The sequence below is a fragment of the Leptonotus elevatus genome, chromosome 21, assembly GCF_054856555.1.
Source record: "Leptonotus elevatus isolate MCC_2025b chromosome 21, RoL_Lele_1.0, whole genome shotgun sequence".
NCBI lineage: Eukaryota > Metazoa > Chordata > Actinopteri > Syngnathiformes > Syngnathidae > Leptonotus > Leptonotus elevatus.
In genome coordinates this window covers 1407331-1479419 of record NC_141259.1, presented here as the reverse complement: position 1 = coordinate 1479419, position 72089 = coordinate 1407331, and the positions used below count along the sequence as shown (strand labels likewise).

General features: G+C 42.2%; 1 protein-coding gene across 2 annotated transcripts; it reads left to right on the top strand.

Annotated features, from left to right (window-relative positions):
- Nucleotides 1-32977: 32977 nt before the first annotated feature.
- Nucleotides 32978-46089, top strand: LOC147155525 (equilibrative nucleobase transporter 1-like). Of its 2 annotated transcripts, XR_015092126.1 has the most exons (14): nt 32978-32999; nt 33210-33416; nt 33545-33674; nt 33960-34006; nt 34118-34194; nt 38896-38988; nt 39066-39205; nt 41206-41300; nt 41382-41525; nt 41887-41994; nt 42179-42365; nt 43199-43322; nt 43504-43624; nt 45908-46028. XR_015092126.1 is itself a non-coding variant. In XM_086066268.1 (13 exons), exons 2-13 carry the CDS (start codon nt 33230-33232, stop codon nt 46031-46033), a joined length of 1458 nt encoding a protein of 485 aa, XP_085922394.1. In that variant the 5' UTR covers nt 32978-32999; nt 33210-33229; the 3' UTR covers nt 46034-46089. The 2 variants fall into 2 exon arrangements, 1 of the variants encoding a protein (XP_085922394.1); XM_086066268.1 differs by lacking the exon at nt 43504-43624 and having other exon boundaries at nt 45908-46089.
- Nucleotides 46090-72089: the final 26000 nt, after the last annotated feature.

Below are 72089 nucleotides of genomic sequence, written 5' to 3'. Positions count from 1 at the left end.
GGGGAGTGGGCGGGTCTCCCCCTCTGTTGGCTGCTGGGTGGCGGCTGCGTCTTGGCCGTTCCCTGGGTCTCTTGGGGGGTGCTGCGTTGCGGGGCTTTCCCTGGTGTCGGGGGCGGCGCCGTTCCGGCGCGGTCCGTCGCTCTGGGCCCGGCGACGCGGTTCGGGGCCTGTGGGCCGCCGGGGTGCCCGGTGGTTCCCTCTCCCCTCCCCCTTCCTCCCCCTTGCTGCCTCTCCCTCCTCGCCTCTCCCCGCCCGTCCTCCGCCTCCCTGTCCCCTCTCCCTCGTCGCCCTTCCTCCTCCTCTCCCCCTCTCCTTGCGTCCCTGCCGCTGCCCCCTGCCCTTCTTGTCGTCCCCTTCCCTCCTCCCTTCCCCTTCCCCGGTACGCCTTCCTTCCCCTCCCCTGGGCCGGGGGCTCCATCCATGGCCCGGGTCTCGGTGCTATGGGGGCCGGCGGGGGTGGCTGGGGTTTGGTGTCGTGCCCGCCCCGCTCCGGTGGGCGTCCTGACACCTCGGGCGGGACCCAGTATCCGGGGGGCGAGCCCTATCGCCCCGCCGGACGGGTCCCATATGCCCGCCGGGGTCCTGGTGGGGTGGGTGGGGGCTTGGTGGGCCGGTGCGCCTCCTGCCCCCGCCCGGTTGGGGGGGGCCCCGCTGGTCACACCTCTTAACTCACTACACTAGGTTTGCACAATACACTTTTATAGACATATAGGGCACATAACACACTTTGGGGGGTGGGGTAGGGTGGAAACACCGTCTTCACCCTACAACTCCCCTCCAATTTTAATACACCACACAACTTGTGGGTGGGGGGGGGGGGCTTGGGGGCTTGTGGGGGTGCCATCGGTTGGGGGCCGCAGTATAGAGCAGTGCTGCGGTCCCCTGTCCGTGTCGCCACCCGCCCCCCCCCCCCCCCCCCCCCGCCCTATCTATTTTTTTTAATGCACCACATACACTCAGCAACATGCTTGGGTGGCGGGTGGATCGGAGCGTGGGAATATCATTTCCATCGGCTCCGGTTCACCTGCTCCTAATTTTAATGCACCACACACACACACTTGTATATACACTGGGTGGGGTCACATTCACGGTTTAGGGGTAGAGTTCGCCAGTCCGCGAGCTGGCGGACTCAGTAACAGGGGTTAATTTTCACAAAGAACGCTGGGGTGACGACCGGGGCCTTCCCCCGCTGGGCCTGGGGTTCGGGGGTGTCGGCCGCCCTCCGGTGCCCCCATCTCCCCCTTCTGCCCCCGGTGTTCCGTCCTTCCACACGGCGGGGGGTGGGGTGGGCGCGGCTGCCCTCTCCGCTCCGCTGTCCGGCCCCTCTTCGGCGCCGGTGCCTGGGTGCGGGTGGTCCCCGGGGGCTGGGGGTCGGGGGTTGGGGGGCTGCCGGTTGGTCGGGGTGGGGTCGGGGGGGGGGGGCGGCTTTGTTGGGGGGGGGCGGTGGTGGGGGTTGCGGGGTGGGGGGGTGCTGGGGGTGGGGGGTGTCTGGGGGATTGGGGGCATGGGGGCGGCTGGGGCTGGGTTGGGGTGGGTGGCGGGGGGTGGATGGGGGGCGGGGGGTGGTGGGGGGGCGGGGGTTGGGGGCCGGTGGGGTGCCTGGTGGGCCTGCAGTGCCCCGTCCTGCTGCGTTGGGCCGGGGGCGCGGGCCGTGTTGGGGCGGGGGGCGCTCCTGCTCCTGGGTTTGCTCTCCGGCCGGTGGCCCTGGTGGGGCCCGGGGGTCGTCCTTTGGCGCTGCCGCGGCCTGGGGGGCCCTGAGGTGTTGCGCTTGCTCTGTTCCGGCGGGGGTCGACGGCTCCCCTCTTTGGTGGAGATTTTCATGCATGCCAGATCCACCACACCAGCATCTACCGAAACTCAGACACAATCTGTTTCCTCCTCAGGTTATTGAATCGGTGGAGGCTGGTGTCTCGGATCTCACGCGGCTTCGTCTGTCCTTCCTTCCTTTTCTCGGTCTCTCCGTTGGTCTCTTGAGGCCTCCCTGACTTTATGTTTTTTGGATTTGTTGGGGTCTGGATGTTTCTTGGGCTGGGGAGGAGTTCTGGTGGGGGGTGTCTGGTCGGTGCTGGATTTCACCTTCCTTGGTTTTCTTCGGTCCCCTCGGGTCTCCTGGTGTTCGATTTAGGTGAACGGTATAAGATTTTTTTTTTCTAATAGGTTTTCTGGTGAGCTAACAAACACACGCACGCACGCACGCACACACACATACTCACCCACACACACAAAAAAAAAAAAAAGTATGTATGTATGTATGTATATATGTATATATGTATGTATATATGTGTATATATATATATATATATATTTAAAAAAAAAAAAAAAAAAAAAAAAAAAAAAAAAGAGCAATGATGATGACATTTCCGAATGAACAATACTGAGCTCTTAAAAAAAAAAAAAAAAAAAAAAAAAAAAAAAAAAAAAAAAAAAAAAAAAAGAAAAAAAAAAAAAAAAAAAAAAAAAAAAAAAAAAAAATATCTACCCATGAGTCAGCAGTGGAACACTTCTGCCAATATTTATCTACCATCATAGTGAAAATACCACAAGGCCGGCCGGCTTGGACATCGCACACAAATCAGATCCTTACCTTCTCTCACAACTTTGTCAACAGACCCTTGGAGCAGGATCTTTTCAGTAATCCACAATATCAGTTGCAAGACTTGTATCCATAACCACATCTGCAGCTCTACACATCCCCCGCAGGAATGCACCCTGACCAGCAGCTAAGACACCTGACACCAGCAGAGCACCTGCACATGCATCCCAGTCCACATCAATACACATATGAGCAGCAGCCCCACACATCGCAGCAGCAGTCGGGGATCCTGGTGACATGAGTCCGCCGTATCAACATCCACCATACACCTGCCAGCCGGGTCCCCTGACAAGTGAATCTGCCATAAATACAACAGCTATCTCATCACTGAGCACAACAGTGTGTTTAGTACAAGCTTTTCTTCACTCCATAATTTTTCAGGTAATGAATCCCTGTCCACCCTGGTCAGCACACCTGTGGGGCGGCATTGTCTGTGGGGGCACAGGTGGTGTCGTTAACACCCTGCTCTGCATGACTACCAGTACCACCACCACCTAAATACACACACACACACACACACACAATTATGGGCATTTACATTTCAAGTTTTTCAAAGTTTTGTCCTTACAATCTATTTTTATTTACCGCATTTCTCATCACCATATTTGTCTATTTATTGTCTATCACTTGTAAGTCTGACATCATGTTTGCTCATAATTAGTTACCTTGGCATTGAAATATAAAGTAAACCTTTTTAAAAACAATTCTTAATTAACATTGAAAAGAGCGGAAAAAAATACATTGATTCTACTTTGATGGCATAAATTGTAAGATACCAATATATATGAATTGCATTGTATGTTTTTTCTGCAAATAAAATAATTTCTAAAATAAAATAATCACGACATGGTACATTTTATTTACAAGAATGAAATGTGATAGCACTATCTTGTCATCTGTTTCCAGTAAATACGTTGCCGACGGTTTCAGCTGAATTGTATTCCAATTTCTTTTGGGTGGGGGTGGGGGTATTTTGGAGGTCTTGTTTAAAGGGGAAGTCCACGCCCCCTCAAAAAATCTTGACAATAATATGTTAAATGCGACCTGACTAGTCTAAACATGACATTCTGATTAATTGGTGGAATATGAGTTAAGCAGCAAATTCCAGCTGTTTTTATCCATCTCAGGATCAGGGGGCGGCCATTTTGTCACTTGCAGTCGACTGAAGATGACATCACTGTTGTTCAGGTCTCAGGTAACAACCAATCACAGCTCAGCTTAAAAAAAACGATGCGCTGTGATTGGTTATTGCCTGAGCCCTGAGCAACATTGATGTCATCTTCAGTCGACATCGAAAGGGAAAATGGCCGACCCCTGAGATGGACAAAAACGGCTGGATTTTGCTGCATAACTCATCCATCCATCCATCCATCCATTTTCTTAACCGCTTGTTCTTCACTAGGGTCGCGGGGGTGCTGGAGCCTATCCCAGCTGCCTTGGGCAGTAGACACCCTGAACTGGTTGCCAGCCAAATGAGGACCCTTTTTCCAGAGCCGGTCACATATTGTCAAGAACTGTTTAACGTTGACTTCCACTTTAGCAATTTTTGTGAATACCATTTAATGTAGAAAAAAACATTAAAGAGACATTAAGTCAAATACTGCATTTATGAAATGGAAAAATGTCACTGAAACAATAACAAATAATGACACAATGAAGATAAAACAACATTTTCACTTTAATGACATTATGGGCATATCAATGTGTACAATCAGAATATTTTGGATGGTGTGAACATAGTTCCCCCCCCCAATATATTTATAGAATTTTCCACAAATTTTATACAAACAAAAACATGCAAAAGTATCATCATACATTCCGCCGATTCGTCATATACAATGCATACTAATTAACACAATAACTAAAACAAAACAAAAAAGAAAAAAAAATACAGCTCAGATAAATAAAAACTTACAATCTTCAGGGAGTGGCTCAATATTCACATGTCTAGAGCAAAACAGTCCAAAATTCAAGAAGTACCTTGTACAATCGATAAAAAGTATTCAGGCCCAAGATAACTAAAAAATGGTTGCCATACATTATTAAATTGGTCCACTTTGGGATGTAAAATGTCCGTCAGATATTCCAAAAGAAACAATTTCAATATCACATTACACCAACCAGTAACAGAAGGGCTCTTCTCATGAACCCACCATAACAATATATGCTTTCTCGCAGCAAAAGTAAAAATGTTATACAACTTTTTATTGGCTTCCGTAAATAAACGTTTGCTTGGGAGACCCAGGATCAAACAAACTGGATCCAATTCTAAGTTTACCACAAAAATCTTTTCCATTTCACTCAATATGTCAGACCAATATTTCCTTATTTTATAACAAGACCAAAGGTTAAGGTACCTATTTCTGTTTTACACTTAAGGCACATAGGTGAGAAAGATGCGTTAAAAAAGTGTCGTCTGTTTGTAGGTATATGTACTCTGTGTAATATTTTAACTTGGATTTATTTCATTCGAGTACAAATAGAATTTTTTTCCACATATTTCCAAACGTCTTCCAATGTCTCTTTGTTCACATTTACTGATAATTCCTTCTCCCACATTCTCCTGATCCCATCTGTATTACCAGAATATGTGCCACAAATCACATCATAAAACACACTTATCGACACCTTCTCTGGGGATTGAAACAATATTTTCTCAATGGGTGAAACCTCAGGGTGATCAACAATTGTTGTAACCTTTGTAATGTACTGTCTAATTTGTAAAAAAAAAAAAACCCGAAAGAGATCATGCTTGGGGAGCTGATAAGTTTTCATCAGTTTCTCAAATGACATTAAAATGTTATTTGAAAAAAGATCTCCCGGCTTCATCAGTCCCTTGTTGTCATACCATCCTTTATATGACGAGTCTGACATACCAGGTAGAAAATCGGTGTTGTTAATTATAGGCATAAAGATACAGATGTCAATTTGAGCCTTCCTTCCAGACGGCAGGTAGCTCGCCAAGCCTTCAGCGCATTTAGCAAGATTGGATTAGGACACGTGTTTTATGTTCCTGAAATCTTTCTAAAATAGCAGATCCCGTAATTTACACATCGACAGAGACGCTTCAACATCCAGCCAAATGGAAGACGTCCTATCCTGTATCCACTCAGATATCAATGTCAGATGGGCACAAAGTTGATAAATTTTGATATTTGGCAAACCTAATCCACCCTTAGAGCATCGTAATTGCAAAACCACCATTTTTATTCTAGGTTTACGTTTATTCCATATAAAAGAGCTAAGCCTGCTATTTACATCCCTTAAGGCTTTCTTGGAAAACAAGATAGGGACCATTTGAATTGGAATTGAGGCCTTTGGGTTGCATAGAAACACAAGCACATCATCAGCATACAAAGTTATTCTATGACATCTGTCTTTGACCTAAAGACCATATATAGTGGGTTCCATTTTGATAGCTTCAGCCAACGGCTCTATTGCCAGTGCACACAAGAGAGGTTACAATGGTCAGCCCTGTCTTGTGCCTCTACGTATCGGAAAATATTTAGATTTAAGCCCGTTAGTCACAACTGCAGATTGAGAATCTTTATATAAAATTTCCACCCACTTAATAAAATTGTTTCCAAGATAAAAATGACCACTCAACTCGGTCAAACGCTATTTCAGCGTCCAAAGATAAAATAAGACCTTCAACAAATTGTTGTTCAAATATCTGCATGGCATTCAAAAGACATCTAACATTATCCGAAGAGTTCTGTCCTTTTATAAAGCCCGTCTGATCTTCTTTGTTTGATGTGGGCAGAACACTTTCCAAACGTATAGCCAATATCTTAAAAAAGTAGTTTCCGGTCAACATTCAGGAATGCAATTGGTCTGTAGGAGGAACAATACTCTGGGCATTTACCTTTTTTCAATAACAACGATATGTTGGCTTCTTTAAAGGGACTACACCATGGTATTTTAAGCCCTTCCACAGTTAACTACAGGCATATAATGATGAAATCTTACCTTTGACACAATCCCGATGTAATTTCTTATGAAATATGAGTTATTTCGGTGGCTATTTTTCTTACCCGGAAGTCAAACGCTCGGTTCAGTAAAGCCCCGCCTCTCCCCCTGTGGCTGCACCGCCCCTCTCAGGACGTCGTCCGAGCCGGCTGCTTCGCGCAATGCCCACGAAACATACAGATAGGTTTTAAGCCGATTTTTAAAATGGACTCTAAATTTGACGGGCTGCTAGATCTCTGCGTTTGGTCACGCAAGCCATCAGTTCTTGAATAAATATTTGAAACAAAACGGGTCCTTGCCGCAAGAAATCGTGGAAGAGGAGTGGAGCAGAGAGGTTAGAGGAAAGAAGGAGGAGGAAAAAAAAGCACCACACCAGGTCACGAACATATGCCCTATTGCTTACGGGGCGAGCACACTATCCACGACACCATCCATTCATTTATATTTAACAGCGCAAATGTTTTAATTGTAGTTTACACCAGTGTCAGCCAATGGATTTTAAGACAGATAATGGTCATTTCATTGCACTTTGGCATTGCAAATGTGAAGAATAATTGATTGCTTTGAATTCATTTGGACAGAATGTTTATTGATAAAGGCTAATTTTGTCATTATCCCATGGAGGGAGGTCTCAGAGAAAGTGGGCTTGCGTTTAGTCCGCAGAGGTGGTGCGGCGGTGCAAGCAATGACATCAAACCGTGCCAACGGCTTGTTTTCTCAGGTTTTGAGGGGCTGGTGCTTGGAGAGCAGAATAACCTAGAATTTCTCATACAGGGGCGTATGGAGGAAAACACCACTTTGGTAATGTTTTTGGTGAAAAATTAGCATTTTAACATGGCTAAAAGCTCCAAAAAGTTGATTTTTCATGTTGCAGTCCCTTTAAAGGTGCATAACGCAACGATGACGTGTTAAAATAACCATATTTTTCACCCACACATGTTATAAGAATTGTATAATGGACAGGAGGCACTACTGTGGCACAATGGCTGTTGCCCCTATTTTCCTGTAGAGTGAAATAATGATCGGGGATTCGGGACCGAAACTTTAAGCTTTCTCCCTGCCAAGTGTTTGGGAGTGTGTGGACGAGTCCGTGGTAAAAGACAAGCGTGTGCCACAGCGGATACAAAAGTGTGTCAAAATAATAGTAAACCAATACTGCAATGCGACCCTCCATCTCCCGGTGGCTCCTTTTGTTGGACCGTCTGCCGAAAGTTTTGCGACATGCAACGGGAGTTTTCCACAGAGGTGACTCTGACCGAGGGAAAAATTTCCCCTGCGGAGGTGACTGGCCGAGGGAAAAATCTCCCCCTTGACCACGGTCAGTATACCGAGCAGAAAACACTGTCGAGTGTGCCAAAAAGGGCAAAACTGAAGTTGCACAAGGACGTGGATCAATATTGGAGCAGCGTTAATATTGGAGTAGGGGGAAAAAAGGATGAAACGGGACCCACTGCTTTTTTTTTTTTTGATAAAAAGGTAAGACCTCGTCACGAAAATGCGATAGGGTCTATTTAGGATAAGCAATGCACAATAAAACTACCACCACTCTGGGTGCATGCACGTTGCTGTCTTCCATTCCGCTTTTGACCAGAGGGGTCGCAAATCTGCAAAAAGTTGGTAACTTGCGTTAGGTGCCTTTAAGAGATTGTGGGAGTTTGTGACGGAGCGGTTCCGTCCAGACATTTGAACACAGAGACGCTATAGCACGCATCTTGCACACATATCACAGTTTAACACTCATTACTAAAAAAAATTCTCCCCCACCCCTCCCCCTCTCGTTAAATCAACATATAGGACACCAAACTACTTTCACCTCTTTGCCAGTACCAGTAGAGCGACTGAGGGTGCACACTTAGTGTTTTTTACGGTTGTTTTGAAGCATACATTTACACACACGTTGCTAACTCACCAGAGACTGACACGCAGACAGCATCCCGGAAGTCCGAACATGGGCGTAGCTTACGTGTCACTTAAATAAGGCTCTTTTCACGCCATTCAAAAGTCAGGTGACTGAAAGTTTTTATTTGATTAAATAACATGTTTTTTTGTCATCATTTATTTGTGAAAAATGTGTGACCATATTATATGAGAATCTACTGACTGCTGAAATACTTAAAATGCCTTCTGAACAAAATTATATTTAAATATATATTAAATGGTACCATGTGATGCCCAGGGGGAGGGGCTAAGCAAATAAAAAGAGCCCTTGGTGAAAGGTTCAGTCAGTAGGTGTTGAGGAGGAAGGTACCGTGTAGAAAGTAGAAAGTTTGTACATTAGACCCATCTGAACTCTTGGATGTTATTGATGAACTCCGTTCAATGTTTTTGCGAATGTATTTTTCTGTAAATAGTATTTTTGAATTTTTGACATTTTTGCTGTGTTTTTGATTTCCTGTAAATATTCACTTTGCTGCACGGATGGAGGTTTTGCACAATAGATCACCTTAGTGCATATTTTTGACTACGCCATTCATTTTTGAGGAGGTTTAAAGGAACCCCGCAACAGAGTTAAAAAATGAATGTTCAAACATACCTAATATTGGATCAACCAGCAGGTCTTTAAACTCGCGTTAAGGATTTATTTTTGAGTAATTGGGTCATTAAGAAGTAGTTTTTGTTCAGCTGAAATCTCCGGAAGCACCATTTGAGAAAAAAAAGTATTTCATTATTCGAGGTACCTCATCCAGTTGCTCCGGGGAGTAAAGGGAAAAACAATCATTTATTGACTTATGATCATATACTTTCTGACCATTACCCTCAATAATAGCAGCTATGGACTGAGATTCGGCTCTCTTTTTAGTCAAATATGCAAAATATTTCCCTGGTTTGTCCCCATGCTCGTAGAACCTCTGATTAATAAATCGAATTTTCCTCTCTGCTTCATTAGTAAAAATGCAGACTATAGCTGACCTTAGTGTGCAAATTTCCTTCCATAGGGCTGGTGTAGGGGATTATATCTATGCCTTTTCCTTAATTAACATTTTATTTTCCAAATACTTTTGTTTCTCATTATTCTGGTTTATTTTAGAAGCAGAGTAGGAAATAATCAAACCCCTTGCATAAGCTTTACAGGTTTCCCACAAGAGTGAGTGGGTTATTGTCCGTTGACCGTGAATTAATGGAGAGGAAGGCCTGCATTCAGTGGCAAAGTAGGAAGTAAAATTATTATCCTTGAAAATAACACTGTTAAGTCTCCATTGTTGAGATTGAGATGCCGACAGCCTGAGTTTAATATTCATAACCACAATGTTATGATCAGACAAACTTATACTACCTATATCACAGGATGATACCAAATGCACTTGTGTTTTAGGCATAAAGAAATAGTCAATTCTGGTTTGAGTAAAAATAGTGTGAACATAATTAAGTCAAGTTGACTCTTTCCTGTACTTGCTAACATCTATAACCTTGTCTTGCCACGGAACCTTGCCAATGGTGACATAGTCTCTGAGATTGTCTCTCTGCTCCCTAACAATTCTGCTTCCAATATTTCCTCCAATAACTTCCAAAGAGTCAAGACTCTCTACTGACCTCAAGCTTTCATCCTCCCAAAGGTCTGCATTAGGCTCTTCACTATCAGCTGCTGTGTTGATATTTTGTGTCTTGCTGTTGCCTAACAAATTGTGCAGACCACAGCAAGCCAGAACAATTGTCTCCACATTTGAAGGCTTCTGTTGCATCGTGGTCAGCAGACATATAAATCTTTGGACCAATATTCCAAAAGCATTTTCAACGATTCTTCTGGCCCTGTAAAGTGGATAGTTACAAATCCTCTCAGGTTTGGTCATGTTCCTGGTGGCACAGGGCTTCATCAACCACTGTTTGAGGGCAAAAGCATTACCCCCACAAGAAAGTAGGGGATTGGGCGATCGTCGCCGGGCCAGGGGTTCTGGTGCAAGGACTGCTGTTGCTCCCACTTCCAAAGCTGTATAAAAGTCACTGTCTTATGAAAATACCTAGAAGAGCTGCCATTGCACCCCACGTCTAAATACAAGTACTTATACTCTGAATCCACTACTGAACATTACAATAGAAAAGTACCAATTGTAATTGTGGTCGACAGATCCTGAGTGTGATGGAGCTTGGATGGCCACACCTTTGCCATCAATGGCTCCCGTGTGTGGTGGAAGTTCCATCTGTCTGCGAAGCCTTGAGCAACTTATTTTCACTCTCCCTTGGTTGTAGGCAGCCTGATGCACTCTTCGTGAAGTTCCTAATAGATGGCATTTGAGACTTCTGGAACAATTTTGGTAATCGTATTGACTGCAACGCAGAATCCATTTGACAGGGACTTGTAGCTGTCACCACTGGCCATGTTTGTCAATGCAATGGCCAGCTTCAGACCAGGCTCCAGAGCTCGTCTTATGTTGGTGTCCTTCTTAATGCGGCGGGTCAACCTCTCAACAAGCTCGCGAAACAAGCCAGGCTCCATTTTGAGAACGTTCTTGAAGCTTTTGACATCAGCAGGTAATTGCAAGAGTTTCTCCTACTGACCGAAATCCGTCCTCTGCAGCAACAACTCTCTGACCCAAATAGTCCTTCTTTTCTTTGTCTTCTGTTGCACAAGAACAACTCCAGCAGCAGTCAGATAAAGCATTGGTTCCATGGTAGCAGTGTCATGTTGTTCCTCTTCCTGCCAGATATTCATATCCACCAATTTGAAATATTTCTTCCATTGAGAACAGTTGGAAAATGAATGCTGGAGAAAGCACACCTTTTTATATGGGCTGGCTGCTCCAGATTCACCTGCTTTTCCGGGAGATCTCAATCGGTTCTTAATTATTTTTTATTTATTTATGTATTTTTTATTTTTTAAAGAGGTCAGTATTGTTCATTCGGTAATGTCATAATCATTGCTCTTTTTTTTTTGTGGGTGAGTATGTGTATGTGTATGTGCGTGTGTGAGTGTGTGTGTATTCGTTAGTTCACCAAAAACCTATTAAAAAAAATCCCATACCGTTCACCTAAACCGAACACCGCCGTCAGGAGACCCGAGGAAGGACCAAAGAAAACAAAGAAAAGTGAAATCCAGCACCGACCAGACACCACCCACCGGGCCACCAACCAGAGTTCTTCACCAACCCCAGAAACATTTAAATTCCAACAAATCCAAAAAATCAGGGAGACCTCAAGAGACCAAAGGAGAGACTGAGGAAAGGAAGGAAGGACAAACGAAGCAGAGTGAGATCCACAGACACCAGCCTCCACCGATTCAATGACCTGAGGAAGAAGCAGATTGTGTCTGAGTTTCGATAGATGCTGGTGTGGTGGATCTGGCATGCATGAAAATCTCCACCAAAGAGGGGAGCCGTCGACCCCTGCCAGGACAGAGCAAGCGCAACACCTCAGGGCCTCCCAGGCCGCAGCAGCGCCAAAGGACGACCCCCGGGCCCCGCCAGTGCCACCGCCCGGAGAGCAAACCTAGGAGCAGGAGCGCCCCCCACCCCAACACGGCCCGTGCCCCCAACCCAACGCAGCAGGACGGGGCACTGCAGGCCCGCCAGGCACCCCACCGGTCCACAGCCCCCGCTCCCCCCACGACCCCCCCCCCCCCCCCGCTCCCCATCCACCCCGCCATCCACCCCAACCCAGCCCCAGCCGCCCCCAGGCCTCCAAGCCCCCAGACACCCCCCACCCCCAGCACCCCCCACCAAGCCACCCCCCCCAACAAAGCCGACCCCACCCCGACCAACCGGCAGTCCCCCAGCCCCCGGGGACCCCCCGCACCCAGGCATCGGCGCCGAAGAGGGGCTGGACATCGTAGCGGAGAGGGCACCCGCGCCCACCCCACCCCCCGCCGCGTGGAGGGACGGAACACCGGGGGCAGAAGGGGAGATGGGGGCACCGGAGGACGGCCGGCACCCCCGAACCCCAGGCCCAGCGGGGAAAGGCCCCGGTCGTCACTCCAGCGTTCTTAGTGGTGCATTAAAATTGGAGGGGAGTTGAAGGGCGAAGACGGTGTTTACACCCTACCCCACCCCCCCAAAGTGTGTTATGTGCCCTATAAAAGTGTATTGTGCAAACTTAGTGCAGTGAGTTAAGAGGAGCGACCAGCGGGGCCCCCCACAACCGGGCGGGGGCAGGAGGCGCACCCGCCACTAAACCCCCATCCACCCCACCGAGACCCCGGCGGGCATATGGGACCAGCCCGGAGGGGCGATAGGGCTCGCCCCCCGGATACTGGGGACCGCCCGAGGTGCCAGGATGTCCACCGGAGCGGGGCGGGCACAACACTAAACCCAGCCACCCCCCCGGCCCCCTGAGCGCCGAGACCCGGGCCACGGATGGAGCCCCCGGCCCAGGGGAGGGGAAGGAAGGCGTACAGGGGAGGGGGAATGGAGGGGGGAAGGGGACGACAAGAAGGGCAAGGGGCAGCGGCAGGCCCGCAGAGAGAGGGGGAGTGGAGGAGGAAGGGTGACAAGGGAGAAGGGACAGGGAGGCGGAGGACGGGCGGGGAGAGGCGAGGAGGTAGAGACAGCAAGGGGGAGGAAGGGGGAGGGGAGAGGGAACCACGGAGCACCCCGGTGGCCCACAGGCCCCGAACCGCGTCGCCGGGCCCAGAGCGACTGACCGCGCCGGAGCGGCGCCACCCCGGACACCGGGGACAGCCCCGCAACGCAGCACCCCCCAAGAGACCCAGGGAACGGCCAAGACGCAGCCGCCACCCAGCAGCCAACAGAGGGGCAGACCCGCCCACGTCCAGCCAGGGAGAGACAGCACCTATAGAATTAACCCACTGGCATGGAGTGAATCCGAATATTAACCCTTAGTGCCCGTTGGAGGTGAATCTGCTCGATCCTGTTGGCAGCAGCTGGGTTCCTGACTATAAAAACACAACCATTAGTTACAAATTGCCAAATACAGAAACATCAATGTAAGTTATCATGATGCGGTGGCTCTCGCTAACAGGCAGAATTAAGTAACCAGGTTTAGGTTAAAAAATTCTATATACGTAGACCATGTTTCTTTAAATTTTGATATTCGGTTTTTATTTGAGGCAGATATTTTTTCCATTAAAATGTGATTTATGATGAGGTTAGACCATTGGTCGATATTCAGAGTTTGTTTATATTTCCAGTTAACAAGAATTGTTTTTTTTGCGATAGTAAGGGCTACAAGTGTAGATTGAAATTGTTTACATGGTAAGTCAGTTGTTGTTAGGTCACCGAGCAAACACAAGTTTGGAGCTAAAGGTATCCTCAGTCCAAGATAGCGGAAAGTTTTTCCAAGACTTTAGTCCCAAAATACATAACCGGAGTGCATAACCATAAAGCATGAAAATAAGTGTTTGCAGTGTTTTGTGTGTTCGCTAGCGTTTCACGCTCCATTCAACGAAATGCCCGCCGGGTGCTTCGCCTTTTCGCGCGGTCGTACACCGGATGGGAGGGGCTTCACTTGGTAGACAAAAACAGCATATTTTTTTCAGGCAGCCATTTTTGCTAGCGAATAGCCATGGTGGACGACTTGCTCGATATTGCTGCTCTGTACTTGTTGTGGAAGACATACAAACGGCGGAAAGCAAAACGCCGTCGTGTATGGATTCACAACACCATCCAGATACGCGAACATCTTGGGGAATTCCATCGACTACAAGGGAACCTACTCATTGGTTCTCTTGGCAGTTGTTGATGCTGAGAAATGCTTCCGGATAATAGATGTCGTGGGCTGTGAAAGAACCAGCGATGGAGGGATCCTGGCCAACTCAGCTTTTGGTCAAGCACTGCGCTCTGGCACGCTGCACCTGCCTGGGGACCGGCTTCTACCAGGAGCTGACCATCTCGGAGCGCAGCCGCATGTCTTTGTCGCTGATGAGGCCTTTCCACTCCAGCGACATCTGATGAGGCCATTTCCAGGACGCATTCTCCCTCCAGAGCGCCGGCTATATAATGACCGTCTCTCCCGAGCTAGGTTGGTGGTGAAGAATGCCTTTGGCATCCTTTCGTCCCAGTGGAGGATGTACAGGCGTATCATGAAGGTGCGTGTGGAAGTTGCTGAGAAGTGTGTGAAGGCTACCTGCCTTCTTCACAACTTCCTGCGACAAACTGCCCAGGCATTTGTAGGAACCATCCAGCTTGAAGAGGTGGAACTACTGCCAGATCTGGAAAGAATTGCTTCCAACAACCCAAGCAGAGAGGCTATGAGGGTCAGGGAGGCCTTCACCTCTTTCTTCTCGACGGAGGGGTTGGCCCCATGGCAAGATTCTGTGTAGTGCACAATACTACACACCTAAAAAGGCTATTTTAAGAGCCACCCACACATACTAGGGAGCAAAATTCCTGCATCACCTTATCCGCACCACAATTATTGTAGACCTGTTTATACACACAATGTTTATTCCTATGCAATATCATAATAAACACAGCCAGTGTTTGTATTTTCTCAATGATACAGTGAATTGTATGTTATCATGTATCTTGCTTAATGTATTACATTGTGAGGCAAAAACAAGCTGTTTATACACTATGGATAAATACCGAAATTAACCTGACTCCCCAGAACTTTGGACTTTTCTAAAATATCAATCAATAACAATCAAGACATTAGGTAAGGCACATAATTACATGCACTATGTATTAACTGTACTATTTTATATATATATATATATAAAACACAAAATAAAATAAAGTATTTATTCTTATAGCAGGTGTGTAAAAACAAATAAAACTGAAACTATTGACAGAGCTAAATATACACCCTGAACTGGTGATTAACAATAACAACAAAAGATTAAATCAAGGCATAAAATATATTGAAGCCTGATTACTGCCCTGAAAAGATTCACACACATATTACTGTAAAACCTCTTCTAAATTTGATGTATATGTTTTTGCAGCCAATGGCATAAATTTGTAGTTTAGCCAGATCTTTTTGGTCAGTGGACAATCTTTTTTAAGGCAGGAACCAGGCTTTGCATAAAAAGCACATCCTCATCATCACTGGGGGGAGGGGGGCTGGAAGGGAGTTGACCCTCTGCCTCGAAAGACGGAGCTAATTGTCCCCATCTTCTCCTTCCCCCTCACTTTGCGTTTAAATCTCTTCGTTCCTGTATGAAATACAAACGGAATATTTTTTATTACACATCAGATTGTGACATTAAAATCAGACAAAATGAGTTACAAAAACTATAAAATAGTTGCCATGGCGAAAAACATTCCATAATTGCATATAGTGAGTGTATTTGTAAAATGACAGTACATACAATCTTTTATTTTATTCTTATTTATTCCTAATCTTTTAATATTTACAGTTTATTAGTTCAACATGAGTTCTCATGTGTCACGGGTTCATTTAAAAAAAAAAAAAAAGAGGGGGAAATGATGGCGCAGTTGAAAAACTTCAGTGAGGTTATTTTTTTTAAACAAAATATTTACAGTGCAAGTCCAGTGCAAAAACAATCCCAACAATATTTACAAGTTCCGTTTGTCATTTCTGCAACTTACTGTGGTAGCCAGTCAATCACCAGCCCACTTGGCTGAGCACTCCCAACTAATGAATTTAGGCTCCCTTAAATACCCCTTAGCCCCTCCCTCTAGGCAAACCATTTAGCTCTTAAACAGGTTTAATACAAAAAGTAACCAAGAGGCAACTAAAGCACGTAAATAAACAATATCTGCAACATATATTAATCATAACAAAAATCCTCCATTCACAACCAGTAACTTATTCACTCAAAAAAGAACAAACTCATTAAATAATAAACCAACTTCTTTTGTGATATAGTCCATAGTCATGTAACACCTGAAGCGCGGCAAAAAGCGCTATTTAAGTTGGAATGAGGACGTGCTTCGGTTTGGTCCATTGTCCATTGTCGAACGACCAGTGGCGTGCACAGACATTTTGGGGGGTAAGTGCTCTGGGAGGAAAAAGGGCATTTTTGCACATATAGAATACCTTATTGATAATTCCGAGATGACGTCTCAAGTCAAAATGGCGGTCAATTTGGTGAACTAAATCTATCCGCTCATTGAAAAGCATTGGACTTTGTATCATTGTAATTTGATTTGTGAGGATTATTTTTTTATTTTAAAATGTGATGAGATTCTGTGTGGCTTGTATGATAGTCACAGGCATTACAATCTGCCGTTTGTTTTTGCCGTATAAAGGAAGCATATGCTTTGCGTTGCATTGGGGATGTATCAGAAATGCCCGGATGTTCAGAATTGTCAATAAAAGAACTAAATAAACATTACACACACATATAGCCTAATAATAATAATAATAGTTACTATATTCAATTACAAAATAATAGCTAATAATTTAGCTAATAATAGCTTTATGCCTGCTGATTTAGTACAAACCGCTTAAAAATAAAATGTTAACAGCTTTTAAGATTTTTTTCAATAAAATTAACCTTAAGGAGCAAACCAATATTAAAATGGAAGCTTTAAAAGGTGCTAAACACTAGTTAACATGACTCTCTCTCGGGCATTATGCTACAATTAGTAAATAAATAAACTAATTGTAACCAAACAGACCTGAGCATGAGAATGAATAAAACTGACTGCTGTCATTACAGAAGACAAAAGAGTACTTTTCACAGGCAATTGACAATTTCAAACATCTGGGCATTTCTGATATTTGAACAATTGCAACTCAATGCAAATGCTTCGACCACCGACGATGTATTGGATTGATTTTGCCTGTGACTACTAGTATAATACAAACCAGACACAAACGACAGCTCATCACATTTTGAAGTAAAAATAAGCCCCACAAATCAAATTACAATGATCTTAAGTCCAATGCTTTTCAATGCACGGACCACAGCTTCCTTTCTTTTTTTCTTTTTCCGAGAGAGATCTCAGTATTGTTCATTCAGTAATTTTACAGATTCGACATGCCATCTTCATTGCTCTCTCTCTGTCTTTTTTTCTTTTCCTTTCCTTTTTTTGTATGTGCGTGAGTATGTGCATGTGCGGGTGTGTGTGTGCATATGTGCGTGCGTTTGAGTGAGCTCATTATTTCACCTAAAACCTATTAAAAATCCCATACCGTTCACTTAAACCGACTAATTCAGAATCCAACTAGAGTCGTGAAGTTGTCAGGAGACCTGAGGAAGGATCAAAGAAAAGTGAAATCCAGCACAGACCAGACATCACCTACTACCCACCGGGTTACCAACCAGAATCTTTCACCAACCCCAGAAACATTTAAATTCCAACAAATTAGGGAGACCTCAAGAGACCAAAGGAAAGACTGAGGAAAGGAAAGAAGGATAGATGAAGCAGAGTGAGATCCACAGACATCAGCCTCCACCGATTCAACGACCAGAGGAAGAAGCAGATTGTGTCTGAATTTCAGTAGATGCTGGTGTGGTGGATCTGGCATGCATGAAAACCTCCACCAAAGAGGGGAGCAGTCGACCCCGGCCAGGACAGAGCAAGCACAACCCCTCAGAGCCCCCCAGGCCACGGCAGCGCCAAGGCACAACTCCCGGACCCCGCAGGGGCCACCGGCCGGAGAGCTAACCCAGGAGACAGGAGCGCCCCTCACCCCAACACGGCCTGCACCCCAAGGCCAACGCAGCAGAACGGGGCACGGCAGGCCCACCAGGCACCCCACCCGTCCACAGCCCCCGCTCCACCCCCCCTAGTGCAGTGAGTTAAGAGGAGCGACCAGCGGGGCCTCTCCCAACCCGGCGGGGGCAGGAGGCGCACCCGCCCACCACACCCAACGAGACCCCAGCGGGCATATGGAGAAAGCACGGCGGGGCGATAGGGCTTGCCCCCCGGATACTGGGGTCCACCCGAGGTGCCAGGAGGCTCACTGCAGCGGGGCAGGCACAACAACCCCCCTCCCGCCCGCCCGGCCACCGGAGCCAGGGATGGAGCCCCCGGCCCAGGGGAGGGGAGGAAGGCGGACAGGGGAGGGGGACGGGACAGGGGGAGGAGACGACAAGAAGGGCAAGGGGCGCGGCAGGGCAGCAGAGAGAGGGGGGAGGAGGAGGAAGGTTGACGAGGGAGGAGGGAGGAGGGAGAGGCGGCAAGGGAGCGGAAGGGGGAGGGGAACCCCGGAGGCCCACCCGACCCGAACCGCGTCGCCGGACACGGAGCGACGGACTGCAATGAGGCGGCGCCGCCCTGGACACAAGAAAGAGCACCGCAATGCAGCACCCCCCAAGAGACCCAGGGAACGGCCAAGACGCAGCCGCCACCCAGCAGCCAACAGAGGGGCAGAGCCGCCCACGCTCAGCCAGGGGGGGACAGCACCTACCCACTGACATACAGTGATTCCGAATATTAACTCTTAGTGCCCATTGGAAGTGAATCTTGAGGAGTTGGTGACTGTAAGGTGTCATTTGATGTGGTCTACTTGATCCTGCTGTCAGCAACTGGGTTCCTGACTATAAAAACACAACCATTAGTTACAAATTGCCAAATACAGAAACTGCTTTATATATATATATATATATATATATATATATATATATAACATATTTTTGAGAGTTTTTTTGTTGTTGTCGGAGAAAGCTTTGTAATATCTTTAGCTAAAACAGCCGGCTAGAGCGTACATTAGTTTTTTAGTAGAATTAGAATTAGTTTTTTTATCATATTTTTAACTTGCAGATAATGTAAATAATTTCTGTTTTTTATTTTGTATTTTTGGAGCAAGGATGTATATGATATAAACATATTATCTGGGAAAAGATGGCGGTGATGTGTAATTCCTTTCTGCTCCCACACACCTAAATAAAACGATTGGTTGTTAAATTGAAAGTCGGGGTTATGCCATATGGTAGAAAGCCTGCAGGGCTCCAATTGGGCTTTTGTAATTTCTAGTGCCTTCCACCAGGCGGTCAGTGTGGCGGAAATCATTGAGTTTTTAAAACAATTGTGTCGTTCAATCGATGTTGTAATAAAGAGTAAATCTAAAAGTCTGAGGTTATTACAATCCTTCTGTTCTAGTTCCAGCCAACAGTTAGTATCTCTGTTGGGTTGTGCCCATACAATGGTATATTGTAGCTGGTTAGCTATATAGTAGTGCATAAAATTTGGTGCCTCTAGACTTCATTTGGATTTACTTTTCTGAAGAGTAGACAGACTAATCTTTGCTTATTTTTTTAAATTCCAGTAGAATTTTGTAACGGCAGAGTCCAATGACTGGAACCAGTTAGACGTAGGTTTTGAAGTGAATCTTCTGTTTCAATTTAATTATAACTGTTTGATTTAGTTATAACTATTTAGAATTGGACATAACTGCTTTAATTTACTCAGTATGGCTCTGTGTGAGAATTTAAATTGATGTGAGGGGGTGAAGCAAATGTGTTAATTAGATTCCTTTGTAATTTACAACCAGTTGAGCAGGGTTGGTGCCATCCCGTCTGGCTCTGAAAACAACATCAATCTTTATCATGTGACTGTCTGAGACGGAGAGGGATGGCTGAGGAGAGGGAGGAACAGCAGAGGATTGGTGGAAGAAGCAGGATCACTGAAGGATATTAGTGATTTGCAGATGGGAGGAGCGTTACAGATGGGAAAGAACATGGCGGCGCTTGGCTGCTCTCCTTCTCTGTCCATAAGCTTATGAAAATAAATCCTTAAGGAAAGCCTGATTTCACCGATCACATTGTCTGATTTTGATAATCAACATTATGAACACGGGAAAACAAAGAAACGTTTTCCAACAGTTTAAATGGAATCATTGAGAAAAAAATAATTTATTTTGGGTAAAACTTTCATTTTAATGGTGGCTACTCGTCCTATTAGAGAAATGGGAAGATTATTCCAGCACTCCAAGTCACTGTAAATGCTATGCAGAAGTGGAGTGAAGTTTAAATGAATTAAATCAGTTAATCGGTTCTTATTTTGTTGCAAATAGTCTGAAGTAGTCGCAAATACGTTGCAATTCATCAACTATCACAAAATTCTCAATTATGTCGCAATATGTCAGTAATGACACAGACGACAAACTTAAAATTTGCGAATGTTGGCAATTTGCAACGTTTGACATCGTTCGCAGCTCAGTGGGATACGGTCTTATTCAAAAATGAAATCTCAGGGCACCGTTGTAGGCCCCGTCCACACAAAAGCCCGTTTCAATGTATCCGCACAAGTTTCGATCACTTTTTGAACTGGGCTCCAGAGTGGAAAGATTTAATTTGTACGTTCCAATGTGGACACTATATGCGGGATACTGATGTAATTTTCGTGTAATTGCACACGAATCGCCAGTCTGTCAATAACAATGGCGGATAGACGTGTCACCGTCATTTGGCACAATAATAAAAAAATATACAAGTTTCCTTCTGTAAACATCATTAAGCATATCATTTATACATGTATTTAAGGCAAGTTGTAAAATGTCTGAAGTCCTTTTGTGTACCGGTATGTTTAACACATTTAAACCATCATAAATCATGCTGTTTCTACTAAATACTGTCTCAAATGTTCTCCAGTTACGATAATGTAAATGTATAGGATCGTATGCTGAGAAACGTTTCTTGGGAGGAGTAATATGGCGGCCTCACGGCTTCAAAAGTCTTGGCCTATTGGCTATCCAGTAATATATTCAGATCAGTGGTTCTTCGCTGATTCTGCCTCTCACACACACACACACACACCTGAAAATACTTACAAAATTGAACACTAATCAGCCCGCTACAAAAAGGACTCAGTTAAGCCATTTTGAGAATTTTGCAAGCATGGAGAGCTAGAGGCAGAGGAACAGGAACACAGAGAGAGAGGGGAGGACGTGGTCAAAGAGCCATGCAAGGACAATTATTTCTCATGATATAAAGTCTCGTTTCCACCGCCGGTATCTACTTTGATCTACTCTACTCCACTCTACTCTACTCTACTCTACTCTACTCTACTCTACTCTACTTTGCAAAAACCCCGTCTCCACCAACAAATCTACCCGGCTCTACTGTACTCTACTCTACTCACTTTTTCTGGTACCTGCTCCTTTGAGGCTCTAAAAAACGTGGCCCAGTTCCAAAACGTGACGTAGTTATTTTGGAGGCCAATGATTGGTTCGAGACATGTCGTTGTCAATGTGCAGCTGCGCAAACCACCACCCCGGGAAAACAGCTGTCATTAACGACGAAGAGAGGACAACAATGGCTTCCAAACAGATTAATGCTTGGACTTTTGAGGAGGTGCAAATCTTTTTGACATTATTGAATGCAGTCTTCTGGTTGCTGCAATATTCATTCGATGTCTTCAGGCTAAAATAGGCACAGGCACAAACCAAGCACCAGTTACAAAAAAAACATCTGCGCTCTTCATTGTTTTTGCCTGTGTGTGCAGTACATGCTAGCTGCGGTCGCTTTAGCATGACATCACTGGCGGAGTAAGGAGGGCCTAGCGGGTGGTGGCCGTGGCAGTGGAGACGCAGCCAAGTAGAGCAGAGCAGACTAGAGTAGGCCTCACTATGAGGAAGGCTGGGCAGAGAGTACATCCTAATCTAAGCTGTTTCACAGTTTCATCCATAATAAGAACATCCCAACTAGAAAACAGGTCAGACTTCCGCTCTCTATACCCTACTTAGACTGTATCTAGAGCAGGGGTGGGCAAACTCGGTCCTCGAGGGCAGGTGTCCTGCAGGTTTTGGATGTTTCTCTTCTCCAACACAGCTGATATATGATCTGCTCATCAGCAAGCTCTGCATAAGCCTGACAAAGGAAGCATCCAAAACCTGCAGGACAGGAGGTTTTCACAAAGCGCTACACGCACCGACACGCGGGTTCCTCTACGAACTTGACACATATAGTATATTGATGTTGCCGGACCAATCACTACTACAGGAGTACCTGTGTGGTGGGATGGAGTGATTCTCTATGTGTTGTCGTGTGCTTTGTGTAAAGCCATCCACAATATGCATTTTTTATTAGAGAATCTTGGACATAGATGGAGCTGCTCTGCCTCATGAAAGTATTTACATTCAACCTCAGCAAAAATAGATGACTGGGACAAAATATAATTGCCAAAGTAATGATTTTGTATTGAGTATTTCAGCTTTTGGTTGTTGTAAAATTCTGCCTTCTGTGGAAGTGAATGTAAAAAAGTGAAAATGAAAGACTGCTGTGTTTTATACAAAGTAGGCTAGTGTGGTGCTGCTGATCTGAGATTGTATTCCTTTGATGCAAATGTGTATTATTTTGTCATCAGAATGATATTTTGACAAAGGTTTGTTAGGTTTTGATAGCAGAGTTTCGACATAGATGTGAATGGTTTATTTCCCTGTATTGTGTCTTATTTGCTTGTGTGTAGAGTTTTGACACAGTGAGCCAAATTTTGAAAAATGTGTTCAAGCAATGGGCAAAAACTATTATTTATGGTTGTTGTAAGGGTATGTATAATTACCAACAGAGGGGGGCGCCATAGAAGAATCTTGCTTAGGGCGCCACAATGGCTCAGGTCGGCCCATGCTTCAAAAGGTTTCAATTGGTTCTGTGACCTTGTGGCCTTATGCTCGCAGCTGTTTTTTTTCCTTTGGCACCATCCTCGCAGAAATGTAACAATTCGACTGGGCCCAAAATAATGTGAGCAGAATGCCCTCTTTTATAGAAACATTTCTGCCTAGCCTTTAACGGGGTAGATTGTTGATGTTTCTCAGAGTCAGGAATGGGATTTATGTTTCCAATTTAGTGACACACTATTATTTGTATTATTTTGTGGTATTTCAAAAAGAGTAAGGCCACAGGAGAAGGTTTCAAAGGGGCGTGCCAGATCTCCTGCGCGCCAGATCATGTGCGTGAGTGTTTTCAGATAGAGTTGTGTGTTCAAAGAAATATTTAAGCCAATCTAAAGTATTCAGATAAGATACAGTATGTGTGCCAATCTTAATCGGTTCAGGTAAACTGTGTGCTCAGATATGTATTTGTTTTCTGAGCCGTATATGTTAAACAAAGCCAAAAACAGGGTACGAGAGACTTTTCAGATAAGACTGTGTTCGAAGAAATACTTGGGCGGATCCAAACTGTGTTCGAAGAAATATTTGGGCGGATCCAAACTCTTCAGATAAGCTCTAGCATTTGTGCCAATCCTTATCTGTTCAGGTAAGCTGTGTGTACTCAAGCACCTATGTATTTGTTCGGATCACTATCTGCTAACCCACCACACAAAGTAGTGGATCTCTTGATGTAGTATTATTTTTGTTATTAGTTTGATGTAGTATTATTTTTGAGAAACAGTCCTGATGAGAAAAGATGAAAAATATATATTTTTTAACATTATGATAAAAAGTAAAAATTTGGAATCTTGTGATTTGAGGAGGTAAATTGTACTCGTAATGTTTTAGTCTCGAGTGTGTGTGAGTGACGGAAATGTGACAAGCACGATTGTTGTGTGTTGAGAATTAACATAATGTCGAAAAAGATTAAAGATGTGATGGGATGCAGAGAAAAATGGGTCTTGGTAAGAAAATAATGTGTAGCTGTGGTTATGCTATAGACACAACAACATGGTGGCTTATACAAAAACTGTGAGGAGACGTGTCGCCAATGGATTCAAAAGATGATTGATGTGAGCGTGATTGGACCATTAGAGGGATCACTTGCTAGAAAAACTGAAAATACTGGCATATAAATTCAAAGATGTCTAAAATGTAATGACAAAGTATATAGTTATGTAAAACGTAAGGTGAAGCGAAATTGGTGTGGGCCACAATTAGTGATTACAAAATTGCAAACCGTCTTAAAATGCTGGTTGATAACGCGTCGACATGTCACAATATTTAAAAAAGTCGGGTTGATTTCCTTTTGTGCATTTCTAGCACCCTGTGGTGGCTAGTTTTTTAGTGCAGTTTAATTTTTAGAAGGCATGTTTTGGCCCTTCTACGTTTAAAATCCATGTTAATGTTCAGATGAAAGGGAACGTAATATGCTTGTGGACAGAGTCAACATGTGTAGGAACTCAATGTGTGCTTGCATTAGCAAGTAAGTGCCAAAATATATATATTCTATTTCTATATTTTTTATATATAATAATTATAATATTTTATAATATTTTTCATTTCTGTAATGCACAAAAGCACAATATTGTGTGTGTTTTTTTTTTAGTATGAGCGCCCTTTTTCCCCCTTTTTTTTAACAGTATTGTGACTCACAATATTCTGATAATTATCGTATGGTGACCTTCATATTGTGATAATATTGTATCAATATGTTTGGATATCGTTACATTCCTAGTGTAAAATTTCCAGAAGTCGGAATTCCATGGCATCTACCCCATAAACAAGGGTGTACTTCTAAAGCATTCTAGATTCAAAAAGAAAGGGAACATCCCCTGTAGCCATAATTTAGTGTGACTGACTGTTTAAAAATTGTATTGGGAGGCATCTGTACATGTAAATTGCAAAGTGTATGTGGAAAAATGTATTTCCAAAATGGTAAGTAAATATTTCCAATCTTTTAATTAAACATATATAATTAAAATTTTTACTCTGACTCCATGTAATCTAAATACTTGTGTTATAGTTGTGTTTGTGTCATGATTATTATCTTCTGGTGCCAATCTGTACATATATACTCAGACAAGGACACGTTATGTACAGGCCTGACAAATGGTGGTGATTTATTGACCTTAACTAAAAGTACTCCAGGAGTTAGCCACATTAAAAGCTGTGAGGTTTTTTTTCCTCAATAGTTTGAACTTTTGGGAAGAGTGACTTTTAAGACTTTTGAATGCCAAGAAGTATGACTCTGAGGAGTGTATTGACCCTGATGGTTATTTAAGTGGTTATTTATTTTTTCTATTTTTTATGTTTATATGACTTGAGTGTTTTTGCACTGACTGGTTTGGCCCTTAAATTTTCGTTGTACATGTTACAAAGACAATAAAGATTCTATTCTATTCTATTCTAAATTGATGGCTTTGGATACTACTATGAGGGTATATATAAAAAATAGGACAACCTATGAACTTTTGTGACGTCAAGGATGATCAACAACAGATAACGTTAAAATTTGATGTTGTGGCGATTTCTGTGATAGGGTTATGTAAGGACAAACACGTAGACAGCTAGCTGGATTATTTAGACAAAACAGAGCAGACAAGTTCTGGAGTGGTTGTTTACCTGAAGATGGGGCATTACATTTTTTAGCTTTGTGCAGGATATGTGTATGATATAAAAATGTTGATGACATGCTTGTCTTTAAACCTTTGTCAATAAAAGTTGTTAAAGGTATGGTCCAAAGTTCTTCTGTTGCTGTTGGAAAAAAAAACATTCAAACTGACGCTTGAGGAAGTTGAGGACATCAGCCAACCAGGAACAAGCATGAAACCTAGGAGCTGGTATTCTCACAGACGAATTTGCATATGCAGACAAGTCACAGGACTCAAACTCCTAACACGTGCGGAAACAGTCCACCAATCAATAGCGGGCGTTCGCACAGAGAAATTTGCATATGCCACTCATAGTACCTTGCTTAGTTGGAAGGTAAATGTTGAGGCTCCTCTCAGAAATGTCCCGGAGAGGCCTAAACTAATTCCTCAGACCATACCTTTTAAAAATTAAAACAAACACAGCAGATAAATGGGGTAGAGGCTGTCACTATTGATTTTTTTTTAGGATTGATTATTCTAATCATTGCACCATCAAATAATGATTAGGGTTTTGATTTTGCATTGAAGTGCATTACAAACCATTTATTGTTTATCAACCATTTAGTGTTGTTTATATTGTATTGCGTCATGATACAAATACAACTAAACAACACAAGCAATTTCACAGACGGATTGATGTACTGTGGTTCTCACTCTGCTTCATCTATCCTTCGTTTCTTTCCTCAGTCTTTTCTTTGGTCTCTTGAGGTCTCCCTAATTTGTTGGAATTTAAATGTTTCTGGGGTTGGTGAAAGATTCTGGTTGATAATGATAGGAGGCAGATCTTTTCCTCTACGTGTTCATTTTCTTTCGGGTAGTGAGAATGTTGGTTATCCGAATACAGGCTGGAGATCGATGAACAGTTACTTCGAAGCTTTTATTTCTACAGAATATTCCGGGCACAAGTGAGTTCCAGACAATGGCTGCAGCCTCTCACAAGTGCAAAGATTTCAGACACTTACAACATTCTTATACTATCTAGAAGGGCGGTACCACAAAGCCCCCAGCAAACAGCCCACCCGGTGTTCACCAGACATGAGATAAGACTTTTAAAGACATTATTCATTACACATTGACTTCAACCACAGACAATGGCCCATTGTTGTGGAAATAGAGGAGGTCCCAGTCATGACAGCACCTGGCAGAAATTGCGATAACACTCACAAAGCTCTACTGAGGAAATAAGGAAATTAAAACAGTTATGACTAAATCTGGGCAGAAGACCCTCATCAGTAACCCGGTGGGTAATAGGTGATGTCTGGTCGGTGCTGGATTTCACTTTCCTTTCTTTTCTTTGATCCTTCGTCGGGTCTCTGGACAACCTCACGACTCTAGCTGGATTCTGAAGTATTCGATTTAGGTGAATGGTATGGGATTTTTAATAGGCTTTAGGTGAATTAATGACACACACACCCGCACATGCACATACTCACGCACACACAAAAAAAAGAAAAGGAGAAAAAAAAGAGAGAGAGCAATGATGATGACATGTCAAATCGGTAAGATTACCGAATGAACAATACTGAGCTTTCTCTAGAAAAAAGAAAAGAGAAACAGTGATCTAGGCTACGATCACCCTGCAGGGCGTGATGCCCACTTCAGATTTAAAAAAAAAAATCCAATCTTTTTATGTAATTTTTACATTGTATAAACAAGTGCAACATCTAATGTGAACGCAACACGCCCGTGATGTGACTCGCATGCGCAAAAAGAACACGTCGAGTGACGTACACCCAAAACAACGTCACGTTGCAGTGTTCACGGAAATAACCCGACTCGCAACGTTTTACCGCCAGCCAACTGCCAAGTACCTGAGGCAAGCGACTTTTATTAGTGTCATATGCAAATCTAGCTGTGCCAACGCACGCTACAGATTGGTAGACTTGTGGACTCCTTACGCGGACGTGTTAGGAGTTCGATTCATGTGTCTTGTCTGCATACATTATGCAAATTTAGCTGTGTGAACGCCCGCGCTACTGGTTGGTGGACTGAGGCTGCTGTCCTCGGCTTCCTCGTGCATCAGTTTTGAATGTGCTGTTTACAAACGGCAACAAAAACCCATCTGACTTATTTTTTCATCTCATGTCGCCAAAGTAGCTTGGTTGGAAGAGGTAATTTGGGGAAAATGAGGGGACATTCCTCGACCTCCTCATTTTATTGAGAAGTCTATTGAAGATGACGTCGCACCATCGCCGTTTGTAATGAATCGTCTGCAGGGTTGAATTTAGCCTAGGGCGCCTATGCCCTGGACCGGCCCTGCATCAGTCAACCAGGAACAAGCGTGAAACCAGCCCACCAATCAAGAGCGGGCGTTCTCACAGGCAAATTTGCATATGCAAACAAGACACAAGACTTAAACTACTTACACGGCCCCGCAAACAGTCCATCAATCAGAAGCGGGCGTTTGCACATATGCCATTGATAGTAGCTTGCCTCCGTGGATTTGCTGGAAGGAAAATGTCAGAAATGTCCCAGACAGGCCAAAACATATCCTTCGTTCCATAGCTTTAAAAGAAAAGAAAGGGAAAAAAACCAGCAGATAAATGAGATAGAGGTGTTGACCGGTTTTATGGAAAGAGGAGCAGATGGATTAAAATATAATACTGATAAGGATATGGCTATGACCATGAATGACCCCAATAAGACGTTAATAGGTTGCATCTATAGAGCACTCGGAACATGTATGGACCAATCTAAAATGAGTATCTCTGAGCTGTACTCCAAACACAGTGCTTAAGAGTCTAGTGGTATGTGGGGATTTTAGTTAAGACTGTCACTATTGAATATTTTAAGGGTTGATTATTCTAATGATTGCGCTATCAAATGATCGCAAAGGGTTTTGATATTGCATAGAAATGCATTACAAACCATTTCTTGTTTATCAACCATTGAGTGTTGTTTATATTGTATTGCGTCATGATACAAATACAACTAAACAACACAAGCAATATCAAAGACGGATTGATGTACTCACCACTTTCTTTAAAATGCTTCAATTCTTGGTTAGGTTGTAAACGCAGATTGTTTGATATTGCTGTGACTAAATTCTAGACTTGATTCAGAAGCAATATTGATGTAATGAGATATCAAGTCCCAAAAATGAATTAACATTGATAGTTGTGAACAGGGATATAATGTTATGAATAAAAAAAAAATATATATTTGCGTTATAATTTTTCAGTGCAGTTAGTTTTTATTTTGTGTTGACTTTTTTCCCTGTGAGTTTTAATTAGTTTTTAGAACAAGTTTTTTTTAATTTTTATTAATTGTACACATCCACCTCAAACCCGGACACATACATGCCAAGGACCTCTGCTCTGGACTCCCATGTAAAGTGCAGAGACTTCTGCAACAAGGGCCATGATGAGTAGTACTTTGTTGTACAGGTTGTTGACATTGGCTATGTCACTTTCTAAGGCTGTCACTTTAACGCGTTAATCTAGATTAATGAATTACACGCAAATTAGTGTGTTAAAAAAATAACGCAATTGATCGCGAGTGGCAAGTAAATGCGCAATTTGGCCCATTGAGGTGGCAGAGGCGCGCCACTACAGGGTAGCACTACTAGCCACTACGAGCATTGATAACAGCAGACATGGACGTGAATGCAGCACAGCCAGGGAAGGCAAACTTATTTGGACCTATATCTCCCAGAGTCGTTATTTTGAAGGTTCTATTATTTTCAATGTACATCTTTCACCTCGCCGGGACCCGCGGGGTTGCGCCGCTGGGCTTCGGTAGTTGCTGCCGCTGTCGCAAGGAGGCTACAAGCTATATCACCATGGCGGAACGCAATGTCGTTGGAAAGCTGTCGTCGAGATGAGTCCGGGGGATGCCCTTATGTTCCCGGTAGGACGTACGGTTTGGGAGATACGGCTGCACAAAGACCTCCAGGAGACCGATGATTTTCAAACTGCCAGCCTGCGATGGTTGCTATCCCGGGTAAAATCACGGGTTTGTCTGCCATCTATTTTCGGAACGCAATTTTGTGGATGGCGATGGCACCGACATTGTTGGAAAGCTATCGTTGAGACGAGTCCGGGGATGTCCTTATGTCCCCGGTAGGACGTACGGTTCGGGAATGAAGGGAAAATAACCATGGTTTGATATGTCCTCATGTAACCTCTTATATAAGGATATGTTGTTGTCCTGGACTGTTGTACGAATCCAGGTGCCCAACAATTTGTAAATAAAGGGCGGAATCAGCCTGGGAGTGAATACCTTGTTTATACTACAGTCTTCCCTGCTTTGCAAACATGTTTTCGAGAGTGTCTGGAAGAGGGCTTGGACAGCCCGGTTTCTCACGCTCACAACTTTTTGTTAACGAATAAAAGACGGAGCGGCACACGGTCCGGGCGGAGTCAGCTGTGGAATACGTACCATTGCCCAGCCGTTTTGCAGCTCGTTTTACCGGGACCGTGGGCTCTCCGGTCTAGTGTCAAGGTAAGCGCTGATGATGATCATATTCTGCTGCTTAGCGTTGAAGTGTGTTGATTGCTGTTTGCGGGGAATAAAAGGCACCATTATTCTAGCAAAGTGAGTTGTGTTTATTGCTGTTTGCGGGGAATAAAAGGCACCATTATTCTAGCAAAGTGAGGTGTATATATATTGCTGTTTGCGGGGAATAAAAGGTACAATTATTCTAGCACAGCCCAGGTGTTGATTGCTGTTTGCGGGGAATAAAAGGCACGATTATTCTAGCAAAGCATATCAGTCTCTGTGTATTCATTGTTGCCGCCGACCACTCACGATCCTGCATAAAAATATAGAAGTGAAGTAGTGTTTTCCACAAAACAGGGAGATACAGCCGCACAAAGACCTCCACGAGACTGATGATTTCAAGGTATAGTAAAGGCTTATAGTTTAAAAAAAAAAAGTTGAGTTGATACTGTGGCCCCAGTTCCTCTTTTGGGTTTGAGTTGTTATGACCCAGATATTGTAGCTTTAGATTTTTGTTAACCTCTCCTTCTATACTTTTTCTGGTGACCAGTTTGTTAGTTTGGTTTAAAAAACACCACAGCTATTTATTATCAGTTCATCACATGCCATCCATACACCAACCGCTGCTTGTGGAAGTTTAGATGAAAGTTTTTTCAATTATTATTATTTTTTAACGAAATTGAAGTTTAGATCTTTAAAATAATGTATGGCCTAATTGGTTTGTTGATGTGCTTAAACGTTTTCTTTTGAATTTCATTTATGAAGCACTTATGAAGCACTTACTCTTCTCTTCTTGGTGTATTAAATTTAGTCATTCATGCACTACAATTTTTTAATGTCCTGGAATTCAAATTCTTTATTTGGGGACCTTTATCAGATATGAGATTAAAATAGGTTAATTAGATTAATTAATTACAAATCTTGTAATTATTTAGATTAAAATTTTCAATCGCCTGACAGCATTAATTATTAAGCCAAACAGGCACAAACAAGGCATTTTTCCATATAATATCAGATCCACTTTATCTGTGGGAAAGTTACTTGAGCTGCTTTTCACATGTAGCCAATCTGTGATCACATCAAAGTGCCATGTGATCTTCTCATTAGGGCCGGAACAGCGGCCGCTGCTACGTCACATTACCAAGTGTGAGCTGAATTCTTATTACATAAGCCAGTGTGTTTGTGTCCAAACAGCCACAAACAAGGCATTTTTTCATATGATATCAGATCCACTTGATCTGTTTTAAAGTTACCTGAGCAACTTATCACATGCAGCCATTTCCGTGATCACATCACAATGCCATGTGTACGTTTGACCTAAGGCCAATTAAAACTGGCAAGCACGTGTAGCACTTGGAGACATACAAAAAAGTCCATGGACCTTTTTCACACGTCCACAGTTTGTGGCCGGAAATACAATAATCGCTGTGGTTCGTGACTTCCGGTGTGGTGCACAGCGACAGTAACAATGCTTAAAAGGAACCCCGACTGTCATGACAAGTTTGCTCTATATTATTTGTTTGGTTGTTACTAACATAACTATGAGATTCATTTTTCAAAACCATTTCCAGTTTATTACATTTCGTAGAAACTTTATTTGGACGTAAGCCGCCATTGTTATTTACGTCGCAACGCATTCCGTGCGTAGTGACGTAAAATGGCGGCAGTAAGCCTCCGTGTTGTTTCTAAAGAGACGATCAAAACTTTTGAATGCGTCTGATGAATGAATAGGGGAGAGTGACTCTACCGATCGCATGTTGTTTCTTTAGGAACGCTACGAGGCTTAACTTGCTTTCTTTATAGGAGTTTCTCATTGCTCGGCAGAGAGTCTGCCGCCATTCTACGTCATAAAATAAAAATAAAAGTCACTCAAGGGTTGAGGAACGAACTCACGACCTTCACCTTGGGAAACGGCCACACAACCACCTGAGCTATGACACTCCTACTGTTTGCTTACCCGGGTGGCGGAGTGGTTACCGTCACTTGCCTTTGGTGCAGGTTGGCGTGAGTTCGCTTCTCCGCCTGGGAGACCATATATGTGTGTAAGTGCACGAAAAACAAAAAAACTGTTTGCTTACCTCCAAGAGCAAACAAGGTTTTTGCTTTTGGAGTTCGTAAGATTCCAGCTGACATGAACGATATACTAAGACACAGCAAGAGCTGCGTGGCTCAGGGAGTAAATAGGTCTCCCAAACTGAAGGTCGTGAGTTCGTTCCTCAACCCTTGAGTGACTTTTATTTATTTATTTCAATTCTTATTTTACTCTCTTCCAAGTGTAAATTTTACTCTAAAACTGAGTCTATTTGGTCCCACTCTAAATAGTGTCAAATTTACTCTACAGAATTTTACACTCGACTGTGGAGGAAGAAAAGAAGGACTCCTCTCAAAATATCAACAGTCTCTGTGGACCTGATGTCCTCTGGCAGGCTATTCCATAGGTGCTATGGTTGTATTCGGGCGTGTAGAGGGCAGGAGTCACATGGGCATGTTTCAAAGTGGATCTTTGACTTATCAAATAAAATGTTCAACAGATGTACAGACTCACACATTGTTAAATTTGATTTTATGGGGTCATGGACAATTTTCAGCTTTTGTACGCAATTAGTAGGAACCCTACGCACCCTTTGATAATTGAGGACCCGGGCCAGCCTGCAGCGCTGTTTTGCACATGAGGAGCCATTCGGGCAGCTGGGACAGATATGGTACCGACAGTGATCAATTCATACTGCTTTGACTTTCTGCTTCCTGTATTTGAGTTATCCATTGTTCGGCCATCACAGCATCAATGAAACCTGTTTACCCGCATCAGCGACATTTTTGTTCACATGTGTGATAAGAAGAGATACTGTCACACGTGTTTAGATGCTTGGATGACAATTTAGTCCACATAAAAGGAAGATAATTAATCAAGCAAGGCGCATTTTGTGAGAGCATTTTGGAGACAACAAAAGGTCAGTATTTTATTTCTCAGTCAACAATAATTCTGGTGTTCAAGTTGGATTACACTAAATTTATGCAAAATTAAAAAATGTAAAATGTATGCAATTTGAGCGTTTTTACCTGTGCTCATGTACAATGACTATTTCATTTGATTCTGTGATATATGAACATTGATTGAAGAATAGGTGCTGACGTTTTATTTTGTCTCCTGGTTTTGACAGTGAAGTGAGAAGCTGAGACAATGTTGCAGTGTCCGAAAGGCTTTGGGGTGCGACAAATGCTCACCTTAATCACGGGCATGGTGGAGTGTCTTTGTTTTGCAGGAATTGTATTTGGGTGGGCCTCGCTTGTTTTCATCGTGAAGACACAGGGTTTCTTCGGTTCTCATTGCGTCAACAGTACAGAAATCGATGGCTCGCAAGTCTTAGGTCAGTTTACTCTTCTTACCTCTGACCTTCAATTCATCACAGACAAAATGATGTCGAAATGTACGGCTTTAATTCTAAATTGGCAAAATCGTTCTCCTCTCCTTCTCCCATGGGTTTGTCGGTTTCAGATTGCAGAGGACAGGATGAACAGTTATCTGGAGTCTTCACCGCTGCATCTGTCATGAATAATTTCCTCACACTTCTAACTGGTTTCATCTTTGACCGCTTTGGCTCTTTTGTCGTGCGGCTATTAGGAATGTGAGTGATATTTGACAACAGTAAAGTATTGTTCAGATTGGTTCATAATCATTTCAACCTCTTACAAAGTCTTACATAGAAACTGAAGGAATACAGCAATAAACAAAAATACTCATCAAATATGTTGGTAAGGTAACACTTAATATATATATATTTTTATCAGTAGTCATTTTTTGAAGATGTAGTTGTAATTCAGGTGTTGTTTCGCAAATAAATGAGTACTGATCTTGTCTCTATTTGCTATGGCATGATGATGATGTGTAAAATGTCTTTTCATTACTCCAGATGTCTGTACATCTCCGGTACCTTGCTGTTGGCCTTCTCAACTCCAGGTAATTTTTGTGTATGCTTTTGTAACCTCATGTTCAACATAAAATAGAATAGAAAAGCAGAATATTTAAAGAATGACATGCGGTTTTCAAATTTGTGAAATTCCCCACCAGCCTTGTCCGTGCTGCTTTTCCCAGCACTTCCCCTCATAGCTGTGTCAGGCAGAATATTTTTGATTACCAACATACAGGTAGGTGGCATACAATTATTTATACAAATATAATATTCATTATTTAATTATAAATTATCAAAAATATTTTGTCTTTCTTGTTTTGTGTTTCATTATTATTATACAGTACATATTTCTTTCATTTCTGGTTAAAAACACCACCACCAGGAACACGCACAAACAACAAGTAATCAACCAATGGGCAAATTGAGTTATTTCTATTTTGGTTTCTGAAAAATATACGCAATTTGCAATTAGGAAATCTACTCCATGACATTGTAATCTAGAGCTGTGAGCAGCAATAAAGGAACACGCACAAACAACAAGTAATCAACCAATGGGCAAATTGAGTTATTTCTATTTTGGTTTCTGAAAAATATACGCAATTTGCAATTAGGAAATCTACTACATGACATTGTAATCTAGAGCTGTCAGCAGCAATTAAGTGTGTGCCAAGTTTGATGAGTATATTTGCATATTTAGACCCTCAAAATCAGCATTTCGCGAAAACTCACAAACTTTATGTTTTAACATGATGAAGGCCCAAACACTCTCCTGAGCAAATGTGAGAGACCGGTATCAACACATTTTAAGAGTTTTGACTGTAAGAATAGTGAGTGTGTATGATCTAGATCAGTGGTTTTCAAATGGGGGCACATGAAGAGATGTGAGATTTTAAAATATGTTTTAAAAGTACAGTAACTATTTCAGACAAATATAAGTTCATAAAATGAATTTTATATTCAGTAGGCTATTTTATTTCAGTGTCCTAAAAAACAGCATCTCTCCCATGTCAGAATCATTCAAGCCAACTTGTCATATGCCACCTAGAATCACCTGTCAATTACTTTAAAACTTTATTTAAAATTCAGTTAATTCTTTTGAGAACAGAGCTTTACTATGATCCCAGAGGAGAACACTTTATGTTGTTAATCATTTTTATGTGCACAAATCTTTATTTATAATAAAATGATGTCTTTATTTTTTTTAGTTATATATTTTTACTTTAAAATAGTTTAAGAGAGACCACTTAAATACACAGAGCATTCCAAAGTTTAATTAATCAGATAAAGATGGCACAGCACTCGGTTTTAAGTCTTTTCAGAGATGCTTTGTGCTGGTTAGGGGTAATATTTCACAGGGGGTCTGTCACTAAAAAAGGTTGCGAACCACTGATCTAGATAACCAACCTTATGAATGATTCTTATTGCCCTTTTTTGGAAAGTTATTAATGAACTGATTTAACTTTTGAGGGTCTAAATATGCATGAAAACTCTTAACATATCAGGCCTGGCATAGAAATCCATATCTTAGAGATTTATTGTATTTCCAATAGGGGTGTCAAAATTAGAGAGTTATTTTGAGTTAATTTAAAGTTCATTTAATGCTATTAATTTTTTAACGCATGATTAATGACTGCCCCTTACTTGGAAAGCCTATATTGAGGGAATTCCATTCGCAGCGCTGCAGACACGCGCACATCAAAACTTAGCAGTAATAAATTTAATAAGAATGCATATATTTGTGGAGACTGGGGTCAAGTTGTATTTTACAATTTAAAAAATTTGCAGAATTTCACAAGTTACTTCATGTTAAAGATTAGATAGCTCTTAATATGAAAAGAAAAATGCACTGAGCTGTCACCAATGTCTTAAAAATGCAATTATGCCATCTAGTGGCAGAAGAATGACCTCAACATAAATCAATACCAGTTTTTTTTACAGTACAGTACAATATTTTTAATTTGAACTAAATTTTATGAATTATTATGAAATTATGGTATCAATTACTAAAAAATGCAGCCATATTTCTATTAGTTTAACATGTTTCCACTTTTATGTTAACAGTATGAAAACTTGTAAATTTTATTGTACATTTAGCACAGATATAAAAATTGTGATTAATCGTATGTTAACCATTGAAGTCATGCGATCAATTACGATTAAAACAATTTATTGCCTGCACTCCTAATTTTCAATAAATAAATAAATATAATTTTTAATAAAAGTATTCTCAGTTATATGTTTCACCTATATCTATGAAAGTTGGGAAGCATTTGTAATAGCCCAAGACCTAAGTCTTTTTTAGCCATACGCTAACCCTAACAAGAAGTCTGCCATTTTGATTTTGTAATTATTCAATTCCTCAAATTTTTTGGGCCCTTTATGGAAGTCATATTTTAATTTTAACTATCTCCCCCTCGAGAATGTTTCCAGATGTCTTCAAACATTTGTTGTTTCATCTAAAGATGTTCAAGATGAAAAGCTATTTGAAGGCCTTTCATTACATCGCAAGCTGTAAACGTGATGATATGCTGTTGACTAAGAGTGTCAAAACCTGGGCGAAAACTCATGAAACTTTGGACATGTATCCAGCCTGGCAAATACTTTTACATTGTAACGAATATTGCCCGTCACCCTGATTTTTTTTTATTTGCCTTTTTAAACACTTCCCCCTGGGGAATTTGTGTGCGTGCCTTAAACCTATGTTTTCTCAAACCAACCAGAGACAGTTCAAAAAGGAAAAACTCTTTGAATTTCCCTTCAGCAGGGACTGGAAACACATACTTCAGTGCCTACCGAGATCTAAAAGCCTGTTTAGCAAGAAAACTAGCGAAAAGAACTGCTTATCAGTCCCCAGACCACTTTTATGGTTTGGTCTATCTACAGCAGGGGTCCCCAACTAAACCGGCAAGAGGTCCAGTAACTCCATCAGCCTAGTAGACCAGGGTCCGAACATGCAACAACATTCAGACGATAATTTATTTTTCTGTTCTTTTATTAAATTGCAAATGTGCTGTTACATTGACAATAATACAACTTGTTAAACTTACTCTCTTTCATTCATTTTAATGCAAATATATTTGAATGTAAATCACAGTGTAACAAAAATGTATTGCACATTAACTAACTCCTATTCTTATATTTGTATACTGCCTAGAAGTGCAATATGTGTGCTCTTGCACAAACCTTAACATTGTCATTAAGTATTTCACTTAAAGTGCAACAGGTGACATTAATGTGCCTCAAAAAGCATTTCACTTATCTAGTGCAAATCTGAACTTTTTGTTAACAGACCACAACAGTGGGTTGCAAATTATTCATGTTTAACATTCAATAAAATAAAAAAATAAAAAATGTATTATTACCATTCAAAAAATAACTCAGCCAGTTGATTCATCAGCAGCTAATGCGATACATGGGGCACTTTGAATGGCGCTGTCGAGCTGGGACTGCACATCTTCGGATAGCAGCTCGGCTCTTCTTGTTGTAGTTGTGGATGATAGTGGAATCTGTCGGACCTTTTGTTTAAGCTGCTGTCCCTCTTTTCCCTCCAATAGCGTTTCTGCCATCGCCTCCATACACTCTTTGATCATCCCGGAGTCACTAAAAGGCTTTTTGTGCTTGACCAAAATCCACTGCACACGTAGTGAACACTCGTATGCTCGTTGTTGCGCTGTTAGCGTACGTGCAATTACCCGTGTTGCACGCTCATACTGTCCTTTCAGTTCATGTCATTTCTGTGCCCTCGTCGCTGATCTTGGCGGGTCATTTGCGACGAAGGTTTTGTGTCTTGCCTCGTAATGCCGCTTGATATTGGCGCTTTTAACAAGAGCAACAGACTCCGTGCATATAAGACACACTGGCCTTGTCGCACTCGCTGCTGGCAAAATGAAAGCGTAAGCTTCAGTCCACTCATCTCTAAGTTTTCAGAGTCAACTTTTCTAGCTTTAGACAGCGCCATAGTTCGCCCACTTTCTCATAGTAAAGCCTGTCCCATGTAAATAAGAGCATGCTGCCGGTCAAAGGACCCCGGTTCAATCATAGCTGCCCTCGCGCGCGCCTATTCAAAAATGGCTTTTGTTAAGAATGAACGTATTATCGTACTTAAAAACAAAAAATGCTTGGAGGTCCGGATAAAATGGTCTCGGGGTCCGGGTCCGGACCGCAGTCTGCCAGTTGGGGATCACTGATCTACAGGAATCAGCCATATGTTTTTGGAAGCAACGCCCCTTGGAAGTTATACGGTACAACAGTGCCCTCCAGCGGTCACTATCGGTATTATCCTCAATAATTCTACCGCTCCTAATTAATCTGAAGTCTACATAATTCGGGACATAAACGGACTCTATGTACTTGACTGACATCAAGTGACTTCTGTTGTTTATCTTTGTACACAACCTGTATGTTCTCAAATGAATGAGGTGTGTAACTTTTGCAGCCATCTAAGTTGAGCTAATTAGTAAGCTTAGCGGATTCAATAACTTTATGATCGCGGTAATGTTTGAAATGTGTTCAGAATGATAAATGAAGCATCTGGCTTGTCAATTCTGATAAAAAATGATCAAATGCTATCCTAAAAGCTTGGTCTCAGTCGACCAAGTCTGCTTCAAGCATCATTTGTGTTTTCTCCATAATTAACTAAAGTAGCAAAGTCAACGTGGTGTGCTCCCAGAGGTTGCTGAGGAAATTACAACTCCCCTCAGTACCGTCTAAGTTTCTCGTTCGCCACTACGGCAACCCAAATAATCGCTACAACATTTTAGAGGTGTCCTTTTGGCGGCTGTGGCTCAGGAGGTAGAGCCGGTTGTCCAGTAACCAGAAGGTCCACTGTTTGATTCCCGCTCTCTCCAAGTCATGTATCAATGTGTCCTTGGGCATGGCACTTCACACACATTGCCTCCAGTGCCACTCACACAAGTGTATGTTTCTTGTCCTGAAGGTGGCAAATCTGTTCGGCGATCACCGTTCCACCATTATCACTGTCCTAAGCGGGTCCTATCATTCTTCTGCAGTTGTCTTCCTCATCATCAAGGTGACTGTTGTCTTGATTTTCATACAGTGTTCATCATCACCTTCCTATATTCTGATCATGTGCTTTACTCCTTACAGTTCCTATATGAGTCTGGCATTCCGATCAAGGCCAGTTTCCTGTTTATGGCTGCATGCAGCATCTTTCACGTGCTCAGGACCTTCTTCCTGCTACCCAGAACCTTAATCCCATACCCGCTGCCTCAAAATTACACATATGGGTATGGATCTTTATGTAAACATTACAATTGCAAAATCATGGCTATCTGATGAAAACTGTGCAAAGCATAAATTGATCTGGCGACGAGGTGGAGTTCAGAACAGGCTTAAGAATGCTGCTTATTATTGCTTGCAGCTGGGTCTCTGCTCCAATAGACCACGGGTTGTGGGGTACAAAGCGATTCCATTTTTTAAAGATTCTTCTCAAGCGCATATTTTTATCCACAAGCTCAAATGTTACACATTAACAAGTACCGGTTTAGTACAGTATCTCATTAACAGTGCAGGCAGTGAGCAATGAGCGTGTGCATACGCAACAAATTATGTTTTGTCATCAGGGTTAATTCAAGGTTGCAAAAAGTTACAAAGATGTTAGTCAGGCACTCACAAACCATGCAAGGCATCACATTTTGAACATGTTCAAAATTCCTTTGTAACATGAAAAACAGTTTGGGAGCAGAAAAACGATATGCGAGTGTCTGGCGAACGTCTTTGCAACCTTTGCAGCGTTGAACAAACCCTGATGGGGGGGAAAAAAACATCCTTGGAAGCCTTCGCCGCTCAGTGAGATACAACCTTTTAAAGAATCAGTTTCAACTCACCAAGCTGCCCCTAAATGTTGGCACTTTGCTCCTAAAATTTATGAAAGTGCTACAATTTTTTATTTTTTTTTAAATCTTATTGCGCATGTGTGACCAGTATTTTTTTTTCTTTTTAAGAGAGACAGTGTGTAGATTTTACTCCTCTCTAGTGGTAACTAATAGAATGCAACAACCTTAGTTCCAAGTGTGTGCATTTTGAAGCAAACACAGTACGGTGCCTCCACTAATCTGTATATATGACTGGATAGCCGATAGGCCAAGACTTTTGAAGCTGCGAGGCCGCCATATTGCTCCTCCCAAGAAACGTTTTTCGGCATACGATCCTATACATTTACAGTATCGAAATTGGAGAACATTTGAGAGTGTACTTAGTAGAAACAACATGATTTATGATGTTTTAAATTTGTTAAACATAAACAAGAGCAACAACAAAAACAAGAACTTGCCTTATTATAAATGTTATGCTTAGTGATGTTTACAGGAGGAAACTTGTATATTTTTTCATTAAAGAAATATACCTGTAAGTCAACAAAAGATGACTCTGCCAAATCTAATATTGGGGTTTAAGCGCTAAAAGAAAAAGGGGGTGTTCAAAGCAACACATACCATCCACTTGTTGAAAAGTAGTGGCTCCAAACGATTACTCGATTATTAAAATAGTTGTTGATCACTTGTCGATTAATCGATTAATTTTGATAGCTCTAAACTATATCTACTCAAGACGCTACTACCTTCATAATTCAGAGTTGTAGACAATTGATTGAAACAAAGGGAATGGACAATGGGTGGTCTAATGCTGAAGAACGTTTGGAAGGACAACAGTTGGTTTATTATTCATTACCAAGCATGCTTTTTTTTTTTTTAAATAGAGAAAGCAAAAAGGAAAGGGAAAATAACAAGTGGGCTTTTCAGTGGAAGCTCTGTGGTCAAACGCAGTATATTTCCGGTTCATTAACAACGTTCATATTAAGGGACTGTTAAAAACAAATTTTGATTGCACAAAGAAGTCAACCACTGCAGAAGAGAACTTATACTGTATATGAAAAAAATAATGTACTCACCATAAAATCAGACACAAACAGAGACAAATGTGCAGATGAGATGTGCGTTTGAAGAGCTTCCTAAAAATCTAATAGAATCAATAAGGCCTAAATAGAGGTAGTCAGACTTTGTTCAATGTTATTGTTTTTGTAATTCTCTCTCTCTCTCTCTCTCTCTCTCTCTCTCTCTCTCTCTCTCTCTCTCTCTCTCTCTCTCTCTCTCTCTCTCTCTCTCTCTCTATCTATCTATCCATCTTCAAGGCAGTCTCATCACATTATGACTAAAAGGCAGTTAGTCTTCAGAGGTTCCATTGCACATTGCACCACTCCCTTACCCTTTGCCATCATCTTCCACTTCAGGTTTTCCTGTGGCAAGTCAGAAGAGTATGTGAATCATAGCTCACAAACGACAACAGACCAAATGGAAACTTCCCAGGAGGAACCTGTAAAACCAGGTGTGTATAAAAGTATTACCATAAACAATTCATATCTTAGCGGGGTCATTATGTAAATGTGTGCCTTCTTCCTTTTCTCAGAGAAAACATTTCGTGAGTGTATCCTGTCCAGATTCTTCTTTTTTTGCCTCATCTGGTTTTCGGTGATTGAACTGAGAATTTATCTGTTCATTGGCACCCTTAACCCAGTGCTGGAGTTGCTAACGAATGAAGATCCCTCACTCGGTACAACTCAAACACAGATTAGGAAATGAAAACCTTGCAAACTTTTTATCATGCTGCCTCAGAATGTCTCCATTCTTGAAAATGACAAGCATAAAAATATTGCCTGCCATTTACATGAAAACTGGTACTGATAGCTGTTTAACAACGGTTTAAAAGTAGACAGTAGTTAAACAAAAAAAAACTAAACAATGGGCGTTTTTATTATGTTTAATTTAATTTAATTTAATTTATTGTCTGGCAGAAGTGAATATTGCAGTTTGAAAAATAATTCCTTCATATTTACATCAAATATTACACAGAGATAATATTAGACAGTAGTTTATTGTTATCATGTCTCATCTTTCCTCCAATATGTTTGTAGTGAGCCAGTTCCTCAATGCTTTTGCTTTCACCCAACTGTGTGCGGTGTTGTGTGCTCCCTGGAATGGCTTCATCATGGACAGACTGAAACGCAAATACCGGGATAGAGGTATTAATTAAATACGATCAGCATTGCATGACAATTAAAAAAAAAAGTAATGCATTATGGGTGCCCGGGCACAAGCCCTTTTGGCACTGATGCATGCCCAAATAGATACGATAAATATCATAATATGAACCTCACGATATCTTTTGTTGATCTTCACTGACTCTTCCCACCCACTGATTTATAGGAATGAATGGACGAGAGGCAGAACTCAATTCCACAATAGTTTCTCTCTTCCTGGCGTCGTTCTTGGCGCTGGTGTTCTCAATTTCCGCCGCCATTCCCGTGCTGCTCCTCCAGTACTTCACCTTCATCATGCAAGTGCTGACTCGTGCCTTCCTGCAAGGCACTCTTGCAGCTTTTGTCAGTGTGGCGTGAGTATACTTACACACACACTCATCAGTACTAACTCAGAAAGTATATGTGAAGATACATACAGTAATGGCATATTAGCAGCTACACTGTAAACTGTATATAGATAGTACACTGTAGTCTTAAAAAGAAAATAATACATATTTTTGCTATATGTTTTTAAATCTAGCATTTTTCATATTAAAATTGTTGGCTCATATCAAAAATTGAAAATTGGACCACAAGACTGGATTTTAATTTAACCCTTAATTCTTCAGGATTCCCTATCCTGGAATGATGGTAACGAGCATTTGTACAGATATGTTTGTTTGTTAGCTGATGCTGATGCCACAATCAGTGCTAAGCATAAGCACCATCCATCAGACATTTTTAACATCAACATTGAAGTATTGTTTCGTTATTCTCAAGGTAAAATCACACAACCTTTTAACTTTAACAATCAGACGGCTACAATTCTGAAGAATAAAAACTAAAATGCAATTCACCTTTATGAGACCACTTCTGGGGTTCTCTCTCTTGACCTCTTGGTGTCTGTAGTTGGCATAAAATGCTTTGCCTTCTTGCAAATGATAGCCTTGGAAATGCTGTCACCCGCTAACTGTTTTTCACAACAGCTTTTCTACTTTTTGGTCCAGAACGTTCTTTCATTTCTTTTGAAGAGTACTGTTCTCCCTTGGCCATGTCAGCAGCAACAAAATCATCCTTTTTCAATTGTGAAACTCTTTTCTTCTAATTATGAGCAAGTTCCACAACATGTGAATCTGATAACAGTTGCAGTCTTGAGGTGTGCCAGTCTTCCTTGACATCCTTTGTCTGTGTGTCTTTCACATTGTAGTTTCCCACCGTGTCACTTTGGAAAAGTGTATGGCCTCATTGTTACTCTTGCGTCAGCCGTCTCTTTGCTGCAGTATGTCTGCTTTGTTGTGGTGGAAGAACTTCTCGATGGAGATCCTTTATACGTGAGTACCAGTATTATTATTATTATGTTTATTTTGATGTAGTTCTTTCCAAACTATGGCCCAGGGGTCATTTGCGGCCCGCCCTTGACATTTCAGTGGCCCATGGCATACTACAAATCACTGGTTCTCAACCCCAGTCCTCGAGTACCCCTACTGATTCTGTTTTCCATGTCTCCCACAGCCAAAATAGCTGAGGATCGTTATCAGGCTTCATGCAGAGCTTGCTGATAAGCTGATTGTTTGAAACACCCTTGTTGGCTGTTGGAGACATGGAAAAATCGCACAATTTAACACAGAGAAAGGTACCAATAGCCGCACAGCTTTCGTTACATGGAGGTGGAGGGGAAAAAACAAACAAATATGTTGTGAAAAACTAAAGATGGGAAAATGTGGCTATAAAATCACATGGGGGTGAAAAACACGAGAGAGAGAGCGAGAGAGAGAGAGAGAGAAGAGAGAGAGAGAGAGAGAGAGAGAGAGAGAGAGAGAGAGAGAGACAGAGAGAGACAGAGAGAGACAGAGAGAGACAGAGAGTGAGACAGAGAGAGAGAGAGAAAACTGTTTGTGGCATTGTGATGCTATTTGATTTAAATAGACACCTTTTATGTATTAAAATTGATGTAGTCTTGAAAGTAACGAAAGAAAAATGTTCTTTTCGTCTATTGACCATTTGCACCGACGTCACGTGACTGACTGCCCTATGACGGACGGCGGAAGGAAATGATTGTTGAATGGAAGTTTCAACAAATTAAAAGTTGTTTGACCATAGAGCCATGGAATCTACCTGTCAGTCAAAGTTGCACATTTAGTCGGGACTCATAGAGCACGATATTTAAGTTGGAGATCGCTAGTTTGAAAACAGACCCTTACCTTCTGTTGCCTGCTGTTTTTACCAAGTTAATCAAATCACCGACTTTGCCGGAATTCACAGCGCACAGCCTATATCATTTTGTAGTCAATGCCGTCTCTGATTCAAAAGCTTGTCGCTGGCTGAGTCTCTGGGACGAGATGCTACGCTCACACTGGAGGGACAATATACCTCGTAATGCAAAGGTAAAACTTGTTTGTCATGCTAAGTGACTTATTTTTATATAGTCTGTTCTATATTGAAACGCTGTGATGATGTTATGTTACTATGTTTACTAGCATGGAACAAATTACTATGGTAGTGGCAAGCTATGCAGTCATTTCATGAATATGACTTCGGCTCCAGAGTGAAAAACTCCAAGCACAAAGACGAAATCCCCCATTATTAAACAGTCAAATGCACTTAATAGTTTTGAAGAAGGTACATTTTAAAACTAAGCTGTGTGTTTGTGCAGTTGGAGTGGATGCTAACTATCTGGCTTGTTAATGTGATTTGAAACACGCAATTCGACACCTCTGTTACAATCTTTGTTAGAGTGTACGTTTACTAGTAAAATGTATTTACATTTATCTACTAATTACAACATTTATCTACTAACCTCGCAAAAAATGCATTCATTAGTAGGTATGCGATAAAAAGCAACATTTGGTTTACTCCTTTGTCTGTCTGTACAACTGACCGCACAGCAAGATATTACCATTTTATAAGATATTCGATTAGATAAAGGACTTTACGCTGTACGAGTTTCAATGGTTCCAATACAGGCAAGTGGCTCTTTTGCCGTCCCGGAGGGAGCGTTCCCACGTGCAAAAGGTCAATACCAGGGATAGGCAACCCTGGTCCTCAAGAGGTGTAGTCCTACGTGCTCTAGATATCTCCCTCCTCCAACACAGCTCATCAGCAAGCTTTGGAGAAGCCTGATAACGATACTCACCTAAGTTGGAGGAGGGAGACATCTAAAACACGCATATATATATATATATATTCAGCACTAGAGTATAACGTAGTATATTGCAACAAATTGGGTTATGTGTTGGCAATTGTGTCATGTTCTGTTACTTTGAGTGTGCTGCTTTACGAGTTCATGAACGTAACATTCCGTTGCATGCGACTTTTCATGTCAACTACGGCCGTACACAAACTGTCAACAACCACTCTACACACTATGCACACTTACTATGAAATTATCTATAAATACAAAAATAAATACTTTTGCTACATAGTTGTTCTTTTTAGGTATCACACTTTTTTTTTTTTAAGTGTGAAGTCGGACAATGTAAAAAGAGGAAAATATGGTGTTTTTTGCACTGCATGCTTTATTTTGGCGGGCCTATTTCCTGTGTCATGCATGTTTTTTGTTGCTGCTTGCTTTTTCCAGATCATCAGCAATCAACTCCTTTCAAAAGCCAGTCTGACTTTCAGGCAGGTGCCAGATGATTCAACCAGTGGTACTTTGGCCAACACCACTGCGTGTAGCCAAGTGTTTTTGAGAGTCTTTCCATGTTTGATTTAGTGTTTCACACACTATGGAGAAACATTAATAATTTACAATTTGAATTTAGTATTGATACATTCATTGCCAACAGGGGAGTCAAGTGGGGTGGTGAGCAATTTGGTAAGGGTGGCAACTGCCACCCATAAAACTGCTTATGGAAGGGAGTCAGCATCTGTCACCAAACACACCTTCGATATGATCTCGGCCTTCATGTGTCTGCAGGTCAACATTGCGATGGCCGTGCTTGTCCTGTTCTCGCTCATCCACCCGGTGTCTGTCTTTTTACACTGCCGAAGGCTTGCATCACAACAAACTCAACAGGTCTCCGAGGAAAAGATTGATCAGTGAAAGTGATTTTTTTTTTACCGATTTATTTATTATTACTTTTTACCTGGTAGATGAATAAAGAATCAATTAATTAGTCTTTTATCACCACATAAATAGCATACAGTATTTGGTTACTCTTTGAAAGTATTGAAACTTTTCAAATCCTCAGATTATATCAATTGTAATTTCTCATGCAGTGAACCACATAATAAAGTGCACAATGAACAATTAAGTTTTTCTAGTATTTTATTTTAAATGTAGCTCAGTAGCACATTAAATGCCTGGGGTGATTGCTGCCCACAGAAAAAAAATCATTTTGGTACTTTTCAGAACTTCATGTCCATCACAGCAGAATGTCCCTTCAACATGCCCTTCATTTACAAGAGACACGGACCAAATATTTTTGGGTCTTTGTTGTTATTGATTCCCCTCATTGATGCTTGACCAAAACAATTAGTATCTGCATCTTTTCAATTTCATTAATATATTGAAGGTAATGTTTGCAAGATTGAGACTTAGCAATACTCGCTGTTGCACCATGACGTCACTTAGGAAAAGTTGAGTCAAATTCAGAGTGTGCTGCAGCTGTATAGGAATAGGAGCAGAGTAAAGGTCCTATGCTCCAAAGGAAGCACCTTGGCGTCTCTTGTGTAATCATGAATCCCACAATATAGAGTGCCACTTCATAGCCCCTTTTTAACGCCTTCCCAGGTCCACAAACTTTCCACTCTACACATAGCCACTTGTTAAGTCTACATCTGGATGAAGGAGGCTGTTGTGAGAATACTCAAACCGCACATGTAAACAAGAGCAATGGAACATCAGTGCATTCTCCCTGCAAATTTTATTGTGGGCCCATACCAACAAGTGCTCCTCGAGGACGACATTGGCTGCATAAAAGTACGACTTGTAGTCCAAGTCAGGACAAAATGGCAGTTTCAATGGTAAAGCCTTGACTGAGCAACATAATCAACTATGGGGGAAAATGCCATTTGTCAAGGCTGTTTGAGAAATAATTACAATTTCAATGTCAACAACACTTTTAATGCAGATTATTCTTTTCATTATGACCTGCTCACTTATAACCATTATTATTATTATTATTATTATTATTATTTTTAAAACATTTCAGTTTATTTGGGCATGATACATTTAAAGCAAGCATTTGTAAACAGTAGTTAATAGATTGTGTTGAAGCCCAAAAGGAGTAGGCTGAAGCAAGAGCTTTTAAATGCCTACCCCATCATAATGTACATCATACAGGAGCCCGATTTTTTCTCACTGAGCATTAATGCTCAACATAAGAAACATCAATCATGAACATCAATTGAAGATAAGAAACAAAATGCTTCACAAAACAAAATATTGTATAAAACAAATAAAAATGGAAATAAAAGTCCTCAGGCCCTGCAATACAGCTATCTGCTGCCATAACACGTATTTTTTTTTTTACAAATGTAATGTCACCTAATACTCAGTCCTAAACATTTTTGTTCCATCCAGACAAACCCTGAATCGAATGTGTTTCTTTTGCATATAAAATTAAAAATACCTATCATGTATATATATATTTTTTAATTGGTATATATTAGCAACACACTTTAGCTCATTATCTAGACCATTCCATAAATTAACCCCTCTTAGACAATACAATGGCTCTTCAGAGACGTACGAACACATTGTACCTTAAAAGTAAATGCTCTCCGAAAAGTATATTTACCTTTAACAACTGTTGTATTTTTTTGGGGGGGGGGGGGGGGGGGGTTGATTGCTATTTGTGTTATATAATATTTATAGAGATTTGAGTTTTACTAGATCTTCAAGCTTTAGTAGTTCTAGGAACAGTCCGTTTGTATGGGCCCTGAATCCGTCATTGTGCATAATCCTAACAGCTTTCTTTTGTAGTCTAAATAGCATTTCCAATTTGGTTTTGTAAGTATTTCCCCAAACCTCAATACAATAGCTAAAATATGAAAGAATAAGTGAGCAAAAAAGTATGTGGAGAGATTTTTCATCAAGCAGACACCTGCATTTATTCAATATGGCTAAATGTTTTGCTAATTTGGAACGGATGCTGTTTATTTGAGGTCTCCAACTAATATTATGACTCAAACTTGTAATCCTTTACCCTCTCAATTTCAACATTATTGATTTTAATTTGGATTTGAGTGTCCCCTTTAAATTTACCAAAAAACATTACTTTTGTTTTAAGTATATTTAATAAGAGTTTATTTTTTTAATCAAACCAACCTTTGAGTTTGTTAAGTTCTACGTTATCTCCGTTCCAAGTTGTTGAAGATTTTTGCCCGAAGCTAGTATTGTAGTATCATCAGCAAATAGTATTTATTTTAATCTTTCATATTTAGCCATCAATGTGTCTCAAGACATATTTTTGAGACGTCTTGAGATGTCTTTTAAAGTCAAGACATGTCTATAAGATGTGTATATAGACATGTATTGAGACGTCTTTGTAAATCAAGACGTCTATAAAAATGTCTGAAGATGTCTTCACACGTCTGAAGATGTCTTCACACGTCTGAAGATGATTTCACATGTCTGAAGATGTCTTCAAACGTCTGACAATGTCTTCACACGTCAGAAGATGTCTTTTACGGTATCACTATTTTACTGTTCATCTTTATATTTAACATTTTATTACCGGTACTTTTGTCAGTTAAGACAGTGTCTCACTGAGCAGCAAAGGCTTGCAAGGGTGCGTGCATTGTGAGTGATGGCATTTCGTCGGGCCTCTTACAAGACAAAAATGTTAAATTTAACTGATTAAGAGGAACAGTGAATAGTGATACCGTAAAAGACATTGAATCGTCACACTAATGACTAATGTCCAAAAAGTATGAAAAGCCATGTTACACAGTATATACAGAATGCTAATGTTTGTTACCGCTGAACATATTTGGTGAGCATACATTAATTTGCACTCTGCTACTTGTAGTTGATAGTTTTCTTATAATTACAGTATTTGATTGAGGCTGAACCTAGAAATGAATTTAACACATTCAAATTTAACATGTATTTAATTGCAACATTTTCAACCATTTGACAGGGTATGAAAACAGAGAATCCAACAAGCTGTTTTTTCCCCTACCTTGTAACTGGACACATTGAAAGCAAGGTGAAACTGGATCTACCCCTAAAAACTTTGATACGCATTCACAATAATAACAATACCAACGACAACGACAACAATAATATTCTAATGAGAGTCAAAGCAATAATAATAATATATATATATATATATATATAAAAAAAAGCAATGATGATGACATTACCAAATGAACAATACTGAGCTCTTTAAAAAAAAAAAAAAAAGAGAGTCAAAGCAAAACTGCTTTATGTGTGTTTTGCCAAAAATATTAGCTAGCTATGGTGCAAAAAAGTTTGATCAAAAGAAAGTGACAAAAATACAAATGTTAGATATTTGTAAATATAAAAATGCAACAAATAATTATTCAAAAAAATGTGCAGAAAATACAAATCAAGTGTACAGTATTTAAACAATAAAAAAAATACCTTACCTTTTAAGTTGTGGTGTGATGCATCAGTGGATGATAAATGCTATGTTAATGCTTGCTTTAGTTCAGTGCTGAGTTTGTGTATTTACATTGAGCATATTGTTAGACTACTAAGCGGTCCTTGCGTGCGTTGTTTAACGTCAGGCACATTGTTGAACAGCTAAAGGGGGGTCCTTGTGCCAGTATTTACAGAAGGATTTACAGAAGTAGTTACAACGCGTGATAATCTCCTTCCTTATTCCACTGTGGTTCGTAGCAACCGGAGACCTGCAGCGGCCCCTCAGTCGTGCGCCCATTACCATCAGCCAGAGACTCCAGTGCAGCATTCCAGCTGCGCGTGCGCCGACAGCCCAGATTGCCTCCAACTGAGTTTTTCTTCAACTGAGGATCGACGCTCGTTGAGTCTCTCTCTCTTCCGTGCAACTGAATCAGTACGTAAGTTGCGCTTTCATTGCAATTTGACCATATACTACTGGTGAAACGCTTTTATTCAAACATAAAAGGATTGACAGGTCAAAACGCTTACATCTTTAGTCCCTTTTTATCTTTTTTCATTCAAAGATGCAATGCAAATGTAATCCATTTTCATTGCACTTGCCTTTATCTTTAAACCAAGAGCACCATCTAGAGGAGTCAAAAAATATCGCAAATGCTTCATGAAGCTTCATTTTGCCATCACTACTCAACAGTACTACACAACACCTTACTGAACCTGCTCCCTCACACACGTGCACAAGCACAACGTGAGATAAAACAACAACCGAAACTTACATTTGTTTGAGCGTAACTCAAAGTAACAGAAATGCTCAACTTTATTTAGAGTGTTTTCCCGATGCGTCATCAGCCGCGTCATCAATTTGAAAGCAGCCATCTTGGAGATACTCCGTGTCTTCACTCCTCATCGCACCACAACAGAGAACTTTGTTGAGGACAATGGTGAACTATTGCCGTGTTTTTGGTTGTACAAACAGGTCAGACCGCGAAAAACATTTGGAATATTATCGGCTTCCAAAGGTTATAAAGACGGGAGAAAAGATTTGCTATTTGTAGTAATCACTGTTACTGTATTGTTATGAAAGACAACATACAGCATGTCACTCAGCAGCACACATTTATTCAAGAAAGCCATGCATCTCAACCGTATTATTATAAATACAATATAACAGTGTATATAAGAGTGTATTGTAAATTATGCTATGGCATAACAAACACTTTTCTTTGATCTTTGGAAAAAATAAATACAGTATTGTAGCAATTATTTGAGTTGCCGTAATGGCTTATGAGAAATTCAGACGGTACTGAGGGGAGTTGTAATTTCCTCAGCAACCTCTGGGGCACCACTACTTTGCTTGTTTGTAGGGGCAAAATAAACGATAAAAATCCTATTATCAAGTATTCATAATCTGAAGTTGCTACTTTAGTTTTTTTTTTTTTTTTTTTTTTTTTTTTAGAGCTCAGTATTGTTCATTCGGAAATGTCATCATCATTGCTCTTTTTTTTTTTTTTTTTTTTTAAATATATATATATATATATATATACACATATATACATACATATATACATATATACATACATACATACATACCTTTTTTTTTTTTTTTTTGTGTGTGTGGGTGAGTATGTGTGTGTGCGTGCGTGCGTGCGTGTGTTTGTTAGCTCACCAGAAAACCTATTAGAAAAAAAAAATCTTATACCGTTCACCTAAATCGAACACCAGGAGACCCGAGGGGACCGAAGAAAACCAAGGAAGGTGAAATCCAGCACCGACCAGACACCCCCCACCAGAACTCCTCCCCAGCCCAAGAAACATCCAGACCCCAACAAATCCAAAAAACATAAAGTCAGGGAGGCCTCAAGAGACCAACGGAGAGACCGAGAAAAGGAAGGAAGGACAGACGAAGCCGCGTGAGATCCGAGACACCAGCCTCCACCGATTCAATAACCTGAGGAGGAAACAGATTGTGTCTGAGTTTCGGTAGATGCTGGTGTGGTGGATCTGGCATGCATGAAAATCTCCACCAAAGAGGGGAGCCGTCGACCCCCGCCGGAACAGAGCAAGCGCAACACCTCAGGGCCCCCCAGGCCGCGGCAGCGCCAAAGGACGACCCCCGGGCCCCACCAGGGCCACCGGCCGGAGAGCAAACCCAGGAGCAGGAGCGCCCCCCGCCCCAACACGGCCCGCGCCCCCGGCCCAACGCAGCAGGACGGGGCACTGCAGGCCCACCAGGCACCCCACCGGCCCCCAACCCCCGCCCCCCCCACCACCCCCCGCCCCCCATCAACCCCCCGCCACCCACCCCAACCCAGCCCCAGCCGCCCCCATGCCCCCAATCCCCCAGACACCCCCCACCCCCAGCACCCCCCCACCCCGCAACCCCCACCACCGCCCCCCCCAACAAAGCCGCCCCCCCCCCCCGACCCCACCCCGACCAACCGGCAGCCCCCCAACCCCCGACCCCCAGCCCCCGGGGACCACCCGCACCCAGGCACCGGCGCCGAAGAGGGGCCGGACAGCGGAGCGGAGAGGGCAGCCGCGCCCACCCCACCCCCCGCCGTGTGGAAGGACGGAACACCGGGGGCAGAAGGGGGAGATGGGGGCACCGGAGGGCGGCCGACACCCCCGAACCCCAGGCCCAGCGGGGGAAGGCCCCGGTCGTCACCCCAGCGTTCTTTGTGAAAATTAACCCCTGTTACTGAGTCCGCCAGCTCGCGGACTGGCGAACTCTACCCCTAAACCGTGAATGTGACCCCACCCAGTGTATATACAAGTGTGTGTGTGTGGTGCATTAAAATTAGGAGCAGGTGAACCGGAGCCGATGGAAATGATATTCCCACGCTCCGATCCACCCGCCACCCAAGCATGTTGCTGAGTGTATGTGGTGCATTAAAAAAAATAGATAGGGCGGGGGGGGGGGGGGGGCGGGTGGCGACACGGACAGGGGACCGCAGCACTGCTCTATACTGCGGCCCCCAACCGATGGCACCCCCACAAGCCCCCAAGCCCCCCCCCCACCCACAAGTTGTGTGGTGTATTAAAATTGGAGGGGAGTTGTAGGGTGAAGACGGTGTTTCCACCCTACCCCACCCCCCAAAGTGTGTTATGTGCCCTATATGTCTATAAAAGTGTATTGTGCAAACCTAGTGTAGTGAGTTAAGAGGTGTGACCAGCGGGGCCCCCCCCAACCGGGCGGGGGCAGGAGGCGCACCGGCCCACCAAGCCCCCACCCACCCCACCAGGACCCCGGCGGGCATATGGGACCCGTCCGGCGGGGCGATAGGGCTCGCCCCCCGGATACTGGGTCCCGCCCGAGGTGTCAGGACGCCCACCGGAGCGGGGCGGGCACGACACCAAACCCCAGCCACCCCCGCCGGCCCCCATAGCACCGAGACCCGGGCCATGGATGGAGCCCCCGGCCCAGGGGAGGGGAAGGAAGGCGTACCGGGGAAGGGGAAGGGAGGAGGGAAGGGGACGACAAGAAGGGCAGGGGGCAGCGGCAGGGACGCAAGGAGAGGGGGAGAGGAGGAGGAAGGGCGACGAGGGAGAGGGGACAGGGAGGCGGAGGACGGGCGGGGAGAGGCGAGGAGGGAGAGGCAGCAAGGGGGAGGAAGGGGGAGGGGAGAGGGAACCACCGGGCACCCCGGCGGCCCACAGGCCCCGAACCGCGTCGCCGGGCCCAGAGCGACGGACCGCGCCGGAACGGCGCCGCCCCCGACACCAGGGAAAGCCCCGCAACGCAGCACCCCCCAAGAGACCCAGGGAACGGCCAAGACGCAGCCGCCACCCAGCAGCCAACAGAGGGGCAGACCCGCCCACTCCCCGCCAGGGGGGACAGCACCCACAGAATTAACCCACTGGCATGCCGTGAATCCGAATATCAACCCCTGGTGCCCATCGGAGGTGAATCCGCTCGATCCCGCTGGCAGCAGCCGGGTTCCTGACTATGGAAACACAACCATTAGTTACAAATTGCCTAATACAGAAACATCAATGCCAGTTATAACGCTGCTGTGGCTCTCGCTAACAGGCAGAATTAAAATCCAAGTTTAGGTTAAAAAATTCTATATACGTAGACCATGTTTCTTTAAATTTTGACATTTGGTTTTTATTTGAGGCAGATATTTTTTCCATTAAAATATGATTTATGAGGAGGTTAGACCATTGGTCGATATTCAAAGTTTGTTTATTTTTCCAGTTAACAAGAATTGTTTTTTTTGCGATAGTAAGGGCTACAAGTATAGATTGAAATTGTTTATGTGGTAAGTCAATTGTTGTTAAGTCACCTAGCAAACACAAGTTTGGAGAGAACGGTATCCTACAGTCCAAGACAGCGGAAAGTTTTTCTAAGACTTTAGTCCAGAAACACATAACCGGAGTACATAACCATAAAGCATGAAAATAAGTGTCTGTAGTGTTTTGTAAACACTGGAGACAAATGTCGGAGTCTGAGAGTCCCATTTTCTTCATCATATATTGAGTAATGTATGTTCTGTGAATAATTTTATATTGGATAAGTTGTAAATTTGTGTGTTTTGTCATTTTAAAAACATTTTCACAAACTTGAATCCAAAAGACAGATTCCGGAGCTATAGACAAGTCTGTTTCCCATTTTGAGATGGGTAAAGACGTTTTATCAGTATATGAAAGTAACTTATATATTTTTGAGAGTTTTTTTGTTGTTGTTGGAGAAAGCTTGGTAATATCTTTAGCTAAAACAGGCGGTTGGAGCGTACCCTGGAGTGTTGGAATTTGTTTCTTTATCATACTTTTAACTTGCAAATAATGTAAAAAGTTTCCGTTTTTTATTTTATATTTTTGGAGCAAGGATGTATATGATATAAACATATTATCTGAGAAGAGATGGTGGAGATGTGTAATTCCTTTCTGCTCCCACACATTCAAATAAAACGATTGGTTGTTAATTTGAAAGTCGGGGTTATGCCATAGGGGAGAAAGCCCGCTGGGCTCCACTTTGGCTTTTGTCATTTCTAGTGCCTTCCACCAGGCAGTCAGGGTGGCGGAAATCATTGGATTTTTAAAGCAGTTATGGCGCTTAATCGATGTTGTAATAAAGAGTAAATCTAGGAGTCTGAGGTTATTACAATCCTTCTGTTCTAGTTCCAGCCAACAGTTAGTATCTCTATTGGGTTGTGCCCATAAAATAATATATTGTAGCTGGTTGGCTATATAATAGTGCATAAAATTTGGTGCCTCTAGACCTCCTTTGGATTTATTTTTCTGAAGAGTAGATAGACTAATCTTTGCTTTTTTTTTTTTCCAGTAAAATTTTGTAACGGCTGAGTCCAACAACTGGAACCAGTTAGCCGTAGGTTTAAATGGAATCATTGAGAAAAAATAGTTTATTTTGGGTAAAACTTTCATTTTAATAGTGGCTATTCGTCCTATTAGAGAAATAGGAAGATTATTCCAGCGCTCCAAGTCACTATAAATGCTATCCAGAAGTGGAGTGAAATTTAAATGAACTAAATCAGTTAATTTAGGTGAGATTTTTATGCCTAAGTATTTTAAATTACCTATAGGAAATGAGTAGTATGGGTCCTGGCTTGCAGGGTTCCATGAATTTTCTGTAATAGGTAGAAGTGTTGATTTTGTCCAGTTAATAGAATAGTCTGATAACTGTGAGAATTTAGTTATTAAGTTAAATACTTCCCCTAATGAAATAGCAGGCTTTTCTAAATAAAGTAAAATATCATCGGCATATAGATTAATTTTATGTTCTGTTACCCCAGAGTGAATTCCTTGAATCATTCTTTCCTGGCGTATGGCTAATGCAAGCGGTTCAATAAATATTGCAAATAATAAAGGCGACAGTGGGCATCCCTGTCTTGTGCCTCTCTGTAGAGTAAAACTCTTAGATATAATCCCATTAGTAGTAACAGTAGCTTTAGGAGAATCATATAATACTGACACCCAGTGAATAAATGACTTCCCAAAGCCAAATTTATTTAAAACAGCAAAGAGGAAGGACCAGTTAACTTTATCAAAAGCTTTTTCTGCATCCAATGATATAATAACTGCCTTTTTATCATGCCGCTGTGACATACTAATAAGGTTAAAGAGCCTTCTAATATTATTAGTAGAGTGACGCTCTTTAATAAAGCCTGTTTGGTCGCTATGAATGATTGTCGGGATTACTGTTTCTAATCTAGATGTAAAAGCCTTAGTGATAATTTTAATATCAGTGTTAATTAGTGAAATCGGACGGTAACTTGATGGAAGGGTGGGGTCTTTTTCTGGCTTTAATAAAAGTTTAATTGCTGCTGTATTCATGTGTGGGCGTATGTGACCATTAGTTTTAATTTCTGTTACTACTCTTAAGAATAGTGGAGCAAGCATTGACCAGAAGTGCTTTAGAAATATAGCCGGATAACCATCAGGGCCGGGTGCTTTGCCATTTGGCATACTATCTAGAGCACTGTACAACTCGTTTATAGTAAGTGGTGCATCTAACATATCTTTATATTCAGTAGTTACCTGAGGTATACTTAAGCTACTGAGGAATGCCTCAATATGCTCTGGGTTAGGTTTATTAGTTTCTGAGTATAAATTGTGATAATAATTATAAAAAATTTGATTAATTTCTTCTGGTGATTGTGTACATTCACCAGTTGTACCTTTAATAGCCGTTATAAGCGATTTTTCCCGATTACGTTGAAGTTGGTTTGCAAGAAATTTACCTGATTTGTTATTATATTCAAAGTTGTTGTATCTCAATTGTTGTATTATAAACTCTGTCTTTTTAGTTAACATATCGTCTAACTGTATTTTTGTATTTTGTAAGTCAGTCCATATTTGGTTATTTGGGTTTATTGCGTACTCATCCGTCAGTTGTTTAATTTTATCTTCCAAGTCTTTTTCTAATTTTTGATCCTGTTTCTTTTTATAAGATGAATATGATATAATTTTACCTCTAATTACTGCTTTCCCGGTTTCCCAGAGAAGAGCTGGAGATAGGTCTGGAGAGTCATTTATTTCCAAAAAGTCCGCCCATTCTTTTCTTATAATTTTGTCAAATTCTGCGTCGTTTAGTAGTGAGATGTTAAAACGCCATGTAGGTGGTGGTTTAAAGGTATAATCAACTTGTAGGGAAAGGGAGACTGGTGCATGGTCGCTAATAATAATAGGATGTATTTTTGTAACGGTTTTATCAGCAATAGAATTATTTGTAAGAAAAAAATCAATTCTTGAAAAGGACCGGTGCACAGCGGAAAAGAAGGTAAATTCCTTCTTATTTGGGTTTTTAAGTCTCCAGCTGTCGACGAGGCCAAAGTCATCCATATATTCCCCTATTACTTTTGTGGATTGTGATCGCCTTATACATGTTGTTTTATTAGAACGATCTATTAATGGATTTAAGGTTGTGTTAAAGTCTCCTCCAATAATAATAGTAGAGTTCGCTGCTAATTCAAACAGTTTAGAGAAAAATTCATGGAAAAAGGCCGGATCATCATTATTAGGGGCATATAAATTACCGAATGTATATATTTTATTAAATATAGTCACCTGAATAATAATGTATCGGCCCTCTGGGTCTGTTATTGTATTATTTAGAGTAAAGAGTAAATTATTATGTATGAGTATACAGACTCCCCTTTGTCTACTGTTATAAGGGGCAGAGTACGCTTGGCTAAAATTTTTATCAATAAGTAATTTTTCTTCAGATTTTTGTAGGTGGGTTTCTTGTAGGAGGCAAATATCTGCTTTTAATTTTAAGAGATGGTCTAAAGTTTTTATTCTTTTTGCCTGTGAGCGAGCGCCACAAACATTCCAGGAAACCAAAACTAATTTATGCATACAAATAATATAAACACAGTCCTATGTATATATCTGTATAGGCCATTTGCCACCACTGGCATGTTATAGGATAGAATCAAAGTGGTTAGGTGATTTATATAGTTTGTATAAAATATGAGGTAACGTATAAGGCAACATGTAAGGTAATGTGTAAGGTAACGTGTAAGGTAACGTGTAAGGTAACGTGTAAGGTAACGTGTAAGGTAACGTGTAAGGTAACGTGTAAGGTAACGTGTAAGTAAATAAAACCGTGCAAAAACGAGTAGGGCGGTGAAAGTGAGGGAAATTAACAGGGGATTAAACATAACAATACACCAGTAACCCCAGCGAGATTTTTTTTTATTTTATTTTTTATAAATATACTTTAGATATAGTTGTGTATTAATATTATATTTATAATATAGCCTAAACATAATAAGTATTCATGTTTTTGGTTTTATAACCACATATACAGTATATGTATACACCTAGTAATCAAACTAAGTTTAGTTCCACCAATGCTAATTAGAACAGCCAGGGAGTGGAATTGGGGTTCCGGAATAGTTGGCCATCGATATATAACTTATCAACGGCTATCGTAGTCCGCTTACCCTCCTGCCTATTTTGTTTCATTATAGGAAACAGTACCTTTCGCCGCTCATTGATCTCTCTCGGGAATTGATCATTCATTCCAAATGAGGTCCCTTTAAGCTCCCGTCCTTTACTTTTAACAAATAATTTCTGTTTAAAATGCTCAAACTTTGCAATAATAGGACGGGGTTTGTTGCCTCTACGGGCTCCAAGCCGATGTACCCGGTCAAAAGAGATGTTATTTACCGTCTCCTGAGGAATTTTTAATGAATTCGTCATAAATTTTTTTATCTCAACCTCTGGGTTATCAGAGGTATTCTCAGATATACCTGAGAATATTAAATTCTCCCGCATACTGCGGGATTGTACATCTAAAACTGTTTCTTTTAGCGTTTTATTTTCTTTTTTCATAGTTTCCAGCTCGGCTGAAACAGTCGTGAGTGTAGAATGTAACTCGGCATTTTCCTGTTTAAGGACACTTACCTGCTGACTGATAAATTCCATACTTACTTTTAATTCTTTGACGTCCTCGAGGATGAGGCCGAGGACGTCAAGTTTTTTATTTATGGACTCCAGCACACTGACCGAAACGTCCGTAGTGGTGGTGGTTAGGTCGTCCGTGTCCGTCGCTGAATCGTTTTTCCTCTTCTTCGAAGAGGGTTTCTTTGATGGTTTCTCGACGGCAGGATCCTCCATCGCGCAGCTGTAAAAATATCCGTCGATGAAACGTTCAAGGTCCTCCACGTTGGGTGGTATTTCAGATCTGCCGGATGAAAAAGAGAGAAGAGAAAATGCAAGATATATGATGGTTAAATTTGGATTAGTTTAGTATATTAGAGCTAGTTCTATCTTAGCAGCAGGACGCCGCCATGTTAGGGTTTCTGGTCTCGCTGTAGGTCTCGCGATAGTCACAGCATCTCGTGAGCGACTTCCTCCTCCTTTGCTACTTTAGTTAATCATGGAGTTCTTTGCTTTAATAAAATAATTACTAATCCACTCAGTAAACACAAATGATTCGGCCGAAATTGAGTTTCTAGACAACAAATTTATTTAGTAACACACACATATATCAGTCACAGCCTAACCTATTAATGGAATGGAATAAAAAAAAAAGATGTGAATCAAAGATAAAAAGAAAACCTGCAACCTAACGAACTAAGATAAAAAGGGAATGAAAAAAGATAAAAAGGGACTAAAGATGTAAGCGTTTTGACCTGTCAATCCTTTTATGTTTGAATAAAAGCGTTTCACCAGTAGTATATGGTCAGATTGCAATGAAAGCGCAACTTACGTACTGATTCAGTTGCACGGAAGAGAGAGAGACTCAACGAGCGTCGATCCTCAGTTGAAGAAAAACTCAGTTGGAGGCGATCTGGGCTGTCGGCGCACGCGCAGCTGGAATGCTGCACTGGAGTCTCTGGCTGATGGTAATGGGCGCACGACTGAGGGGCCGCTGCAGGTCTCCGGTTGGTGGCGAGGTGCGCGCACCGCGTGGAGGCTGGCACAAGTCCCGGTTGGTGGTGATGTGCTTGCGCGGTTGAGAGGCCGCAGTCAGTTGGTTTGGGCGATGCGGGGCGTCTCAAGCGCACGGCTGGAGCAGAAATGGGTCGCTGGCGCTCAGCGGCTCGGTGCCTAACAGCTGTCGTGGGACCAGGTCGGCGGGGCGCTGCGTGATTCAGAAAGCAGATGGTAGGTGGGTGGGCTCTCGGCGGAAACGCGCAGTTTGGTTGCGAGTCCTTGCTTGATGCGTGCTTTGGGGTGCGCGTTGTGGTTCAAATCCGGGGCTCAAAGAAGGAAGCCGCGTGGTCGCTCTCAGCGTGTTTGGCGACCACGTTTCTAGTCATGGTCAGGAGAAGTTCATGGGGCAGGAGGAGCGAAGAGGGAAAAGAGAGAGAAGTTCCTTTGCGCGCTGGCTTTTAAACTGTGTCCAAAGGGGTCGGCAGTTAGTCCCGCCTCTTACGTGCACGTGAAGCAGATTTGGGACAGCATTTGATCATTTTTGATCAGAATTGACAAGCCAGATGCTTCATTTATCATTCTGAACACATTTCAAACATTACCGCAATCATAAAATTATTGAATCCGCTAAGCTTATTAATTAGCTAAACTTAGGTGGCTACAGAAATTACATACATCATTCATTTGAGATAGACATACAGGTTGTGTACAAGGATAAACAACAGAAGTCACTTGATGTCAGTCAAGTACATGGAGTCCATGTATGTCCCAAATTATGTAGACTTCAGATTAATTAGGAGCAGCAGGATTCTTGAGGATAACCAATAGTGACCACTGCAGGGCACTGTTTTACCGTATAACTTCCATAAAAGATTGTCTGTGGACTGATAAGCAGTCTTATCGCTAGTTTGCTTGCTAAACAGGCTTTCAGGTCTGTAGGTGCTGAGGTATGTGTTTCCTGTGGGTTGTAAAAACGAAATCCAGTCCCTGCTGGAGGGAAATTCAAAGAGTCCTTTTTGAACTGAAAACACAGGATGCACACACATTCCCCAGGAGGAAATGTTTAAAAAGGAAAATATAATAAAAAAATTGAGGGTGACGGGCAATATTTGTTACAGTATATACAAGATGAATTCAACATAATTTCAAACCACAAGTAAACCGTCTGAAGTGCAAAACTTCACAGCAGTTCACTGAAATACTTGTATTACTTTAGATGTCTCTTTCCCTTTTTTAATCCAGACTGCGGTACCTTTAAGCACTCTGAGCAATACCACTTTCCCTTTGGTGCAACCTTAATATTGATGCACGAGTAGTGAAACCACTTAATGTGACATTTTGTATTGTCACACATAATCATCTTTCCAAACTCAACTTGGCCACAGAAACACCAAGTTTGTTCTTTGCCACTTGTACTTGCAGCACAGTCAGAGCCATGTGATTCAGCTGAGGTGCAAGGTTGTGAGGACACATTTGCCATAGAAAGCCTTGTGTAAAACTTGCCAACTAATTCTGGCAAAATGGCTGTATCAAAAATATGCTTGCTTTTTTGGCATATCATACCCCAGAATTCTTCATCAAATAAAATGTGCTCAACATGCAGATCCTTTTCTGTCCAAACAACAAAATAGGCTGATTCAAGTTTACACACCCAAAGTTGAGTTTGCACCTGGTAGAAATACTGGTGGTTTCGGTTAAGTGTACACTGTCCAATGTGTCACTTTGGACACAAAATGGACATTTCACCACAATTGCACTGACACCACAACAATTACAAGAAATAAATTGGGAGAGGCACCCAGGAATGGGACATTTGGATTAATGAAGAAACCTGTCTTGTACTTTGACATTTTCATGACATTTCCTATGCTCATCTATAAACATGTCACTTGCAAATTTCTTTTTTTTTTTTATTTCTTTTTTTTTTTATTATTTTTTTTTTCTTCTTCTTTTTCTTTATTTTTTTTTTCTTTTTTTTTTTTTTTCTTCTATAGAGCTCAGTATTGTTCATTCGGAAATGTCATCATCATTGCTCTTTTTTTTTTTTTTTTTTTTTTTTAAATATATATATATATATATATATACACATATATACATACATATATACATATATACATACATACATACATACATTTTTTTTTTTTTTTTTTGTGTGTGTGGGTGAGTATGTGTGTGTGCGTGCGTGCGTGCGTGCGTGCGTGTGTTTGTTAGCTCACCAGAAAACCTATTAGAAAAAAAAAATCTCATACCGTTCACCTAAATCGAACACCAGGAGACCCGAGGGGACCGAAGAAAACCAAGGAAGGTGAAATCCAGCACCGACCAGACACCCCCCACCAGAACTCCTCCCCAGCCCAAGAAACATCCAGACCCCAACAAATCCAAAAAACATAAAATCAGGGAGGCCTCAAGAGACCAACGGAGAGACCGAGAAAAGGAAGGAAGGACAGACGAAGCCGCGTGAGATCCGAGACACCAGCCTCCACCGATTCAATAACCTGAGGAGGAAACAGATTGTGTCTGAGTTTCGGTAGATGCTGGTGTGGTGGATCTGGCATGCATGAAAATCTCCACCAAAGAGGGGAGCCGTCGACCCCCGCCGGAACAGAGCGAGCGCAACACCTCAGGGCCCCCCAGGCCGCGGCAGCGCCAAAGGACGACCCCCGGGCCCCACCAGGGCCACCGGCCGGAGAGCAAACCCAGGAGCAGGAGCGCCCCCCGCCCCAACCCGGCCCGCGCCCCCGGCCCAACGCAGCAGGACGGGGCACTGCAGGCCCACCAGGCACCCCACCGGCCCCCAACCCCCGCCCCCCCCACAACCCCCCGCCCCCCATCCACCCCCGCCACCCACCCCAACCCAGCCCCAGCCGCCCCCATGCCCCCAATCCCCCAGACACCCCCCACCCCCAGCACCCCCCCCCACCCCGCAACCCCCACCACCGCCCCCCCCAACAAAGCCGCCCCCTCCCCCGACCCCACCCCGACCAACCGGCAGCCCCCCAACCCCCGACCCCCAGCCCCCGGGGACCACCCGCACCCAGGCACCGGCGCCGAAGAGGGGCCGGGCAGCGGAGCGGAGAGGGCAGCCGCGCCCACCCCACCCCCCGCCGTGTGGAAGGACGGAACACCGGGGGCAGAAGGGGGAGATGGGGGCACCGGAGGGCGGCCGACACCCCCGAACCCCAGGCCCAGCGGGGGAAGGCCCCGGTCGTCACCCCAGCGTTCTTTGTGAAAATTAACCCCTGTTACTGAGTCCGCCAGCTCGCGGACTGGCGAACTCTACCCCTAAACCGTGAATGTGACCCCACCCAGTGTATATACAAGTGTGTGTGTGTGGTGCATTAAAATTAGGAGCAGGTGAACCGGAGCCGATGGAAATGATATTCCCACGCTCCGATCCACCCGCCACCCAAGCATGTTGCTGAGTGTATGTGGTGCATTAAAAAAAAATAGATAGGGCGGGGGGGGGGGGGGTGGCGACACGGACAGGGGACCGCAGCACTGCTCTATACTGCGGCCCCCAACCGATGGCACCCCCACAAGCCCCCCCCCACCCACAAGTTGTGTGGTGTATTAAAATTGGAGGGGAGTTGTAGGGTGAAGACGGTGTTTCCACCCTACCCCACCCCCCAAAGTGTGTTATGTGCCCTATATGTCTATAAAAGTGTATTGTGCAAACCTAGTGTAGTGAGTTAAGAGGTGTGACCAGCGGGGCCCCCCCCAACCGGGCGGGGGCAGGAGGCGCACCGGCCCACCAAGCCCCCACCCACCCCACCAGGACCCCGGCGGGCATATGGGACCCGTCCGGCGGGGCGATAGGGCTCGCCCCCCGGATACTGGGTCCCGCCCGAGGTGTCAGGACGCCCACCGGAGCGGGGCGGGCACGACACCAAACCCCAGCCACCCCCGCCGGCCCCCATAGCACCGAGACCCGGGCCATGGATGGAGCCCCCGGCCCAGGGGAGGGGAAGGAAGGCGTACCGGGGAAGGGGAAGGGAGGAGGGAAGGGGACGACAAGAAGGGCAGGGGGCAGCGGCAGGGACGCAAGGAGAGGGGGAGAGGAGGAGGAAGGGCGACGAGGGAGAGGGGACAGGGAGGCGGAGGACGGGCGGGGAGAGGCGAGGAGGGAGAGGCAGCAAGGGGGAGGCAAATTTCTTATGATTACATCCTCTGGTGGTAGCTTTTGATGTGAATTTGTATGACTCAAAATAGCACACGTTTTTAATGAAGCTCTGTGCTGGTTTTGTTGGATCAGCGCAACATGCAGTTTTCATCTTAGATGCTGTAATTCGGCCAGCGCGAAAAAGTATCAAAGTAAATACGCCGGAGTTGGCACAGCAGCTAATTTAACTCAGATAGTGTACAGTGTAAATGGGAAAAAGGGGGTTTGGGGTTCAAATGTGAAAACACTTGGCTACACCTTGAAATATCATCAATATGACATGCAGACAAGGATAGATGGATAACACGATAGCATTACTTAATTTGGCTTTCACAATGCAACGGTCGTTGATGACTTAGTACTGTGTCTCCTTCACCCATGCACACACCATTTGTTGTAGGCCTCCAAACCTTTGTAAGATTTAAGGTCTTCTGTTGTGTACGGGCTCGGTGAGAAAACCAGGTATAGTTTACAATGTCGGGGTATGTAATTGAAGGAAGAATCGCCGGGTCGTCATGGATCCAAAAAGAGGAGGCCAACTCATACGGATCTGCACCGCTGATAAGACGTATTTTTTTCAAATAGCGGGCTTTTTCCTGTTGCCCAAGTCCTTCCCGATATGCCTTAGCATCTTTGGTAGGCTTTGCCGAGCTTTTCAGTTGTTTTGACATCGGTAAAGACGCGTAAAACGGCACAATTCTCCATTAGATTGCATAAGCTTGTTTACGTATATCTCCAATATAGCCACGCATCCGGGTTACTGCCGATAACGTGACGTCAGTAAAAACGCTCTGGTTGAGTATGTGATTATACATCACAAAGATCATTTATCCATCCAGCCATCCATTTTCTGTACCGCTTGTCCTCACAAGGGTCGCAGGGGTTGCTGGAGCCTATCCCAGCTGGCTTCGGGCAGTAGGCGGGGTACACTCTGAACTGGTTGCCAGCCAATCGCAGGGCACACAGAGACGAACAACCATACTCACAATCACACCTATGGACAATTTGGAGTGTCCAATTCACCTGCCATGCATGTTTTTGGAATGTGGGAGGAAACCGGAGTACCCGGAGAAAACCCACGCAAGCACGGGGAGAACATGCAAACTCCACCCAGGAAGGCCAAAGCCCGGACTTGATCTCACAACCTTTGCACTGGGAGGCGGACGTGCTAACCAGTCAGCCACCGTGCCGCCAAGATCATTTATATATAACAAAAATAATAAAGGTCCTAGCACAGATTGTGCTCCCCCTTCTTGAACAGCACTCCCCTATTTGAACATACATGTCTGTCAGTTAAATACCCAATTATATGCAATTCCTCTAATCCCGTTTTGTTGCAATTTTTTAAAAAGTATATTGTGATCAATTGTGTCAAAGGCTTTTCTCAAGTCATATACATATATATATATATATATATATATATATATATATATATATATATATATATATATATATATATATATATATATATATATATATATATATATATATATATATGTATACATATTTTAGCTGCTAAAAAACTTGCCAGTGTATAAGTCCCTGTTGTCTTCACCTTAATAAAGAACGTTCACATGTCTAGAAAATAAATTTTACACATCCTTGTTGGCTTCACCTATGTGAAGGACGCTCATGTAGAACATTTACCCATAACCTTTACTTAATTTTTTTTTTTTAAAGACCAATGAAAACAGAGTATTTTTAATTCAAAAACTTTGTTGAACCCTATTGCAAACAGAATCTTGCTCAGGAGCAGCAGGCCGTACAAAAGAAACCGCAGCTCACAGTCAATATTGAAGCGACACATGCACCTTGTCTTTTTTTTTTTTGCACAAGTGCAAAAATGTCCTTCGATTTGCACTTTAGTGTCCGTAATGCAAGACAGAAAAACACTCCCCGGTACATTATAGGAAATGTAAAATGCAAACAAAACAGAAGAAGCTTACTTTCAAATAAAAATCCGCTGATGACTTCACTATGAAATTTAAGCAAATGCACATTTAAGCAAATGCACAAGCTATGAATAGCTATTTATTTTTGCAGTATTTTGCACAAGCTATAGAATGTCAAGTTTACATTAAAACTGATTTCAAATCAGTGTACATTATTGTTGTCTGAACAATTGCACCGAATATGTGCTGCTGTTGTCAAGAAAATTAGTCTGAAATAACTTCGTCAATTAGCCTTTTTCACGTAAGGGAGACGAGACGAGACGTAACGAAAATGCTGGTCACGTGATGATCACAATAATAAAATATGTGATGTCATATTGTTGACGAATAAAAACTAGACGAAATGTGGTATTACCAAATAAAAACTATGCTAAAATGTTTCTTCATTTTTGTTGCCTAAAACGAGATGTGACGTTATTTCTGTCATAATTTCTTCAATCCCGGCAAGTGGTTGTATGAGGATCAGAAGAAGGCAAACGCGGAGGGGTACAACTTGGTTAGTACATGAATTTAACACAGAAAAAGTGTCCGATGGCCGCTCAGCCAGGTGTTGTCTTTAGAGAGTGACGTCATGCTCATGTTTGAAAACATCATAGTGCCGTGTTAGCGAGTGTACGACACAATTGGGATGGAAACTGAAACAAACAAGAAGAGGCCAATTTTGAGCACAGCCCAAACGCCAGCTCAGAAGCGCTCACACACACACACCATGCGCGCTTGACACAGAGGCTGCAGTTATGCTTAAGGCCAGAGGTGGCAGTTGTGAGTAAAAAAGTGACCAATTCCACAGTACACCTTTATGTTTACATTTCGCAGCATATTCTTTCTTGATAAGCTTTACTTTCACTTGATTGTTAATGGCTCTGACGAAATGATCCTGATGAATCTTTGAGTAACATCCAGAGATATAGCTAATACCTTATAGAAAATTCTAAGTCTTTTTCTTAGTAATTAAATGTACATGTAGCGCTTCTCCCAGACTTATTGGTACAACTGTATGTCATAGACGGTGACATTTTCACCATAGAGGCAGAAAATAATGTGAAAACGCCGCAGAAAAATCAAGGTATATTAAAATTAGGCTGCCTTAATGAGTGGCAATTTAAGATGGCTGCCAGTGGCTTAACTTCTCCCAGCGGCGAGCAACATAAAGTGACATGACAGTCTAGTCATGTATAAGTCTGTGGCACTGACACACTGATCTGAATATATGACTGGATAGCCGATAGGCCAAGACTTTTGAAGTCGCGAGGCCGCCATAAGGCTCCTCCCAAGAGACATTTCTCGGCATACAATCCTATACGTTTACAGTATCGAAATTGGAGAACATTTGAGACAGTAATTATTAGAAACAGCATGATTTATGATGTTTTAAATTTCCGACCATGCTCTTTGACTTGATGATGATGATGTAATCATCAATAATCGGTTGAGTTATAACAGATCTGTCTAATACTTGGAGATGATGTATCCAAAAAAATTCCCAGAGGTGGGCATTTTGTCAGTATTGACGAATGACTCGTTCACTGATGCTAACTTCGAATGACCTAAATATTGACACCCTTTTTGCAGAGGAAAGAGGAATGACGGATTGACGAATACAATACGGTTCGGCTTGAAATATTGATGGAACGACGATGATGCAAGGGTGTCACGCCTCTTGACGATTGTCGAATGACAGACGCTCAAAATTCATTGATGCGCCCACCTGTTAATTGACATACGGTGTCTCTCCTTCATTTTACTAGACATCACTCAAGACCAACATGAGCGGCGCAGACAAGATGCTGCGAGAGGCAAAGGATGAGAAGACATGGCAAGATATAAAGCTGTGTGTGACCCAAGAACAGAAAGAACGAAAGCAGTAGATACAGAAGGAGAAGGAAAATAAATAAAAGAAGGAATATGAGAGGAGAGAAACAAAGGAGAAGAAAGAGCAGGAAAGGGAAGAGAAGGGAAGCAAGATCGGGAGGAGAAATACCGGTAAAGGTTTTATTTTTTATTTATTTTATTTTTAATAGCAGTCAATTTTTATATCCCATTATAAAGTCACAGATTTGTTTGCATCACTGTTGTACTGACCTACTGACTTTTTTACATTTTCCCAAAGCAAAATGCTAATGAAATTAAATATGTTAACAACTTATTATTAAGCTAGCAGACATTTGTTGGAGGAGAGAAAAAGTGACAGTAAAACAGGCCAAAATTCAGATGTCATCAGCAGGGTGTAGGAGATACAGACAAACTTGAAGACTCACCAAAAGGCAGAAAAGTGGACGCCATCTTTGGAAATATTCATTGATCAGACACCTATTGCCCTTCAGCTTGGCATACTTGGCTGAAAAAAAAAATTAATGGTGCATTTAAAATTAATGGATAGTTCATTGCATTTGATAGTGTGAAAACCTGAGGCAAAGACTTGACTATAGGGGTGTGAGTTACCTAATACATGGCGATTAGATTTTTATCACGATTCATAGGTCACGATTTGATTCAATACCGATTAATCCCGATACGAATCTATAAATTGATCATTGCAATTTTTTTTTTTTTTACTCAAATTTAGAAAATACTAATCAGTAAACTTGTACATGTACACTGTAAGATTTGTATGGAAAATTATTTATTTATCTGAAAATTCAGGCTTACAACTGAGCCACTGCATTTAACAAACAGGTTGCAGTCTGTTTCATGTCTGAACAGCACTGAAATAAAATATTAAGGCTTAATGTTCCATTAATATAACATTCTTCCATGCTTAATGTGTGAATCCTAACCCGAAGTAAGATGTTTTGTTGAATATTCTCATAAAAAAATTGAGGTTTAAAAATCGATTCGGCCTAAAAATCGATTCGGCCGTATATCGAATCGATTCGAGAATTGCGCGCTGTAATATCGCGATATGTTGCCGAATCGATTTTTTTCTAACACCCCTACTTGACTAATAAAATAATTGGAGAATAGACCGGAGAGCAGCTCACCTTCAATAAATCAGCTGCAGATACATTTCCTTAAATGCTAACTTAAATGCCTTAACATCAATAAAACAAACTACTCATCATGTCAACATGTAAATTAACAGCTAATTCCTGACAGAAGCACGTTAGGGTTCATTTATTGTGAAACAGCAGCATCTGGTGGACGATTGAAAAAATACACCAACAGTAGATTTGTTTGTTTGTTTGTTTTTTAATTACATGTTATTGATTAAATGTCAGTTATGTCAGATTAAATGTCACTGACATGCACGTTTATAGTATTCATCATTTTATATTATTTGGTTTTGAGTAAAGTGGCAAATAAATAAAACAAATATATTTTGCGGTTACTGCGATTAATGTTAAATGCTTATCATTTATTTAAAAAACAAAAATACATGCTGGTCGAACGCTGGTTAGTTGGCATACTCAATGCACTCCATTCCAGTAGTTGACCGTAGGGCACCTAAACATACACTACTCACAAAAAGTTAGGGATATTTGGCTTTCAGGTGAAATTTATGGAAAAAATAAAAAAAAAGTTTACGCTACAGTGATATCATATTATGAAAGTAGGACATTTAAGTAGAATGATGCACTGGTGATTTCCTCATCTCAAACAATTCATGGAAACAAAAGTTAACAATGGTGGGTACACCACACACACACAAAAAAAGTCTCAATAAATCATCATGTGCCCTTGAGCATCAATTACAGCTTGACAACGATGTCTCATGCTGTTCACAAGTCGACTCATTGTCGGCTGAGGTATGGCTTCCCACTCTTCTTGAAAGTTACTGAGGTTCTGGGGTGCAGAGTTTTGAGCGTCTTGCACGGCGACTCAACTGATTCCGCAAGTTTTCAATAGTATTCAGGTCTGGAGAACTCCATTCTATTTGAGGTACACCAGTCTCCAACAGCCGTTCCCTGAAGATTAAATTAGGTCGGTGTTTACGTAGGGGCACAATCACTGGATTAATGATGTTATTCAGGTAGAATGGGCTTGTCACTGTACCATTCACAAAGTGTAGGGCAGTTCTGTACCGACTGGACACAGCAGCCCACACTGTAACATCGTCACCACCAAAAGCTCGTCTGGTGACAACATCGTTGGCGGCCATCATTTCTGCTCAACGTGAATCAACTTTCGCCACGACTGGACTGGGCGAGAGGGGGCAGACGGGTCGTCACGACTGGACTGGGCAAGAGGGGGCAGACGGGTCGCCACGACTGGACTGGGCGAGAGGGGGCAGACGGGTCGCCACGACTGGACTCGGCAAGAGGGTGGCAGACGGGTCGCCACGACTGGACTCGGCGAGCTGAGGCTGTGTCGCCACGACTGGACTCGGCGAGATGAGGCTGGCTTGACTGTAGGTAGCTGAATGTGGGAAGCTTGGCTGACCTTGGGAAGCATTACTGGACATGGAGAACTATGCAGGAACGTGGAGAACTATGCAGGAACATGGAGAACTATGCAGGAATGTGGAGAAGTACGGTGACAAGGATGGCGTGACGGAGACAAGGGTGAAAAGACTCACGAATACGTAGACAACTAGACTGAAACAAAGACGACTTAACTATGACGAGGCTTAGCTTGACTCGAAGAGAAACACAGACTCCCACACCGGACTTCGCCAACCCCACTTGACTTCGAAACCTGACATAGACAATGATCCCACACCTACTGGACAAACACAACAGACTAAATACACCAACACTAATGAGACACATCTGGGAAACACAATAGGAATAGGGCACCGATTGGTCAAACACACTGGGAAGGGAACAGGTACACAGGTGGACGTAATCAAACGAGATACACAAGACAAACGCCACTCACAGAAAAACACAACAAACACACCGAAATAAATAAAACCCTAACCCATACAAAACCGAAACGTGACAAATACAAAATATGTCTGAGTAAAAATAATGTAGATATACGACCTCCGAGTCAAGCAAAATTTCGACAGAATAAAATACAGGACTAGAATAAAAGATCAGTGTATTTCTAAAAGTGGTGTGAAAGTATGGAACAACCTTGATGAAGACATTAAAGGCTGCAAGACATTTTTTAAGTTTAAACCTTTGTTTAAAAGTAGTTATTGAAAAATACGAGAAACGAAGGTTGAGGCCTTGATGTTGTTAATATGCCATTATTTATGTGTGAGTTAATGTTTTGAGTAGTTTGACCTCGTAAAAAGGGTTGGCTTAAATAAGCGTAAGCTTCAGCCTATAATTGTTTTTTGTTTTTATTTTTTAAATGACTGATCGAAATAAATTTTCATGAATGAATTCATTCATTTAGATGGGTCTTGATTTTGGAGGCAACAACTCGTTCAAGGATTTAGGAAACTAAGGGGAGGCTTGATATGGGCTGAAAGTGATTAAAAAATTAGAATTTAGTTCAGGTTTCTTGAGAATGGGGATCATGGCAGCCAGTTAGAGAGATGAGGGACAGTGGAGAAGCAAAGAAAGGAGTTAAGAATTCTGGTAATAAATAAATGGGGAGATGATGGGGTCGAGAGAGCATGTGGCGGATTTTGTGAAAATGATTTGAGTCAGCTCAGCTTGGGTGATCGGAGAAAATTTAGATAGGGGAGGTGATGGGGGCGGGGGGGCTTGTTGGTGTCTGTATGAGTGAGTTTTCAATAAAATGATATGCAGTAATTCAATAAATATTAACAAGGAATATAAATGTAGTTTTTCAAAAGCAGGGTTCCTATCAAAGTATGGAATTTGATTTTTTTTAAAAATGTATTTAAAAAAATATTAAATGGAAACTAACATAAATATTCATGTTTCTAAACCTGTTACAACAGTTATATTTTGTAAAATAAAATATTTTCTAAAACATTATTATTATTATTATTATTTTTATTAAGGCTCTTGGAAGCGCATCTACAATATTTGTGAGAGAGCACACAGTAATAAGAAAGCCGTGGTCTGGGGATAAATACTAAATTGCCATTGCATACATTTTGCATTAACACATCTGAAATGGTTTGAAAATAACGAAGCAAAGTACACTCAAATGGCCATCATCGAACCCAGAGGATTAATCTTACGTCTGTTTCTATTTTGCTATCGCTTCAGCTAAACTACACTGTCCCACCCGTTATTGTGGTGCTCATCTTCACCAGTTTCCAGCTGGAGGCATACGTCTCAAAGACCAACCTGCCGATTCTCATCCTGCTTCTCCTCTTCTATGGGTACACTCAGGCATAGTTTGTGCCCTTCCTAACAATTAGGGATGTAACGATAATGGCAAAATCGTGATATCGCCAGATTAAAACTGCCACATTATATTGTCGTCATGTCACGTCACGATATTAAAAGCAGAACATCTGTTAAAAATGTGTTTTGTGGAAAACACTACTTCACCTTTATATTTTTATGCAGGATCGTGAGTGGTCGGCGGCAACAATGAATACACATAGACTTGATATACCTTTGCTAGAATAACTGTGTCTTTTATTCCCCGCATATAGCAATCAACATTTATACTGTGCCAGGATGATCGTACGTTTTATCCCCCGCAAACAGTAATCAACACCTGCGCTGTGCTCGAATAATTATACCTTTCATTCCCCGCAAACAGCAACAATCAC

Excerpts from the sequence above, each read along its gene's own strand:
- LOC147155525 (XM_086066268.1), top strand. The coding sequence starts at position 33,230 with ATGTTGCAGTGTCCGAAAGGCTTTGGGGTGCGACAAATGCTCACCTTA. Across the intron at positions 39,206-41,205 it reads CCTCAAAATTACACATATGG|GTTTTCCTGTGGCAAGTCAG; the intron begins GTATGGATCTTT and ends CTTCCACTTCAG. Across the intron at positions 43,323-45,907 it reads TCGATGGAGATCCTTTATAC|GTCAACATTGCGATGGCCGT; the intron begins GTGAGTACCAGT and ends ATGTGTCTGCAG.